This window comes from Myotis daubentonii, chromosome 13 (genome assembly GCF_963259705.1).
Source record: "Myotis daubentonii chromosome 13, mMyoDau2.1, whole genome shotgun sequence".
Lineage (NCBI taxonomy): Eukaryota > Metazoa > Chordata > Mammalia > Chiroptera > Vespertilionidae > Myotis > Myotis daubentonii.
In genome coordinates this window covers 28865739-28937827 of record NC_081852.1, presented here as the reverse complement: position 1 = coordinate 28937827, position 72089 = coordinate 28865739, and the positions used below count along the sequence as shown (strand labels likewise).

Genomic DNA, 72089 nt, shown 5'->3' with positions numbered 1-72089 from the left:
GAGAACAGACACAATAAGGAAATTTCAAACCCTCAAAAAACAAAGTATATTAAAAATAAATAACCTTGTCTAAAGGCTTATAAAGGGAGTGTCAAGGGGAGATTGATGGTGATCCCAAAGAAGCATACAAAAATTCCCATAAGGATAATTTGTGAAATTCTCATTTGATACTTTGATGACTTTAGAAATATTTATGAGAAAATAAAATTACAAATAACATAAAAAGGACAATTCACAATTGATAATCATGCTTTTCCTGAGCTGGATATACAAACACCTGGTCTTGTCACCATACATTTACTGTTTGAAAGCTATTGAGGATGCTGTTCAGTACACTATGTTCAGTGTAACTCTGTTAGGCACAATGAGAGAAATTCTTCTCTGATCTTAGTATCAGGAACAGTAGTACTTCTGGGTAATGAAGTTTGGTTAATTTTATTTTTCCAGTGGGCACCGGGAGCTGTATAATTGACCAGGTTTCCTTTTCATACTGGTTATGAGACAGAAAAATTCTCACAGCCTTTTCATAGCCATCTATAAGTCCTTATACTGTTTTCTCATCATCATTTCTGAATCCACATTTCATTATGTTTAGTTAGCTTTATATGTCTATCTAGTGCCCTATCTAAATCCCCACTGGAAAGAGTGTGGGGATTAAGGAAAAAAGTTGAAAATTTTTAACTCAGATGTAATTATAACCTAGGATAAATTATACAATCAAATTTTTCTATATTTACAAAAAATTACTAAGTTCCTTTTGAGGGATCCATATCTCTAATGGTAAATAGCTTTGATAGTATATGTCAGTTCTAATTTGTATAATGTTTGTGGGTACAATACATTAATCCACATCATATATCACTGCACAATTTAATACTTTGGGATTCTTGCTAAGTTTCTTAATATCAGTTTCAACTTATTCATCTATAAAATGATGGTAGTCGCATGTACCTTGAAGGGTTGTTGTGAGAACTTTAAAGAGAATCTATATGAAGAGTAAGTCTTAACCTTGTTTCTCAGTTTTCTCACCTGTAAAATGGGTATAAAATAGTACCTCTATCACAAACAGGTTATGAAGATTAAACAAGTAGGCATGCATATTATTTTTAGGAAAATTTCCAGCACAGAATAAATGCAACTATTATTATTGTATTTTTATTTTACAGAGGTATTATCCTATATAATAAAGAGCTAATATGCTAATTAGACTGAACAATAGAACAACCAGCCAGACGACCTTTCAGATGAAGCCCGGGCTGCGAGGGCCGAGCTCCTTGCATGAATTTCTAGCATTGGGCCTCTAGAAAATATCCTAAATTGATTTTTTTTCAACTTAAGATTTTAAAACATAACTTTACTTAAATCATGAACTACAGTAGCTTTCATAAATGGACTTTAAATGGCCATTTAAAAAATATATCATGGTCCACCATTGTCTTCATCGGAGTCTTTATTTACATTGTCCCTAAATGCTACAAGATTAGCTGCTGTTACAGCAGTAGTTCTCAACCAGGGGAGATTCCCTCTGCCCCCAGGAGCCATTTTTGGCAATGTCCGGAGCCATTTTTGGTCGTCACAACTGGGAAGGAGTGTTGATGGTACCTAGTTAGAGGCCCATGAGTAAGGCCAGAGAAGCTGCCAAACACCCTACGATGCACAGGACAGGTCCCACAAAAACTGATCTAGCCTCACGTGTCTGCAGTGCCACAGGGGAAAATCCCTGTCGGAGAGAGTTCCCTGGCTAAAAGGAGAATAGCAGAGGGGGCTGTCATGGAGCTGGTGGGAATCAGAGTCTTTCTTACTCAATTACTGATGTTTCTGGATTTTTTCCCCAGATTTTCATTTCCATTTTGTCAGAAGCCTGACAAATATGAGGAGAAAATAAGGAAATGTGACATACATATTTTAAAGAGTGCTGGAGGCTGCTTTAACCACCTGCCTCTAAATTCACAAACAATTCATTTTTAAAAAGCCACTTAGGCCTGGCCTGTCTGACTCAGTGGCTGAGCATTGACTCATGAACCAAGAGGTCATGGTTCAATTCCCAGTCAGGGCACATACCCAGGTTGCAGGCTCGATCCCCAGTAGGGGGTGTGCAGGAGGCAGCTGATCAATGATTCTCTCTCATCATTGATGTTTCTATCTCTCCCTTCCTCTATGAAATCAATAAAAATATATTTTATTAAAAAACAAAAAACCACTTACACCCAAATTAAGAATCTCCAAAAGATCCATCAGAGTCCACATATAGCATATATCCTAGATAAACTCGTGTTTTGTGAGTCTGCAGGGGGCTATGCAGAATAATACCCTTTGATAATGGTGAAACATAACACACAACCTAAATACCCATAAAAAATAAATAGATAGTCATGGGGATGTACAATACAGCATAGGGAATACAGTGAATAATTTTGGTGTCAGATGGGTTCTAGACTTACCGAGGTGATCACTTTATAAGGTGTGTAAATGCCTAATAACTATGCTGTCCATCTAAAACTAATATTTGCATCGAATGTCAACTATAATTGAAAAGTAGAATTAAAATTAAGACAGAGAAATGGATGAAAAAAAATAAATTTAAAAGTAAATAAACTAGATATCTATCAAAATGGAGAGAGGCCAAACACAATATTGAGTGAAAAAAGCATGATGTAGGACAACCTGCAAGGGTAACACCATTTCTATAAAAATCTTAAAAACAAAATAATTCATTGCCAATTAGGATTGTGTTTGGCTGCATTTAAAGAAATTTAACAATGGTGGCTTAACCAAATAGGGGTTTATAATTTTGTCCTGTAAGAGTTCAACTGAAGGTGATCCAAAAGAAGGTGTCTCCAGGATGCCATCTGTCAGGTCCCACCAAGGGAGGGAGTGAGCACTCATACAGTTAACCATGTCTGATGGTCCAGAAGAGGAACAGAGTATATAACACGTGTAAATATGCCTACTTAGTCTACATTTGCTGGGGAACCTGAAAAATTATTCTCAGATGGACTCAAACCTGCAAACCAGTTTCCCTTTCTCAAGGCTCATGGCTCATTCTCTCTTCTTCTCTTTCATCCTCAAGATTACAAGACAATAGCTTTGGCCTCACATTGCATCCTTGCTTCAGATCCAAAGAGAGAGACCATAAAAGATGAATCTGAATATACCCCCTCTTATCAAGAAAACAATGATTTTTCTAATAGCCCCACCTTTTCAGCTTCTTTTTTTAGCCCCTTGACCAAACCTAGATCACATTCTTCTTACCCACCCCTCCACACTTTAGCTGCAACAGACTCTGGGAGCAGGGATGAGTGGACTTCCTGGGCCACTGTTTCCTGGACAAGACCAGTGTTCAGATAGAGTGAAAAAAGGGAATAATAGCCCAACTGCCATGGCTCAGTGGTTGAGTGTCGACCTGTGAACCAAGGGGTCACAGTTCAATTCCCTGTCAGGGCACATGCCTAAGTTGCAGGCTGGATCCCCAGTGTGGGGTGTGCAGGAGTCAGCTGATCAGTTATTCTCTCTCATCATTGATGTTTCTATCTCTTTCTCCCTCTCCCTTCCTCTGAAATCAATAAAAAAAATATTTTTTAAAAAGAGAATAACAGTGAGTAGGTGGGCAATTAGAATTTTTTGCCTCAAATATGACATAATGTTTGAAGATAAATAGTCAGATATAAAAAATGGAAGAATATAATCCCAAATTATGAAAGTGTGTGCTTCTAGGAAGGCAGAAAGAGGAATATAATTGAGTAGGAGTACAAAGAATATTTCCACTTAATTCCTGTTTTATTCATCTATTTAGTATAAAAACGAAGCAAATGGGCCTAAATAATACAGGTTTTATTATCTGAGTGTTAGATGCATGAGTCTTACACTCTATCTTTTCTGTAATTTTTTAACATTAAGGAAAAATCTCACAACCTTTGTTAACCTTCAAAATACTGGGGCTAGTGGTAAACATTTTTTGCCTTGAGAGAAAAAGAGACATGAAAGTATTTGCCCAAATAATGAGAGGAGAGACTGAGATGAAAATTCATGGAGCTCTAGTCCCACTGGCCACTGAACTGGACAATTCTTGGAAGCTCCAAATCCCAAACTCATATTGCATACAATGTCTCCCAGGTGCATACTCTGAAACAATTAAGCTAGAATTTAAGCAGAACCATGGGGAAAAAATTTAAGTATTCATGATTCATCTTGTTCTCACTAAAAGTCAGCATAAAAGCTTATACGTACAATGTTTCCAAATAGCTGACTGTCCTAACATTTTCTTTCATAAGAGATAGGTCATGCAGGATACTCATACAAGAGGTACTTTCATGAAAGGCACTTTATCCACCCCACCAGCAAAAAAAAAAAAAAGTGTAATGAATTATTTTCCAAAGCTGATGGTTTCAGAGCATTCATTTTCATGAAAGTCAAAGTCACCCCACTCAGTAATGAATTCCTTTTGGATGTGATTCAGACTTTCCAAGGTTACCAATTCAGGTTTTACAGAAAAAAATTCTATCTCTCTGACGAGAGCTATCCATGGGAAGTTGAGGGACAAAAAGTTAAGGAATTAGAAGACAGGATGCTGTGACAGGGCATTTAATGAGCACTTAAAGAACTTACTTTCATGCCAAAGAAAGAAGCCAGTTTAGAATAGGTTTTAATTTATGCAAATGAAGAAGTCAGAGAAAGAAGAGAAAGGAGGACTTACTGTTTCAGTTTCACTTTGACTTGCTGCAGACTCTTGTCCCCAGTGACCTAAAGTGCTGGTATGAAAGAGGAAGAGCTGGGAAGGGAAGAGGGAAACTGAAAATATCTTCTGTAAAACACCCCACATATTCCATGTCGCTGTGCCTTTCTCTTATTATCTTAATTGTCTTAGAAAATATGGTAAGGGTTTCAGTGTGGCAAGGACAAAAAAAATGACTTTTCTTTTTCCCAGCTCCATTCAATATAGAAAAGAAAACAGTGACATAATGAATCCCAGTGCCACAGAAACACAGCAGCAGTTTGCTTTGAACAAATGTGCACAGCCTACATCTCTCTTTGATTCCTCTAACATTCCTAAAGATGGAAGCTGTTGGGAGCAAAGCAGCCCATGTCCAATGAAACAGAGTGGTAATTTAATTACCTTTCAATTATGCCAATAGATGTTGTTGTCATCTTATGAAAGTGGCTTTGGACCCACTTTCAGGGACAGCAGGACCCATTTTGCCAGTCAGAGCTAACTTTGGAAAATTTCAGACCAATGGGAAAGGCAGATCTTTTCAGCTTTTTAAGTTGGTTTGTGCTTGCTGATGGAACAGAATCATTTCATAATGAATTCCTGCCTGGGGATCCTAACCTTTGGACTTGAGCCTCTGATCAGCCCCAAAGACATGACCTTTGCAAATCACTTGGCCCCTCTGAGCATTCATTTCCTCATTGGACTAAAAAACAAAGAGCTTTTCTTCTGAGTGGTTGTGAGATAGAAAGGACTGATGCGAAAGCCTATAAACTCTAAAATGCTGGGCAGGTAAAATTATTTTAAGGGTATTATAGATATTACATGTTATTAGCAGAAAACTGAACATGTTTAATTTTTTTGTTTTATTGTGTGATTTTGTTTGTATTTTGCTCTTATGACAGGTCATTTTGGTCTTGAATTTGCCATCCACTGGAATACAACTAGGACGACCTGACCCTTCTCTTCTCCCAGCTTTTATTCCTCGGCTTTGAAAGAGGTAAGATCTAACATCCCTTCAAGCTCAAAGGCTCCAAAGGTATGTGACTCAAAATACAAATAAAGAGCAGAATCTATCTTGAGTAAAATCCTGTGTGGGCAACATTTGAAAGGAAGTCAATAGCATGATACGAAGTGAAAGAGCATTTTTTTAGGTACTTGAAAGCTAAAAAATAGAAATTATAATCATTTGCTCAGGCTTCTCCAAGAAGTTGGAGAAATGAGGTCTGTACTCTTTGGAAGGTTCTGATTGAAAAGAAGGTTTTTATTAAGTTTTAGAAAAGCCATATAAGGCAAGGGTGAATTCTGTGATAGCTGCTCAAATATTTCCTGAACATTATCCCTTTCGAGGGATGGGAGCTTTGATGAATGTGGCTGTCATCCCCAGAGATGCCATGTTCTGTCTAATAAATGGATCAGTGCCTGGATGTTTAGTCTTCTGTGGAAGAACACAAAGATTTGAGGGTAAGCTGATTTTGCTTGGTGCTGATTTTGCATCAGTGCAGGTGGGTGTGCGATTTTAAAACACAAATTACCAGGATGCTGTAGATAACCAGTGCTCAGGATGTATGTGCAGTAGAACCAGAGATGTCTGAGTTCAGTCAGGTCTGACTCAACAGTCTCCAAAGTGGAAGCAACGGAGGATCCAGAAATACCAGCCGTTGCCACTCATGCCTTTGACTCTCAAGCCAGAATAAACTGGGCTAGATGATTTTTTTTTTTTGTCACGTCTGATTCAGCAGCGTGTAGCTTAATGGGCTGCTTCCCCAAAGAGAAAAGTGGTGGACATCTGCTCTTAAAAATGACTGGCATGTTCCCCAACCTAGCATTTTCTCTAAGGCTTTTATGCCACATATCACTTAAGTATAATTTTAAACTTTTTTGAAAAAGTACTTGCAAAGAGTTCATGAAAGAGATTGTAATCTTCAAGTATAGACCAAATATGTCTTTCTTCTAAGATTCTTTGGCTATCATTGAGATTTCTAGAATGTGATGACCCCAACTACTCTTTCCTTCAGCCCAGTGAATCTCTGTAAAAAAAAAAAAAAAAAAAAGAAAAGAAAGAAAAAAAAAGCTCACTGCCCCTCACATGTGACAAACAAGCCTCCTCTACCTTGGGCATCTACTAGGAATACACTTTAGATTGTTGTGAAGGTCCATACAATGCTTTTAAGATTTCCGTGGTGCTTTCACATGAAGAGTGTCCCACCACGTTGAGCATAGAACTGTGGCTGAGTTCAAACAGAAGCCTCTCCAGAAGAGCTGCATCCTTTGAAAAGAGGACAGCAGATTATAGCCAAAATCGTTATAGGTGCAAGATGAGCTCTTGCAATGTTTGAGGGATCCTACAGCGGCCAGCCCACAGAGATCAAGAGCCATCAACCTACAAAACATATTTTCAAAAAACAAATAACTTTCATTTCTTTCAAATCAGCCCTCTCAGATCGCCTTTCGTTTTTACATCCCTCTCATATTTCAAAGTGCATGTTGGGAGCAAGGCTGGGTTCTTCAGGTTCTACACAAAACCCATAGAGAACCAAAACAAGCCCTTCGCTGGCATGAAGATAGGTGGTAGAGACCAAAGTTTATGGAGGTTATAGCAGCATTTTTTCCCCCGAAAGACTATGGATATAAATTTCCTCAAAAGCAAGGGCAATATCTTATTCATTTGTGTATCCCTCACATAGCCAGCAGTGGCTTGTATATAGAAGGCATTAAAGGATATTTGTTGATGCCATTGATCATCCACAGAATAAACCATTATTTCACATGTATCATTAGAGTCTATGGGACACAGAAAGATGAATAAAACAAGGTCCCAACTCCAGAATCTATCACAGCACCATTTGGTCTAGACTTCAAATTTATAAAAGGTCTGAACCATAGACATTTTTCATTTCTTCAAATGAAGATATAAATGCCTTCATAGAAGTAATGCTGACCAGATTGGGAGCAGAAGTTGTTCATCAAACAAATTTAAGTTAAGCCACAATTTTTGTAACATTTTTATGTCTTTTATCTTTAAATATTTAATTAAAAAATTATCCCACTTATGTAAACTTTATCTACCTAGTATCTATCATTTTCTATCTATTTTATATGAAATAAAATATTCATGAAAGAATGGCCTCCAAAGTATTTATAATGTCCATTGAAGTAAGGTGGACCAGCTATAATACTCTATTACACCCAATGGTTTATTGTTCTGTATGTTTGAAATCTTACATAGGACACACATGACATATAATCAAAGAAAAGCAACAAAAGTGTGTTCATTATGCAAAGCAAGAAATAGGATTCAGCAAATGTGTGAATGAGGCAAGTCAATCAAAACGCTTGAGTGAAAATAACTGGGATGGTGGTTCTATTATCATAACAGAAACTGAGGGTTCAGGAAAAGGAACTGAATTGGGAGAGGACATATTCCAAATCCAACTGTGCACATGTTGAACTGGAAGTGCTAGAAAAGCATCTCCTTGGAAATGTGGGAGAGGATTGGGAAAAGCTGGTGATAATACGCTTAAGGGGCCATTGGTGGGAGTGATATGGCAAAGCGAGAGATTAATCCAAATGGGCAAAATTAAAGTTGTACATTTAGAGAATAAGGAATTAAACAGACCCATAGCTATAGAAAGGACCCATCACCATGGGAGTGGAGGAGGCCACAAAGAAAATGCATTTCATAGCACCAAAGGCAGAGGGTTAAGTGGATAATGGGCCTGTGGTATTTGGTGATTAGGCCTATTTCTACATTCACACTGAGGAGTAGGTGGGCATTATGTCCTCAAGAATAGTTAAAATTAGGAAAAGCTTAAGAAATGATAATAAATGAGTAAAGCAGAATATATATAGTATGGATTTAGTTTTGTAAAAGAGTTCTAGATATAAATAAGCACAGAAAGAAGAATGCACTCAGCAGTAGTTTGGGAGCAGCTAGCCACTGGGGACAGAGGTGAACAAGACAGGTACCCTTGACCTCTACATTATAGGTAGGGTAGACAGTGAACAAATACACATATAAAGATAATGTTGACTAGCAAAACATGCTATGAATAAAATAAAGATTGATGTGATGGAGATCATTGGGAAAGGGGGAAATTGGTGACCTTTCTGAGGGCCTTTCATTTAAGCTGGAATCCAGATGAAAAGAAGAGTCCAGCTCTCAGAAAATGGGACTTGGAGCTGGGGGCTGTCCCAGGAAGAACAAAGTCCCCAAGACAGAAAGAAGCTTGTGAATTCTGGGAACAGACAAAATTTCAGTGTGTCTGGAGCTACATGGTTATTATAAGATATGGCTCATGCCCTCAGACAGATGACAGGTTTGGCGGAGACAGACATATAAACAAATTGTTACATATATTATGATAAATACTGAGCAGAGAAAATGACAAAGTGCTATGAAAGAAGAGTCAGTTCTGGAAGCAAGCAGATGTGATCGTTGAGCTAAGCTTCTGAAGCTTTTGGGGAGGGTTGCCAAGTTGGTGACCACTGAGTGGGAAATATTGCTAGAAGGGAGAATTTTTGTAAGGAGCAGGGATGGTGTCACCAAGGCAATATAAATAGAAGCTGTTAGGTTAGTAAATACAGGAGAAACTGCGTAGTTCAACCAGACTTAAGAAGAGGGGAAATCTTCTGGGACCACTGACCTATTTATTACTTATCCTATAGACCCTAGGCCAAGACCACGATAAGTGATAAATCCCATAGCTCTACACCTGCATTGTCTTACCTGGTGTTCTCATCAGCATTGCTTCTTCAAAGGAAGCCCTCGAAATTAGGAACCCAGGACTAGAGAATGCCTCTGCTATCAGATGATGCCCACACTCACTCTCCTGGGGTTCCCGTAGGGTATAGAACAGTCTCCTTCTCCCCTGGTCATCAACTCTGCGTGGGGAAATGGGCCACCCCTGAGAGGTGAGGGGTGGATAAACAAGAGTCGGTAACAGAGTGGTGGCATGGAGGACATTGCTGAAAAAGAAACAGCAGTTTACACAAACACATAGCAGTGTACAGATTAAAGACGAGTTTAGGGGACCATGAGTAGTACATTATGGTGGCAGCTGGATGTATGTGTGTGTGCAGTGGTGGGAAACAAAGTTTAAAAGTTTGTGACCAGCCTGTGAAAAGTGTTAAATGATTTCCTTGGGACTTCATGCTTGATCTTGTTGGCACTGAGGCATCATCCAAGTGTTTTAAATAAAAGAGACATATGCTCAATTGTGCATTTTAGAGCAGCTCTGAATGCAGTTTGAAATATTATGATGGAGTATAAAACCAGGAGGTTGGATGACCAGTCGAAAAATGACTGCAGTCACTGAGGCAAGGAATGATGAGACACTGAATTAGGAGAGTAGCAGTTGATGTAGAGAGGGTGGCTGCAAGACTGAAAGGAATTATAAGCAGCATAACTGGAAGAATTTTGGGATTACTTACGTAGGAGGGATAAGAAAGAAGAGCGAAGGGTCAGTTTTAGCACAGTGGCTTGAGTGGCTGGAGATGCTGCTAACATTGTACGGGGTACAGAGGCAGGAGGGGAGGGGAGCACATAAGGCATTGGGCATATTAAGATATGTATTCTAACCCAGCCGGCATGGCTCAGTGTTTGAGCGTCGACCTATGAACCAGGAGGTCATGGTTTGATTCCTGGTCAGGGCACATACCCCGGTTGAGGCTTGATCCCCAATGTGGGGCATGCAGGAGGCAGCCAATCAATTATTCTCTCTCATCTTTGATGTTTTTATCTCTGTCTCCCTCTTCCTTCCTCTCTGAAATCAATAAAAATATGTCTATATTTTAAAAGATATGTATTCTATATATAGAGTGTATGATACTCAAAGAATATCCAAGACTGGCTGCAAATTCAGGCATGGAGTCCAGGAAAGGTTGAAGTTAGATCCCAATAAAAACCCAAAACTTATAGGAGTTTGTTGAAACAATAGGGCTGATAATATAATTACAGCTTTTGACCCAGCTGTTAGCTGTCACTCAGGTCATATGGGAACCTTTGAATAATAGGGAAGAACATTCTTTGCCAGAAGGTAGAAACAACCCCCAAGATCCCAGAAACAGAGCCATCTGAATTCTCCTGCTATGCACTTGGCAGAAGCTGAACAACAGCATCCACAGAGAAAACATATTTTGACTTGTAGATCCAATTTTCCTTGCCCAAATTCTTAGTTTGGATAGAAAGACTATATGATAGCTGACATACGGTTGGTTTAGGAATTTTTGTTTTCTTCAATAATTTGATCAGATTTGCATATGATCCATTTGATCACTTACCACAATCAATTGTAAATTTAGTAAATATTTAACAGAAATCTAAAAAGCTTACATACACACAAGTTAGATGGGCTATGGCTACAAACTTGGAAACAGATGCACATATTCTTTCAGAAGTTTTCTCTTTCAGGGTTCCTTCATTCCTTATCTCTCCCGGGGAAATCAGCTTGACTATGAAATTCAATGTGAAATTCTTCTATGGTTGGTTTTAGTGGCACCATAAATGTTGGAAGGTGAAAGTGTCAGAGCAGTTGTCACAAAGTATCGCATGGTATTCATCAACATCCAATGAAGTGTTTTGGTCAGTTTGATTTTCCTGTGGTCTTAAAGGTCTAGTCATTATTTCACTTCCCTGGGCTTGATGCTTCCCAAGGTAAGTAGTATTTGGCATGGGTTAAACTTTTGATTTATCTAAAGCACCTGAAAATCAAACCTAAGTTATAAAAGTAGTCTTTTGCTTTGGTGAAAGTGATGTGTTTTGTCTTTATTTACAAAATGATATCAGAATACCCTGTACATAGCAGTAGGCTCTGTAAGTTGGTGAGGTTTCTTTTTATTAATAATTGTTTTCAAAATTATGAAAGGAACACATACTTAAAACCTGCAAACTATAAAAAGCATAAAGGTAAAAAGAGAGAGAGAGAGAGAGAGAGAGAGAGAGAGAGAGAGAGAGAGAGAGAGAGAAGGTGGAATGTCCAGGATCAGTGGAAACATGAGCATATTTCATACAATTAAAGCTATGGATTATACCGGTATTTATAAAAAGAGTGACATACTAACCTCAAGGTTTGTGCTCTTACTTTTACAATATCTGTAATTGTTCCTTATCAGCACTTATGGATTTATTTTATTCCTTTTGAAAGCTACATGGTAACATGTAGTATAAATGCTCCACAACTCAGTAATGACCCTGTTGGTGCTGCTATAGAAATTACTATTGGTGGATACTGTACTGCTTTGAACAGCCTTATACACACATTTTTGCATACATTTATCTGTAGAATATATTCATAGAAGTTGAGTTGCTGGCTCAGATGATAAATGAATTTTTATTTCTGACTGATATTGCCAAATTGTCTTCCAAAGAAGTTGTACCAATTTGCATCTTCACTAGCAGTGAATAAAAATGTCTGCTTCCCCCAATCCCTTCTAATACAACATTCTAAAATATTTTTGAATCTTTGCCAACCCAATGATTCAAAAATGGTAACTGTGGTTTATTTTGCATTTCAAAAATGGTATTTCATTGTGATTTGATTTGCATTTCCTTAACTATTTCTTTTTCAGTGAACCATATACTTATATATTTGGCTCATTATTCCAATGTGTTGGGTTGTTTTTTTTCCTAATTTGTAAGAACCCATTCGCTTATCAAGAAAATGAATGCTTTGTTACATTTGTTGCAAAAATACTTACTCAGTTAATTCAACCTGTGAATTCACTTATGGTGCTTTTATGATGTTAAAAGTTCAACTTCGCAACTTAAAATTTATGAATCATCTAAAGGTTTATAGTTTTATGTTTTTCTTAGAAAACATTCTCAATATTGTAAATATAAAAACAAAGTTTTCTATGGTTTTTATTTTTTCATTTTAATGTTTAATTCTTTGATCCATCTGAAAGTGTTTTGGATAAAAGGATTGAGGTAAGGGTACACTTTGATATTCTAAAAACCTTAAACCAGCTATAATACTCTATCACACCCTCATGATTTATCACATAGCAAAATCCTTATATAATTTAGTCTATTTCTTGACCTTATTCTGTTCCATTTTTCTGCCTGCCAGAAACAAATTCTCTTGGTTATTGTAGCTCTATAGTATATTTAATATACTGAAAGCTCTCTTTCATTTTTTCTCTTTTTAGTATTTTCCAGGTATCCTTCATGCTTATCTATAATAATAAAAGCATAGTATGCTAATTAGACCAGATGTCCTTCCGAACAAAGCTGGGGCTGCAAGGGAAGCCCAGGTCCTGGGTGCCAGAGGGAAGCTGGTGCTAGCAGCAGGGGGTAGGAAGGCCTACTCTTGCATGAATTTCATGCATCGGGCCTCTACTTTTATTATAAAATGTTTAGAATCAGCTAAATTGAAATTGTATTGATATCACTGTAAAGATTGTTTTAAATTTATACATCAATTTAGAAGAAATTAATACATTTTAAAATATCATCTTCTTACTACTCCCCAAAAGAATATATCTTTCCATTTGTTAAATTATTCACTAATGGTCCTCAAAATAATTTTAAAGTTTTCTTTACATGGATCTTATACATTCACTAGTGGCCTGGTTCATGAAATTCATGCACATTAAAAGGAAATTAATTAGAGGAAATATTTTAATATTGCTATTTTCCCTTTCTCTATAATAGAAGTATCAGAGAAGAAAGAAAATTAGTAAAATGTATATGAAAATCTCCTTCCTATCAGAGTCTGGGGCAAGCCGCAGGTCCTAGAGTCAAGTCCCTGCCCACCACCTGCATGCACTTAGAAAATGCAGGAGACCCAAACCCAGCCAGCCCCACCCCTATTGAGTGAGAACCAGACCTGGCTGGCCCCACCCCCGTCAAGCCCCGCCGGGTGGGGGGCACAGCCTCAGGTCCCCCGGCCTGGCGCCAGGGTGGGTGGCACAACTTGAGGTCCCCTGGCCCAGCACTGGGGCTGGGGGGACATGGCCTGAGGTCCCCCATCAAGCCCCACCAGGCAGGGGACACAGCCTGAGGTCCCTGTCAAGCCCTGCCAGGTGGGGGGCATGGCCTAAGGTCCCCCATCAAGCCCCATCAAGTGGGGGGCACAGCCTGAGGTCCCCTGTCAATGAGTTCCCTTGCCCAGGTCATGTGCCATGCAGCATCAGGTCCCTGCTGTTTGGTCATGATGTTATGGCATCCCAGCTAATTTTCATATTCCTCTATTATTATATAGACTAGAGGCCCATTGCACAAAGAGATTCATGCAATAGGCCTTCCCTTCCCCTGGCTGCCGGCACCGGTTTTCCTCCGGCACCCAGGACCCAGGCCTTTGCTCCGGCCGGAGCCTTCAGTCTTCTCTCTGCCACTTCGCCCCTACATATGCAAATTAACTGCCATATTTGTTGGGTTAATTTGCATACTCTCCTGATTGGCTGGTGAGCGTAGTGGGTGGGGGGGGGTGGTCAATTTACATGTTTGTCTATTATTAGGTAAAATTAAATTTATTTCTGTGTATTTTTCAGTTCTAATTCATTTTGTATGGAAATCTCTTCTTCAAATACATATTCTGTGTGATGTTTGTTTATATAGAGAAAAGCCATTGATTTTTTTCAGGATTTTAGATTACTTTTAACTAGGGGCCCAGTGCACAAATTCGTGCACCTTGAAAGGAACTATTCGTCTCAAGGCTGCGGTGGCACAGAAGCAGGTCTTGGCCCATTCTCCACGCTCCCGCCTGGCCCCTCCCACCGTACCCCCCCCCCAGCCCCCTGTCTGCTGGCAGCCCCTCGCACCCACCACTGCCACTCCCATGCGCTGATGCCGCTGGCCCCGTTCGCACCTGCTGATAGCATGGAATGATTAGGGCTAATGCCAGCAGTGGGTGCGAGTGGCAGCTGCTGCCACGATTGCCCCCCAGGAGCAGGACGCAGTAGAGAAGCCCTCAGGGGCAATCAGGGCTGGCAGCCACCGCTCGCACACGCTGACGGCACCGAGCGATCGGGGCCGACAATGGGCGCCAACAGCGGGTTCAAGCAGGGTCGGCGCTGGCAGCAGGTGCGAGTGCTGGGCGGGACTATGGTGCGCCAGAGCAAAGAATTTTCAGTAACCACCAGAGGCTTGCACCAGCAACTGGCCTTGGTCTGGTGCCTCCTCTCACCTGCTCCACCATCCTGCCATAGCCTATGCCCACCATGTTGCTTGCTCTGCTGCCTGCTGCCGACGCCCACCATGTTCTGCGCATGTCCCCTGGTGGTCAGCGCACATCATAGCGACTGGTTGTTCAGTTGTTCAGTTCTGCTGTTTGGTCTATTTGCATATTAGGTATATATATATATATATATACATACACACACACACACACATACATATACATATATACATATACATATATTTCCTTTGGTTTTTATGTGCTTTTTTTGGTTATTCAAGACTCAATCTTCAACAAAGAAATGATAAAATTGGCTCGTCTTTTCTAATTTCTGTACCTCTCATTTCTCTTGTATGAGTGCACCAAAAGGAAAAAAATAGTGATGTATTCGTGATACCTTTGGCTATTCAGAAATTTTACAGCTTTACATAAGAAAAGCTGTCCGTCTTTGCTTTCAGAGCTTCTGAGATTCACATCTTTCTCTGAGAGATATTTCCCATTCTGCAATGCTAAAAACACATTTCATGTTTTCTTCTAATATTTTATAGTTTTCAGTTTTACATTTAGATTCTTTAATCCATCTGGAATTTATTTCTATATATTGCGTGAGATAAAAATCTAACTTTATTTTTTCCAGATGGCTTGCAAAATTTCCCAACATCATTTATAAAATTGGTCAGTCTTTCCTCACTAGTTTGAAATGCCACTTTAGTCATACTCTAAATAGATCATTGTGGTTTTTTTTTTAAACCAGAGCTTACAATCTAAATGAAATGAATTACAGTGGAGAACAAAGATAGGTAATTCAAACAAAAAATGAACATTGAGATAAAGTTGTAAACAAACTATTTAATGTATATATAATAAAATACAAATGTCATTCATTGCAAAATAGTATAAATATGAGTAATTAAGAGAAAATATTCCTATAAAATATTCAGAGGCTGAACATCCATAAGATATAAGGTTATAGCGGTTGATTATTAAAACATTGTTTAGAATAACTCCCATCATATGAAACGTTATTTGAAGCCTAGGAGATTTAAGCATCCTCCAGCTGCCTAGTTTAACCCCAAATCAGATGTTTCTGACAGTGGATCAGAATGTCCTTTAAGTAAAAAAGCCAAGTCTGAAATTAGAAAAAGTGTAACAATCTCCTCTTATAATTCAAGATTGTTTGGTTTTTCACTTACTTCTCTGAGGCTCTGTAATATTTCAGTATCTCATTTTCCTGGCAGTTGAGTGAGCCTGGACAGAGACTTGGCCTCTTGCAATTGTTTCTTTTAACAGGAGAGTTGATTAAGAGTCATTGAGATGAAATGCCAAAGATAATAAAAGTCAGTGTTGACCTCTGAAACCTGGATGGAAATCCTAAAGCATGCACACCTACAACTCATGCCTTCCCATGGCTTTGAAAATTTGCTCTTAAGCTAATAATCAATATTATAATAGCGAATCCTGATTTTTCTTAGCCATGTCTCTCTGGTCTACAAATCCTAAGGTGCTGCTATGAACTGCTGCAAAGCCAATTGACACATTTGTATAACAAGCTCATTTTGGAAGATTAAAAAGAATGTTATTGACAATGCAAGTTTTTATTTTCGTATGTTGTCTGTATCAGCTTCAATAAAAATTAACAGAGTCATCCAAGACAAAAACAGATTACTCATCTTGCAATGCCAAGTCAGGTCCTCTGAGACCCAGCTAGGGAGGGGAACAACACCAACAAGGTGGTTGCGAGGTGAGTTTTTACACAGCACACTGTATGTAAAACATGCACACTGTATTTTCTCACAAGTGAGCTATGTTCTGAGGGAGGACATTTGATTGAGCTTTCATCAAGCAGTTAAAATACAACAATAACAAATAAATCACTTTCTTCAGTGGTTGGGGGATTGGCGTGTGTCTGTAGGGGGTGGTACAGGGGTATGGCCTGCATCACAGTATACAGATGATCTGAGGCACTTATTGCAAATTACAAGGAGACAAGTCCCAGGATGTCAACATATGGGATGTAACTGTTGTTCTAGACACTTCATAGAGAACAATTGATGTTTTCAAATATTACCATGTTTGGCAATCTACAATAAAGAAGTACAGTAACAATAACTTTTTAATTTTTCATGAGGGGTCCTAGAGATAAAACCTGGACTTAAGTTTTATTTTTAAATAAGCTAAATGAAAAGAGATTTTCTTTCTGCAATAAAAACACTAAAGTCAAAAGGGTGGGAATGCTGGCAGTTAGGTGAACAAAGGATGCCTTTGGCGGATTTTCCTGGAAAATGTTGCCGGGGCATGTTTCTGTTTTTCACCATTGATTGCTGAGATGGTTCTGGGTGCTCTTTGCCTTCTTGGGACTCCAAATGAAGCTAGACTCTGGACTTTACATTTCCAGGCCTTCGGAGGAGTGCTAATTACAAAATACTTTACTAAAACACTAGAAACTCATTCACAAAGCCAAGCCAAGTCTCAGATTTGAAAGCATTTAAAAATATCCTTGCAACAGCCCGTATTACTTTATACTCATCTATTTTTAGAGCCCCAATGTTTGTTTTGCTGGAAGAAAAAATTAAAACATGTAAAGTATGCCATGAGCAAATCTGCAGTAATAAGTAGCACATACATGTTGTGGAGGAAAACATTCACCATGAAACAGTCAACATAAAAACAGATTCTGTGGAGGCGGTTTTATAAATAGCAGCTATTATTTTGCTTTCAATTATTGTGAAGCATTTTAAATAACAAGCCCTTAAAAGTTGTCAAGTTTCTTCCTTTAGATAGATATGATTTCCTGATCTTTCATAAAATTATTATGGAAAATTATAAATGGATCCCATTAGTTTCATGTGTAATTTTACAATCATATTGTTAAAATTAGAAACACATGGGAGAAAAGAAAGAAATAGGAACATGATATTAGGCACTGAAGGAGCCAATAATTGGGAATTATTCATTTCTCTATATAAAAACAAAAAATGCCTATGGAACGTTTAATCAAATCTTTTGAACAGATGTCATGCCATAGAGATTTATAGATCAAATTGTTCCAATTAATTGCCATTAAGTCCCACCCACCTTAGGGACATACCCTGCCTTATCTTTAGCAGGGTCTCTTTGAGTTCCTGAGCATAGTAACAGGAGGAACTGTGTTTTGAACCCCAAAAGGACAGTTTGGCACTGTTTGCCTCATATAATTACTGTGATACAGCCAGGTAAATTTTCCCACTGTATCTTTAAAAGCAAACATTGTTTTAGTATATGTGCTGCCGAAGCAAGCACAAAAGCAAACATTGTTTTAAAAGGTTCTGAATCACCTCCATCTGAAATGTATAGCAGTGTATAAAGGAAAAGTGTGACTATGACAATATTGGGGAAATGAACTCTTAACGCAGGGCAGAAAGGTGAATTTCCCGATTTCCACAATGCTGTGCCACACAACTTCTGACCCCATCACTAATCAAGGGCTGCTGGCAGTGTGTAGAACTGATGTAAGCCCTGTCCCCAACATCTTCCCTGGGACCAGAGGCCATCTCCAGCAGTGGCAGTTCAGACTGCTGGCAGGCACCAGAAACTAGGGTCACCCTTAAAGGGCCTGTAGCCCCGATCCGCACTGCTGCAGTGCTTACTTGCGCCAGCCCACATGAGTGGACTTGGCTATGCAGAAAACGTCGACGTGCAGTTAAGAAAATACTGACAAATGCCGCCAATCACGCTCCGAGTGGAATTTGTGACTTCGCGACATTACCAGTATTTCCTGCCTCGCAACCGGTGGATCTGTAACTGAAATGGCTTGCTGTGAATTTTGCAGTGCCCCAGCCAGAAGCGATAAAATTTCTGTAAGAGCATATGCGCCATGACAGAATGCCACATCAGCCCAGAAGAATGATTTTCCCGGGAAGGTCTGTGCAGAGAAGCTGGGCAGAGATTTTCACTGTTTCCAGCCCCCAGTGAGGTAATGTTAAAGGCACATTTTCCTTTATTGGTTCTGCATTCACTGAATGTAGTTTTTTTCTCTTTTTTTTAATGTCAGAGGGACATTGCAGAAAAGATCAGATGAGACAGTCTGACAATGGAGCCAAGGTTGAAAGCTCCTCTGTTTTCAGGTAACAGCCCCGGACGGTTTGTCTGCACTCAGTCTCTTGAGGGCATGTCGTTGTAACCCTGCCCATAGCTTGTCAGACAGTTCAAGACAAACAAATCACTTAGTTGTTGAACAACTATAACATCTGATACCATCACACAAATTGTAACAATAGCCACTAATCAAAGTTCTTTTCATTCAGTTTAAGAAAGAGAACTTCTCAGCTTTGGCTTGATTACCTAAAAGTAAAAGCCTTTCAAAGTGAAAGGCAACAAGCATTTATTTGAGATCAATAAAAAAAAGCTCCTCAGAATGCATTGATTCAGGCCGAAGCCCAAATCGTGCTCTGATTAGGAGACAATGGCAAAGGGTATTTATGAGAAAGGAAAAGGGAACAATTACATCAATAGAAGAGAGGCCTTTCTATTGGTGCAGATAACATAGTGCCACTTATTCGAAAAATGTTTTTGATTTTTGGTCAGGTAGCCATCAGTCCGGTAGTCAAAATACCTACTTTCTTACTATCCTTGCAAACACTTCTTTGGGACACGTGGTTGCGTTAGGCTCGGTCCAGAGGCTGTTTGGTCCTGTGTTAACATCCCAAAGTGTGAGGCACGTGACCTGCAAGGCAGTTCCTCTGGCCTGGCAGCTCCTGCCCCGTTTCAGAGTGGCTCTGCTTATATCATTTTGACGGGTTCAGGCCCCTTTTTGTTGTTCTTTTGAAAATTACTACATGTAAGGTTTAGAAGAACAGAGGGAGGTTCTGTTCGTAAGAAGAACTGGGGCGTCAAGCATGCGGCTGCCCATAACGAACTACGGGGTGGGGGGCGAATCCTCCGAGGCGCCTGGCGAGGCTCGCAAAGGCACAGCCATGCCCTCCTGGGAGCCACCCTCCCAGGCCCCAGGGGAGACCCCGCTCTCCAGGGGCTCGGCAGGGCCGCACCGCTCTCCTTTCAGGACCTCTGGCTGCCTTCGCAGAGAGGCACGGGCGCCCAGTGCCAGGACAACCAGGCGGTAGAGGTGTAACATCACCACGAGGAAGTTCTTTACCGCAAAGAACACCAGCATCTGGTTGAAAACTTTGTAATAGGCCATCAGTACGAGACGCACGATGAGGAAGGGACCGTCTTGTATGAAGACGCTGATTCCAATGTTCCACAGATCGGCACTGTATTGGCAAAAGAACAGGCTGGGGAACCCCCTCGCCCTCAGAGACAAGGGGCACACGACATGCTGAACTGAAAACACAAGACACACCAATTAATGCATCTCTCTGAAACGTCAGAAAGGAAGACAAGAATGAAATGGGAACAAGTCTCCAACACTGGGTGCCCTCCTAGTTCATGACTGAGAGTGACTGGGATTTCATTCAGTCTGAACAGGGGAAACATCCTTGGTCATTGTATATGCAACGATATGCTATGTTTCCAATAAAGCACACCAAAGACAGCCAGTCCTCTAGTTTATGTGCATGTTAGCAATTCAGATCACCTTCCAGTCCTCACACTGGGAAAAGCACAATTAACCAGGATAGAGAGACTCGAGAACAGAGGAAACCACCACATTAGTCCCTGGGTCTGCAGTGTGGGGAGGCTGCACAGCGGGTGCCCTGGGCCTCCTCAGGGGGCCTGGCTGCCTCTCCTTGGCTTCCTCATTCTTTGGCAGGAAGATGCTGGGCAAGTTCATCTGCCTGAGTCTCATTTTCCTGCTTTGAAAAATGGGATAACAATGACATCTGTGAGGAGAAAGTCGCCATCTCACTGATTCTTGTTTGTTTCCATTAGAATAACATCCTTGGCTCCTTTCTCCTCTCTCACATTATCTTCTCGGGATAATGAGTGACTTTGCTGACTGCCAAGTCTGGAGATGCAACAGAGTAAGCATGACCCGGAACCTTCGGCCTCTTCTCCTTGAGAGCTACCTACTTATGGATTGACTTACTTAATCCTCTGTGTACATTGTGTTGTGAAAATTCAAGCACTTATATTCAAATTCAAACTTAACTCCTGTTCAACATATTTTTCTAATGGTGGTGAAAAAACGAAAAACATAGCCATTGTTATTTTGTCTAATTCCTTATGGTTTTGTTTCACAGTTTACAAGAAAAACTGGATATAATTACTGATTTTCCAGTTGAATAAAATGAGGTCTAATCAACAAATGAACCTTTTTGTTTTAATTTCTAAAATGTGAATTTAATTTAGGGTCAAGGGCAGAAAATAATCCTTTAATAATAATGAAGCCTTCCATTTGGAGCTTTCAAACAAAGAATGCCTGTCTGCTAAAGCCTGCAAATATTATGAAGCTGCTTTGATATGAACATAATGTTGTTCCCTGGAAAATACAATAGTAATTTAGTCAGAAGTAACATTTGGTCTTTGTTTTTCAAACAGCTGCATAACATTATCACCCTCTGAAAGTTTACACAATTTCTTTCTTAAATAATTTTTTTTTTAGCAAGGCTATAAACCATAAGATATGGGAGGGTGAGGACCAGCAGATTGAAAGACAATAAACAACAACAACAAAAGATCAATAATAGTCTTCCCAAAGAAGTGAGAGTCAGGAAAAGGCTCCCAGCGGACTTCTGAAGAGTATTATTGTTCCATATGTAGAGTGATGGTGCCTAATATTCTGTCCAAAGACACCAGCCAATTAATGGGTATAGGACACCTTGCAGGGCACATTATGCCAAAACCTCTCTCTATCTCCTTTTCTCTCTCCCTCTCCCTGTCCCTCTTCCTCTCCCTCTCTTGTGTGTGTGTGTGTGTGTTTGTGTATGTGTGTGCGCATGTGTGTGTGTGTTATTGGCATACATTTGTTTGTTTGTAATTATTAACTGGTAATTAGGTTTTTGGTATTTCCAAAAAGCTACAGCCACTCTTTCCATCTATCCTAGTGACAATTTTGTTTCAGAAACGTAGATGCTAAGGTTTAAAATGACCCCTGAAATGTCTAGGCCTATCAAAGTGAGCCAAAAAAAGATGCAGAAAATTTTATTTTTTTATGTTTATTTTATTGAATTTATTGGTGTTACATCGGTTAATAAAAGTATATAGGTTTCAGGTGTACGATTCTTTGCTACATCATCTGTATATGGTATTGTGTGTTCACCACCCAGTCAACTCTACTCCCATCACTATTTATTCCCCCTTTACTTTCTTCTACCTCTCCCCACCCCCTTTTCCTTCTAATAATCACTATTTTCTGTGTCAATGTATTCTTTTTTTCTTTGCTCAGTTCCTTCATCTTCTCACCCATTCCCCCAGTCCCTCCTCTCTGACAGTTGACAGTCTAGTCTCTGTCTCTCTAAGTCTGCTTCTATTATGTTTGTTAGTTTATTTTGTTCATTAGATTCCACATATAAATGAAATCTGCAGATGGCTTTCCTAAGTTTTAATCAACTTTTCATCTAAACTGAACTGGAACTAACACTGAGATATCAAAAGATAAAAATGATAATTCTCTTAAATGCCTCCTTAGCTCTATTATAATTTATGATCAGGAGTTGTAATTTTCTGTTTCATTGAGAAAACATCAAGACACTTACCTGCCAGGTCAAGTGGAAACTGCAGCATGCTCCAGGTCCAAATACAAAGGATGCCGTAGACTAGGCTAGGGTTATTCCTAGAATGCAGACACATTTTAAATTAGCAATTAAAATATGATCACATTCAGGAAGGAGAACTCTTTTCTCTTTCTTCTCATATTTTAGTATACCCTAATAAGTCTTACTATATTTTGCTGATATAATAAATCCATGAAAAATCCATGCATAATTACAATGGAATAATGTAAAAGATGGGGGAAAACACAGAGTCAGAAAGGTTGGCCTTGACCACCACATGTGCCAACATCTGTGTGAATTATGGCAAAGCCATGTTGCTGTCTTTAGTTTTGCAAAATCATGCCAACATTAAAGGAGAGAAAATCTGGGGGAAATGTTTGGTGTTGACCTGGAAACTCAGAGGGCTGATATGAAGAAATTTCAAGGAGAAAAAGTGAAAATTCTTCTAAGATCCTAAGATTCAAACTTTAAAATACATCTCAAAAGTGCTAGATGATGCCCAACAAGTAAAAGCTCAGCATTAAAAGAAAGCTATCCTCATTTGGAAAACAAGTGGCGAGATAAATCCAATTATCAAAGATTTACACCAGATGTTAGAATGTAAGTCAAGGAACATGACTGTTTTATATACCTCTGTATCCTCAGTGCCTAGAATAGTGCCTGGCCAATAATAGACACTCACCAAATATCTATGGAAGAAACTTTTGAATGTACAAAAGAAGGACCCACACTTGGCAAATATACAAATGTCCTAGATCTAGAAGAATAGTCTGGAAGACTAAAGTCATAAAGAATAGAGGTTACAAAAATACAAAACATATTTCAAAGTATCAAAGTCACTTTTTTTTTTTTTAGCAAAAATATCAGTGATCATTTTCAGGTTAGTGATGTAATAACAGATCTTGTTGCCAACTTCCCTGTCAAGAGGGGTTTTCAGATTGAAGAGAGAGAGGGAGAAAAAAAAAGCATCAGAGAAGAGAAATTGAAATCAAACTACATGAGGTGATTGTAAGGAATACCTTTAAATGCTTCAAGTATTGAGTGGATCAAAAATTAGATCTCAAAACTCAGAGAGAGTTTCTAAATGAGAATTCTAAGCCATCGTTATCTGTCTTGGCAGTTAATGGCGGAGACAAGGTGGTAACAAAATAAATAAATAAATAAATAAATAATTGAAGTTCTAACTTTCAAAATGAAGCAGAAGGATATCTTAAACTACAAAAGACACACTTACTATTAATCCTTAGTTAGATTATAGGTGACTGTTTAAAAGATTTCTGAGAGCCCTTATGGAAGACAGTAATTTTGAGGAGTCAGCACTGGTAACCTAAGAATAATTAGCACTCAACTATGATTATTTTCTCTCTCTTTTAAATAGAAGTAGGGAAAAATAGGGAGAACATGAGGAACACCAAGATGGCGGCATAGGTTAACGCCTGAGTTTGCTGCCTCGAACAACCACTTCAAAAAAAACAACTAAAAGACGGAATGGACATCACCCAGAACCACAGGAACGCTGGCTGAGTGGAAGTCCTACAACTAGGAGGAAAGAGAAACGCATACCGAGACTAAGAGGAGGCGCAGTGCTGAAGTCAAATACTAAGGTGCGGAGTGCATGCAGAGCGGGCTGGTGGCTGAGGGCGCAGTTGGCGTTTTCAATCAGGAGGGAGTCGCGACTCTGAGCTCCAGATCCGGGTGAGTCTTTAGGGACCCAGACTCAAACAGGAGAAGCGGGACTGTCTGGCTTTGGTCAGAACTCGAAGGCAGCTTTCTCTCCGAGGTTTGCAGTGGTTGCTGGGACTCAGAGAGGCAGAGCCCCTGGGGACAGGACTGAGAGCAGCCATAACTGCTTGCTCAGGCCCACCCTGTTGATCCCGTGTGACCCGCTCTGCCCAAGCCCTGCACAGAGGCATTTGCCGGATAGCCTCAGGCAAAGGCTAGATTAGCACCTCCCTAGAGGACAGAAGCTGATTCTCACAGCCAGTTGGCCTGGAGGTCAAATCCCCGCCAGTATTACCGACAACAATCTAGGCTTAACTACAACAAGACTGCGCATAAAGACCACTAGGAGTTGCACCAAGAAAGCATAAAAAATGTGGAGACAAAGAAACAGGACGCAGATGTCAGAAATGGAAGATATAGAGCTCAAACCACACTTTTAAGGTCTTTCAATAATTTTCTAAAAACTGCCGATAAATGTAGTGAGATCCTCAAGAAATCTGATGAGACCCTCGATGTTGTGATAAAGAACCAACTAGAAATTAAGCATACACTGACTGAAATAAAGAATATTATACAGACACCCGACAGCAGACCAGAGGAGCGCAAGAATCAAGTCAAAGAATTGAAATGTGAAGAAGCAAAAAACACCCAACTGGAAAAGCAAAATGAAAAAAGAATCCGAAAATACGAAGATAGTGTAAGGAGTCTCTGGGACAGCTTCAAGCGTACAAACATCAGAATTATAGGGGTGCCAGAAGATGAGAGAGAGCAAGATATTGAAAACCTATTTGAAGAAATAATGACAGAAAACTTCCCCCACCTGGTGAAAGAAATAGACTTACAGGTCCAGGAAGCGCAGAGAACCCCAAACAAAAGGAATCCAAAGAGGACCACACCAAGACACATCATCATTAAAATGCCAAGAGCAAAAGACAAAGAGAGAATCTTAAAAGCAGCAAGAGAAAGAAACTCAGTTACCTACAAGGGAATACCCATACGACTGTCAGCTGATTTCTCAACAGAAACTTTGCAGGCCAAAAGGGAGTGGCAAGAAATATTCAAAGTGATGAATGCCAAGAACCTACAACCAAGATTACTTTATCCAGCAAAGCTATCATTCAGAATTGAAGGTCAGATAAAGAGCTTCACAGATAAGGAAAAGCTAAAGGAGTTCATCACCACCAAACCAGTATTATATGAAATGCTGAAAGGTATCCTTTAAGAAGAGGAAGAGGAAGAAAAAGGTAAAGGTACAAATTATGAACAACAAATATACATCTATCAACAAGTGAATCTAAGAATCAAGTGAATAAATAATCTCATGAACAGAATGAACTGATGATTATAATAGAATCAGGGACATAGAAATGGAATGGACTGACTATTCTTGGGGGGGAAAAGGGGTGTGGGAGATGCGGGAAGAGACTGGACAAAAATCGTGCACCTATGGATGAGGACAGTGGGTGGGGAGTGAGGGCGGAGGGTGGGGCGGGAACTGGGAGGAGGGGAGTTATGGGGGGAAAAAAGAGGAACAAATGTAATAATCTGAACAATAAAGATTTAATTAAAAAAATAAATAGAAGTAGGATTACCAGGCAGGTAATGATATATAAATTAATAATTGACATTGGGATTTTACCAAAGCTTAGGAAAAGACTCTCATAGTGTTCCCATTAACAAGATTAAGAAATATTTTGGGTATGAGTATAGTTAGGTGGCGTCCTAACTGCGTAAAATGACTCTCCAAAGGGAGCTCTCTAATGGGTTGCTGCAGGCTCTGCCTTTGATCCTGTTCTACTTTGTATTTCATCAATGACTTGGTTGCCAACATTGATGGAAGTCTTCCCATATGCACATACGACATGGAGGTTGGATGGGAAGCTAAAATTCCAGGAGACATGGTCAGGACCCCAAAAGATCTTGACTGGATAATCTAGAATAGGATGAAAGAGGTAGCATTTCACAGAAACAGTCATAAAAACACTCAAATATGTTTCCTTACTATTATCTAATTATGAGTGTACAGTGCTACATGATTTATGATTTTCCAAAATCAAATACAATCATAAGTTGCTTTACAAGAAGAATAAAGACTAGCATTTTAAGTGGAAATGCCTAAGGAGCACAATCAATTACTTTTCCTTCTTTGCAATGTCAATGTCTATCTATAGTAGACCTTCAACAAGTACCTGCATATGTAAATAATTTTGCTTATAGGGTCTGAACTATGTGCAGGCAGTTTTCTAAGTGTTTAACTCTATGATCACACGTCATCCTAATAACAACTCTACATAGTACATACACTATTTTTCTTACTTGACCAGTGGGGAAACTGAGGCATACAGAGTTGAAGAAACTTGTTTGAAGTCATGTGATTGTAAGTGGTGAGTGCATAAGTCAAAACTCAATAGCTGATTTCAGCATCCACCCCTTCAACCATTATACTATACTATTTCCATGAAGGAAATGGAAAGTTTTACTCCTGTTCTATTCTACAATGTTAAGAATATATCTGAAATATTATATGTTGTGCTTTGTTTTAGGAGAAAGAATTAAAAACTTTTTGGTTCAAAGGAGAGGAACAGTATGGTAGATAACTCAGAGCCATGTTATATGTGGAATAGTTCAAGAAACTGAAAACTAGAGAAGATTCCTTTAAAACTTTATTTCATACATTTTAAAGGGCTATCATGTGGGAAATAAATTAAACTTATTTCTTGTGACTTCAGGGAGCCAATTCAGGTTGAAAGGACTTCAGTTGCACCTATAAGAATCCAAATTTCATCCGAATAGAGGAAAATTCTTTCTAATAATATTAACTTAAAATAGAATAACCTGCCCCTGGGGTAGTGTGTTCTCTGTTAGCAAAAATTTCAAAGAAAGGCTGGACAAAACTTATTGAGAAATTTTTGGAAAGGATTTTATAATAGATGTAAAATAAGTGGTCACTTTTGAAGTTTCTTCGAATCCAAAACTTTAATAATTCTACCAAAAACTCATGTACAATTTTTCTTTAAGGCAGCAGAAAGTGTTGGGAAAACATAAGCTCTAGTACTAGGTTGCTCGAGTTCAAATACTAGCTCCACCCTCACCAGAGAGATCTGGGCCTCCAATCCCAGACTGATCATTAACTAGCTACATGAATATGAAGAACTAACTTAACAATGATATGCTATAGTATACCCATCTTTGACATGAAGGTAACAATAATAGCTATTGTATTTTATATGATATTTTTATTAAGTATGTTGCTTAAATACATTAAACATATAAAGCTCTCCATATAAATACTCCGTAAAGACTATGAAAGATCACTATAACTTAGTTACTGCCTTTATTTTCATTTGAGCTTGAGACTTTCTCAACTTCTCTTACCTGTCACTGTTCAGCTTAAAAAATGATGGAAATGCCCATCCAGCATAGCTTAGCTTTTGAGCATCGACCTATGAACCAGGAAGTCATGGTTCAATTCCGTGTCGGGGCACATAACCAGGTTGTGAGCTCAATCCCCAGTGTGGGGCATGCAGGAGGCAGCCATTCAATGATTTTCTCTCATCATTGATGCTTCTATCCCTCTCTCTCTTCCTTCCTCTCAGAAATTAATAAAAATATTTTTAAAGTAAAATATATTTTTTAAAAATGATTTAAATGATAGTATCTACTTCATAGTGTTATTATAAAAACTAAATAACTTATCACAACTAAAGTCCTTAGAACAGTGCTTGGAACACAGCAAATAATAAATAAATATTATCTAGTAGTCATATTTTTTTATGTGAACATACTTCTTAAATTCTTCGTGTTTTATTTTTATTATACAAAATAGGGATAAAAAATATACTAACCCTAGCCCTAAGTAACCCAAATTCTAATCCTAAAATAATGAATGCATGTTTTTTGCATATGCAAGTTTTATTTGAGCACACACAAAATAAGGGAGAATGTGTGTGCTGAGAAACTTATTAGTAAAGTTATTAAAATAACTTTGAAAATGATGGCTAGATAATTTTTGAAGCAGACAAATTTGTATTATTAAATCAAACAGTAAAAGTTACTCAGAAAGGTTAAAGGTTAGGATATAAATAAATCACTGAATTTAAATGGCAAACACTCAAAAAATTGTACAGGAATTTTGGAATGAATTTGTCCAACATTATCTGCATTATGTAACTGTCTCCCGCAATTGTCTTGCCCTATTTTCTCATGTATAATCTGTCTCCATAAATGTCAACTGAAAAGCATGTAAGCAGACAATGGACTCTATTCATAAAGAGACAAAGGCTCTGGAGTCGTATAATTGTAGATGTGAGCATCATCACTTCTATACTTGGAAAACTGAGTAGGTAAAAGACTGGAATTTGGTGCATCAGTGCACCATATCTATTAAGTGATAAAAATAAAAATAAAGTCATACCTTACTAATTTGTTTAACTATTTCTGTTTGGAAGTATAAATATTCCTGTAGATAAAAGACAATCAATGAATAAAATTCATCTTGCTTTTACAAACAAACCTCTTGGAGAGGTGGAAGATAAAGGAGAGAGAGAGAAAAAAAAAACCACAAGAAAATGAAATCATTAATTTAGCCTGGAAGAAATGTTTCACCAGGCAAAAAGAGCCAAATAAAAGGAAAATAGTGTAAACATAAGAAAACCCTCCTTTGTGTGGTCAGATACTCAGAGTAAAGTAACAGTAATGCTATCAGAACATATTTGTTCTTTTTAATAAATGATCTATGCTCAGAAAAAACTGAATAGACTGATCACCAAAGATGTAAGATGTAATGATGACTTAACTCTTCCTGGCAATGACATTGAAATTCAGACTTGTTACAGTGTTGGAGGGTGGCTGTAGCAGAATGAGAAAGTCAGCAAATTCTCTCCCCAACAAACATACCTAACGCTGGACAAATTGTTTAAAAAAAAAAAAACAAACAAAACAAAAACCACTTTACATCTCTGGATTATAAATAGAGTAACATTTGTTCATGAAAATCTGGTAGAACTTTAGTTATGAGCAGTGGAGTCTGAGGCACTCTTGCCCATGGGATGTTCCCATATTCTTCCAGCTCAGCTATGTCAAAGACAATTTGGACCCAACCGAGTTAATAAGGCAAGGAAGACTGTATTCAAGACTGTTGCAATAGTGGAGAGAGACTGAATTCACCCCTACTGAAACAAAAGACAGGAGAGATGTTAAGCACTGGGTGAACTAGTGTAGAGAGGGAAAAGCAGTGTAAGACCTGTACATTAAAAATTACAAAGCACCCCTGGCCGATGTGGCTCAGAGATTAAGGTGTTGGCCTTCCCTGGCACCGAAGGTTCATGGGTGCCATTCCTGGTCAAGGGCATATACCTGGGTTACGGGTTAATTCCTGGGCCTGATTGGGGTACACGAAGGAGGCAACCAATCATTGTGTCTCTCTCACATCAATCTCTCTCTCTCTTTCTCTCTCCCTCCTTTCCATTCTCTCTCTAAAAAAAACAATGGAAAAAATAGCCTTGGGTGAGGATTAATAAAAAATTTTATAGAGCATTGTTGAAAAATATTAAGGAGCATTTTAATAAAATATGAGATAATGTCTTCCATAGATTGGAAGATAATATTAAGATGTCATTTCTTCACAAATTGATGCTTAGATTTAATACAGTTCTTATCAAAACTCCCACAGATTTTTTTGTAGAATTTGACAAACTGATTATAAAAATTTATGGAAATAAAAAGGACCTAGAGTAGCCAAAACAATTTTTAAAAAGAACAATGTTAGAAGACTTACAGAATTCAGTTCCAAAACTTTCCATAACACTCTAGTAATCACAATAATGGGGTACTGGCATAAAAATAGACATATAGAGCTATAGAACCCAATAGAATGTCCATAAAAAAAACCCAAACTCTTACGTATGTGATCAGTTGACAAAGATGCCAGAGCAATTTAATAGGGAATGAATAGTCTATTCAACAAATGGTGCTAAGAGGATTGGTCCTAGCTGGGGGAAAAAATAGTACTGGAACAATGCCCAAAACAAAACAAGACAAAAATGAACTTAGAACCTTACCTCATGTTACCCCTCCACCAAAAGAAATAAGTAAAAATATTACAGAGGAGAATATTTCTAATTTTAGGTGAGGAAAATATGTTTTAGATATGACACCCAACGTACTATATAAAAGAAAAAATATAGATACATGGGACTATATCAAAACTTTTTAAAGTGTTCTTCAAATGACATCTATACTAATGAAAGGGTAATATGCTAATTAGACCAGACGTCTTCCAGACATCCTTACAGATGTCCTTCTGGACAAAGCCACGGTGGCGGTGGCGGGGGCCGAGGCAGAGGCGGTTAGAGGTGATAAGGCCAGCAGGGGAAAGCAGTTAGGGGTGATCAGGCAGGCAGAGGAGAGCAGTTAGTAGTGATCAGGCCAGCAGGGGTGAGCAGTTAGGGGTGATCAGGCAGGCAGGCAGGCAGGTGAGCAGTTAGGAGCAAGCGGTCCCAGATTGTGAGAGGGATGTCTGATTGCCAATTTCAGACATCCCCCGAAGGATCCTAGATTGGAGAGGGTGCAGGCCAGGCTGAGGGATCCCCCCGCCCCCCAACATGCACAAATTTCATGCACTGGGCCTCTACTTAAATAATAAAAAACAATATGCTGGGAGAAAACATTTACATTTATACATATAATAAAGGATTTGTATCCAGAATATATAAATAACTCATAACTCGATAATAATAAAAAATCAATCCAATGAAAAATGGGCAAAAATTTGAACAGATACTTTACAAAGGAAGATATATGAAAGTCTAATCAGCACATGGAAAGATGCTCAACAGTATTAGTCATTAGGAAAATATAAATTAAAACCACAATATGATCCTACTATGGACCCACTACAATGATGATCATCAAAGACTGGGGGAAAAAAGTGTTATTGAGGATGTGGGGGAAAAAAGGAACTCTCATTGTTGGTGGGAATATAAAAAGGTACAGCCACTTTGGAAAAGTTTTGAAGTTTCTTAAACATTAATCATGTACTTAACATAAAGCCCAGTCATTCTACTTCTAGTTATCTATCCAATAGAAAGAAAACAGATCCATCCAAAGGCTTGTAAGTGAATGTTCATAGCAATATCTTTATTAATAGCAAGCAAATAGCAATACATGTATATCAACTATGAAATGGATAAGTAAAATATGGTATATGCATGGGATACTATTCAGCAATTTAAAGTTACTGATAGATGCAACAATGTTAACCCCAAAGCATTATGCTATGAGAAAGCCAGTCACAAAAGACTACATATTTCATGATTCCATTTACATGAAGTTTAAAAAACAACAGAAAGCATATCAATGGTTACCTAGGATTGCTAGTGGGAGTGAGAATTGACTGCAAAGAGCCATAAGAAATCTAGATTCTAGTGATGGTTATACAAATCTATACATTTAGTAAATATTGAACCATTGAATTATAGTAGTTGACTTTTATGCTATATAAAGTCAAGTAATTAAGAAAAAATTGCAGTATGTAAATTTATAAAAATAAGGCAGATTAACTTCATATGGGCATAATGAAGGAAATTGATTTAGGTTAAAAAATTGGATTTGAGTTTTTAGTCAGGATGTGGGAAAGAGGTAGATATTATTGGAATGTACATATCATTGCAGGCTTTTTCCTAATCAGCCCAAACTATGGAATAAAATAAAATAGAAAATAAAATATTGTACTAATATAGATAACACTAAGTAAATTATAATAAAGTAGCCTCCTTTGGTACTACATGTAAATATTCTTTCTGTGTATATTAAATTTATTCTTCATGATTGTCTTTTTGAGGCCACAGGGAAAAGCTATGCCATAATGGGAGGGATTTCAATCTCTCCTTTGAAGAAAGGGAGATTAGCAGTGTCAATTCTTGCAATATAGATGGGCCTTGAGGTAAAATCAGAATTTGGGAGGAGAGTTTTAGGAGAGAAAAAGCTCTAGGTTCTTTCTGGGCCTTGATTTTGGAGTCTTTGAGTAGAGTGACGGAAACATGCAGGAATGGAGTAGAGACTACAGAAGATCACGGACACAATGCAGTTATATTAAAAGTAAAGTTACTTCCATCTGAAAAGAAATTTAAAAACCAAAACGATGCATAATTTATTTGATCCCATCTTCAGGACATTATACAAGCTTAAAATGAGGGGGGGCAGGAAGATTTATGAAACATTCTGATCAGAAGAAATTGCTGAATTGAAATTGCCTCAGTTGGGATAGAACTGTATGTCCTTTCTCTCATCACTTGCTCACCTTTTGTTCCCCAATCTCTGACCAATACATTGCCTGGCACATACTAGATAATCAGTCAACAGTGGGTGGAAAAATGAATGTAGACAATGAATCATGACATTTGTATCCCTCCTGAATACCCCATTTCCTACCTAATAATCCCTCTTACCCCCTTGATATTTAGCATTTATGTGTTTATTTCTATAGAGATGTAGTTAATTATCTTTATATTCTCATGTTCCTGTCACTGTACCTGTAGTTATTTCTTGTTTTTATGTACTTGGTAGGGATTTCTTTGTGTTTTTCTTGTAACTCCATTGTATTGTGTCCTAAAGTATCTGAAAATTAGTCCTATGATGAAAATCACTGACCCAATGGAAGGTATTAACTATGAAACTAAAATAAACATTTTGAGGATATTAGATCAACTTAGATTGGATTATTTTTAAAATTCTATGCCAACTTAATGAGGTATAAGAAAAATAAGTATAAGTGAGACAAGAAATAATCATGTAAAGGTAACCTGTGGTTATAAATATACTTTGCACTATAATTGGGGTATTATTTTACTCAGTGTATTTTGTTGAGCTTTATGTTTTGTTTGAGAAACACACAGCATACAGTAAACTGTAGCATTAAAAGCCGGCCTCATTGCAATTTATTTTTATAGCATAGTGCAAAGCAAACCAAGCTGAAAGTACATTCAGGCACTGAGATTTAAATCCCTTATGGTAAGAAAGTAGTTGCATAAACAGTTGTGATCATGGATTCTGAGTTTGTTTGCTTGTGGCAAAAATAAAGTACCAACTCAATAAGTTTTAATTTATAGGCATCTACTCCAGAAAGCCTTGGGCACTTTGAAAAAAACTAAAAATAAAATTTAGTAAAATGAAACCTAATATTCCCCATTCTCCATTCACACCAGGGAATATAAATTTTCCAGCTGGGTAGGGGAGAGGTTTTGCCAAGTCTCTTCTAGGTGCTTTCTTGGAATTATAGCTGTGCTATGCTCTAGAAGAGGATCTTACTACATTCCTGGACACTTGAAAGTGTGAAAGTAGAGCTAGTGATGGTCATCCATCTCCCTGTGGGCCTGCAGACATGCAGAGCTTTTCTGTCTCACTCGTAGAAAATACTATTTGCCCCTTTTCTTTGGCGGAAACCTCCTTTTTGTATTAAAGTCTATCTCTGTCTCTGTCTCTATCTCTATCTCATCTCCACTGGGCTGGTACCCAATATGTATATGCACAGCATCAAATTCTATGATTCTGCCATTTGGCATATAGTTTACTAAAAATCCTTATTCATGCAGAATAGAAATGATGGAACAAAGAGACAGTTGTGTGGGCTTTGACCTTGAAAAGAAGTTCTTTCCCTTGCAGGGCCTTTCACTGTTTACCTCACAGTATTTTCTGCCAAGGTCTCACTTGTGAATTCCAGTATGTCAGCAGCTGTCCCCACAAACAAAAGGAGAAGTTCAGAGAGTTGGTCCCGAGTGATTGTGCCTCCAATAGGTAGAAGCCATCTTCCAATTATTAGCATTAGCAGGAATGTCTGATGGAGTCCCAAAGTCCAGTCTTTCTCACATACTGTAGATAAGTTATTTACAAACACTTTGGCCTGTTTAACAGAAATGCCATACAGACAAAAGGATTATGAGTTGCTACCTTGAGAGAGATACTTTCTTCACCGTGGCTTTCAATCAAGAGTTAGCTTCTGTGGAAGGTTACTTTCAGAGGATGATTCTTCACTTACTAAAGAAAGTAAAACTCCTTTAACTGAACACTCTGAAAAATTTTAAAAAGCTAATGTGGTCCTTGAAATGAGAAGCTTTGTAACTACAAGTACTTAAAACCTTACATTCGCTAGTAGGATTCTTTTGAATGATACTTAAAGGGCCAATTTTATGATGTTTTAAAGATCATTTTTTATTTTATTATTCTCTGTAACTAAGTATAACACATATCAAATTTTTTAAATTCCCATGTTAAAATTAAAAATTTCCTTATATTTTTCTTTCAGCAATTTCAAGACTGAATTTACAAATCTGGGAATATCTTAGCATGGTACAAATCTTCTCTCTTGTTTTTATTGTTTTAAAGCGCTATTATATCAAATGAGAAAATATAATGTTTAATCATTACCTAAGTGTAAATAAAGAGAATAACTATAAAGTTTTTTCTGAATATTTGACATGTTATTCAAAAGTTCAGAAGCTAAAAATCACATTATAGTCTACCTTTATTCTTGGACTCTAAGAAAAATTTACATTCCATTTATGTATTCTGGATAATATTTCTTGCCCACTTAACTTCTCAAAAAGTTTTGAAAGTATATATCATTGACGCTGAAAGTTATGATCTTTTAAAGACTACAAAGCATAGGTCTCAAGTGGATTGGATAGTGATTCCAACTGATTTATGCAGTAATTTAACTATGTTTGTGCAAATCTGTTTATCCCTTTAGATCACTTGCTGATGTCAAGTGCAAGGGTAGAGGGAAAATAAAAGACAAGCCAGAATGCTAACCTGATCAAAGCCATGCATGAAGATCAATAATCTTTCATTTGCACACTTCTTTATATTTCTTCTATGAGACCTCACATACATCTTATTTATTTCTTACAGGGAGCATACTAGCATGGAATATATTAATATTTTCAATTACCAGATTTTAAAAAAACCTGAGATACAGAGACTTAAGTGGTTTGTTCAAAGTGATATTGGTAAGTTGTGATTGGAGTTTAATTAGAACCCAAGGCTGGTTCTATTAAACCTCACAGAATCAATAGCCTATCTTATTGTTGAAATGTGGTTCAATGGTAGGCGACTTGGCCTTGATCTCTCCCATACATTATTTTCTAATAGGGCCATGGTTAGTTTTCAAAATATCAGGCATGTGAATAACAAAGAAGTGATTCAATTTTGGCTGGAAACCTTTCTTATTTTATTAATATGAACACCTAGAACAGTATAGGGCAGATCCCAATTTATATTATCCCTTAACAAATATATGTATCTTACTTTATACATATATTGTCTGACCTAAGAATTAAAGGTTTGTTAATACTGCAAGTTAAACATATCTATTGATATATATGTGTGTGTGTGTGTAAATATGCCTATTATGCATGTTAACTATGTTTAATTAAACCAAAAATACAATTATTTTGCAAATTCCTGAGTCCAACAAACAATGAGCAAATTTCCTTAGAACGAGCTGAAAGGTGTGGAGCACACTATCCTTGCCAGGTGAGAAGCTTTGCTGCATCCTTTTAATATACTGTGGGGAAGCTCTTACCGTCTCAATGAGACTATCGCCTCCATGGGCTTGTTCACTTGACATCAGAGTTTGATTGAAGTCTTCTTTGCTACTGGTATTCTGCGACATTCCTTCAGATTGGCTACCACAATACTAAGAATTTTGTAAAAAGGCAATATGTCAAAAACAAAACAAAACAAAAAACAACAAAAAACACCCACAGTAGGTAAAATTGAAAATGGCTGCAATATATCTAAGGAATTATGAGCAGATATATGGAATTTAAACAGTATGCATAAACATTCCCAAAACTCAGATTATATGCTTGAGATATAAAACCACTTTTTAATTGTTCAACTATATGTCTTATTGCTCCACAAGTCTATGAAGATGTTGACTCTCTGAGTTCATTGTAGAGAACTCTAGAATTCATCGATTGATCAATGGGGTTCCATTTTGAACCCTGGAACAACTGTAAAATAAGCCAACAATCAATGGCAACATTAAAACATGCATGATCCTGGTCAAAGCATTCATTCTAAGAGTTTGTTTCTTGTCCCAAGAAGCCTCTTTACCTAAATACCATTTTGTTTAAGTAGATGATCCAATTATTTTTCCATCTTGCCTGTTAAGCACTGTAACAATAAAAAAAATTAACATTAGCCCACCAAAATATAGATTTAGTATCAGCTTAGAGGTCAATTTAAGTTTATAGAAATTTTGATAATAGATCTAAAATAGATTTCTTTTTCCTCCTCTTTTTTCCTTGATTTTTCATGTAAATTTCTGCAAGTGAGCTGTGCATGATTTTTATCCGGCCAGATGCTAGGAATCTGAGGTAGAGAAAGTAAGAGAGGAAAGAGGTGTCACTTAAAAAATGTAACTATACCTATGATTATTTCCCAAATGGGTAAAAAAAAAATAATAAGGTTTAAGATTTCTTTAAACAGCTGCAGGGCTAACATACTTGTGAAACACACTCCACCACCACCACCACTCATCCATGATCACACATTTGGATTTTGAGAGAAACTATTTTTTTAAAATATTTTATTGATTTTTTACAGAGATGAAGGAAGAGGGATAGAGAGTTAGAAACATAGATGAGAGAGAAACATCGATCAGCTGCCTTCTGCAAACCCTCTACTAGGGATGTGCCCACAACCAAAGTACATGCCCTTGGCCGGAATCGAACTTGGGACCCTTCAGTCCGCAGGCCGACGGTCTATCCACTGAACCAAACCGGCTCGGCAAGAGAAACTATTTTTTAAATACTAAAGCTGTAAGAAGTGTATTTTTCTTAATTATTTTGGATACTTCATCAATCATTCTCTTAAAAGGTAGAAAATAAAGTCTGTCAAGAGGCTATTTTTTTCCTACCCTCTATCAAAAGTACTAGTGTTATGGGTGAGATGATAAGAATAATTAAGAAAAATGGCCATGTGCCATATCTCTAAGAGTAAAATACAACTGTTTGCACACTTTTTTTATATTGCTAAGGCTCTAAGAAAAGATAATAAAGATAAAAAATTAGATAGTTGAACCAAGTAATAAATTCTAATTGCAGAGTAGTTTTGTGACTAGTTAAAAAACCAAAAATTTGACCAAAAACCTTTGATTTTTTTTTATATCCTTGTCACTAAAACTCCATAGATATCTTTTTATTTTAAAGAAGTTACCTGCACTGCAGTACAAGATAACTTAGTAGCAAACAGCTGTCATCCATATTTGATGTTATAACCAACCTGAGTCCCTCTCCACTCCCGTAATTCTGCTTATAATACATTGATGAAACTTCCCTTTAAGTGGCAGCTGCATTAGGACTTCAAAGACCAACTGGTTTGACTCCTTAAACCTAATCTGACTTTATTGTTTTTATGGTAATACTAGTGTCCCATTGCATGAAATTCATGCACATGAAAAGGGAATTAATTAGAAGAAATATTTTAATATTGCTATTTGCCCTTTCTTTATAATAGAAGTGTCAGAGATGAAAGAAAATTAGTAAAATGTATATGAAAATCTCCCTCCTGTCAGAGTCTGGGGCACGCCAGAGTCAAGTCCCTGCTCACCCCTGTGCCTCGAAATCACACGAGACCCAGACCCAGCCGGCCGCACCCCCATCAAGCCCCGCAGGGCTGGGGGCACAGCCTCAGGTCCCCCGTCAAGCCCCACCAGGGGGGGGGGGTTCAGCCTCAGGTCCACCATCAAGTCCTGCCGGGTGGGGGAGGTGCAGCCTCAGGTCCCCTGGCCTAGCCTCAGGTCCCTCAGCCCCGACATGAGGGCACGAGGGTGTGATGACCATTTGCATATTAGCTCTTTATTATATAGGATTGTTTACATTAGCACCATGTAGGTGAGTTCATGTAGATGATCTGGGTGCCAACAAGCCACTTTTTTATGGTCTATGTCTTAAAAACTCTTATTAGCTTCAAAAATATTCCTTTGGGTCAAACCAAACTGACTCCATCAAGACCAGCAAGTTTCCATTGCTTTAACTGTACCACTTCATAAGTAAACCTAAGAGGTAAGGCCATAATTGTTGTCATAACCATTTTGTTTCCATTCATGCAGTCCTTGCCAGATTCAGAAATAAAAGTACATAATTGATCATTGAAGAGGAATGTCTGCCTGAAGTAGGTCAGAATGTTTTCCTAATGCCAAGTCATAGGTTAGAACATTTAGGATTCAAAGTAAATGGAAAAAGTGAAAGGAAATTAAATTACTCTTTCCCATCAAGAAGAATTTAGATGATTTTGATGGTAAGTCCTCTAAAACATGGAACACATAACTGAGAAAGGCAGTGTGGTTAACCAAGTCGGGGTCAAGCCATAGGTTCTAAGCCCCAGAAAGTTGTTGATTAGCTGTATGGCCTTGAGAAAAGTACTTAATCTTTTTGAGTCTTGGGGTCCTCTTCTATAAAACACAAGTGTATATACCATGCTGAACTCATGTAGTTGCTGGATTTATAAATGAGAAAACATGCCTCAAATTATTTTGACATAAACAGGAAAAGTGATTATTATTAAACCCAAAATTTCTTAAATGAATGGACAAAGAGAATTCCTTTATTCTGCCATCTCTTATCTCTTTAAATGCAATTCCAATACTTTTTTGTCTCTTTTTCTCTCACTTTTTTTCTACCAGGTATTTCCATCTCTGCCCACCCTGCCCAATCCAGTCTTTGGGCATTCACTTTAATTCTTCATGTCAAAATAAGTCAATTGCATTACTACTAAAGGTCCAATTTCTTTTGTAGTATAAAAATGAGAGAAGTACTGCCTGTGGCTCAAAAAATCTTTTTTTATTAAAAAGAGAGCTTTTGGTTGCAGGCTATTTGTTGTAATGGGATTTGACCTGTATATCAATTAACTGTGCCATACACTTATATTATAAAAGCATTTGGGGAAATGAATTGTTCTTGTGGATGATAGCCATGTCATAGAATTGGATATGAAGGGAAAAAATGATTCAAATCGCCAACTTATTTCCATACCCCTGAAAGTAGTAAGCAGTAAGAAAATTGAAACAGTTCCCTAACTCCCTATGGTACAGTTTTTAAAAGTCATGATAACTTGAACCAACCAATCTACAGTTACATAAATACTTTTTTCTACAGGGATAGAAATATCCTATCACCTTAATGTTTTTTTAAGCAGGAGATTTAAGGCAGATCAATGTTTTCCTTAATGCCTGTATTATTGGTACGTGCTTGTGGAATTTTTCAAAAACAGTCCACAGAGCTAACTTCCCCTCTGTGTGCCTAAAATTTGGAGTATTTTCTTTCTAGGTTCCAATATCTTAAACATATATAGGAGGCTTAACTTTGCTATAAAATGATGAATGGCAACAAATAAATCTGCGGAGGGGCAAATTCTCACAGATCTTACCAAATGTATTTTATTAGTGAAGGTAATAAGATAATATTATATCATAACTATAGTTTATCTGTAAAACATAGTCTTGTAACCCCAACCCTAAAGATGTGAAGTGCAGGCTGGTGTCTGATGGATGTTACTAACGACCTCCCTGGTATTGTACAGGCACATTAATGATAAGAAATGGCTGAATCCAGCCTAGAGCCTGCTGCGTAAGATTGCCCAAGTAAGAAGCAACTCACTTAAAAGTCAGAACCTCTGTCTGTATATAGACTGGGGTCTCTGATTGAAAGCCATGGTTTATTTTCTAGGTCACTGTGGTTCTAATCCATATAGTCCACATTTCCTCATGGTGGGTCTCATGAGTCCTCATCTTTCATGTTATTTTGGGGCTCTAGAGCAGATTTCCTATTTCCTTAAAATAGCTCATGGGGCCCTCAAAAGTGAATCTCGTGTAATCTGTCTGTATTTAAGATAATCTCAAATAGACCCTCCAAATTTGATTGCATTTATATAGCACGGTACAGATGATGGGGTTTGTTTTTGTTCTTGTGGTTCCTAAAAATGTCATTTTGTAGGATGCCAGATTATGGAGCACTGCATATGCTTAGCCCCATATAGGAGCTCATTGCCCCTGCAAGGGTTAAAAACAAATTTTTACACCCTCATGTTAACTCTAGCATATTGGGGGAGGGAGGGTATCTTAGGAACAAATCCTAATACAAATTGTTAATTAATTATATAATCTTAAATCTTGAATGTACTGTTTTTATTGGTTTTGACAGATCATGAATTTGCTTCTGTTTGTTGATGACCTCTTTTTATTCAGTTCTTAATAAATCCAATTCCTTAGAAAAGTACATTTCTGACACAAATCAGATTAGAATATGAAAGTAGTTTATTGTTGAATGTTCCACTTTTCTATTTTCCAAAAGGATGTACCTGGTTCCCATGTTGCACTTCAAGAATCCACAATGATGGGACGATGTTAATCAGATACACAAATATGGCTGGTGAAAACCTGTGAAAGAGGGGGGGGAAGATAGTTCAGCTTTTACAAAAAAAAAAAAAAAAAGAAAGAAAGAAAATAAATGCACATACCCTGACCACAGTGAGTCAAATCTTTTCATCTCAAGTGTTTACTTCAATGGGAAGAAAACAACATTATGTGATTTCTGCCATATGGATTATAGAAAAACAGAGTAACTGTAAAAGGCACTAGCAGCTGTCATTCTCACTGAATTTCTAATCCAATTAATAGACGTTAATTTTAATATGGTTTAATGAGGCACTGCCAATTAATTTCAGGCACAAAACGGGATATTTTGTATTTAATATGTTTTACAAAAAGCAAATACAGAATGAGTAAATCTTCTTGGATTTTTCAGCATTGCAATTTCAGGAGTATTGACTACATTTTTTAACATTAACCTGGAATTCTGAAAGCTCAAATAATAACATCCGGTTAGAACACAAAAATAAGATGATAATGAATAGAAATGAGCAAAATCAACTGGCTTTATCTGTATCTGCTAAAAATAAAAATACACATGGCAACAGAGGAAGGGTTTTGTATCTTTTTTAAAGACTAGTTATATTCATTACTAGTATTTTCTGGCTCAAAATTCAGAGGGCTACCCAAAGAGTTGGTTTTGAAGTTATACACAGGTTCAAATGCCAATTTTGACCTCTCAGTTTCCATCCTAATCCACAGAATGAGGACAATCAGTGTATTAGTCAGCTTGGCCTGCATAACACAATACATAGGCTGGGTGACATGAACAACAGAAATTCACTTCCTCCCAGTTTTTCATATTGGAAATCCAAGATCAGGGTTCCAGTATGGTTGAGGTTTGGTGAGGGATCTCTTCCTAGTTTGTGGATAGCCACCAAATTGCATTTTATTTTAGATTGAACTCTTATAGACCATTTCAAAGCCAAAATTGTGAGTAAATGTAATTTTATTAAAATACTTGAAGTACACACATGTACTCGTTTTAAATGACCTGAAAAATAGAAATGTTAATTGCTCAACAAGTAGAATTATCTGAGATGTAATGCTACTAAAACTGTACTATTATAATCCAGGAGAGAAAAGTGAACAAATCTAAATGGAAAAGAACATTTAGAATGGACTTTTTAAAGGCTTTCAACCCTTTCACTAATATCTTTCAACTTATGGGGAGAGGAAGAGAGGAGGGATAAGAGAAAAAGAGCTCTTTAAAAATAGTCAATATTTAATATAGAAACTTTTCCACCTTTGATTTTTTTGCAAAATCCAATTTTGAAACAAAAGGTTATTGGTCACCTTATTAAAACCTGACTTGGGCCAAAACCGGTTTGGCTCAGTGGATAGAGCGTCAGCCTGCGGACTGAGAGGTCCCGGGTTCGATTCCGGTCAAGGGCATGTACCTGGGTTGCGGGCACATCCCTGGTGGGGGATGTGCAGGAGGCAGCTGATCGATGTTTCTCTCTCATCGATGTTTCTAATTCTCTCTATCTCTCTCCCTTCCTCTCTGTGAAAAATCAATAAAATATATTTAAAAAAAAAAAAAAACCTGACTTGGGAGATGGCTGGGCTGCAGAGAGATATCAAAAGCCTCCAGTTTGAACATGCTCTTAAAAAGGAAAGAAACAATTAATTTTGTGACTTTCCATATCAAAGGAAACATCAGGAGAGACTATTTCCTTTGTGAGATTGGGACAGGAAATAAATTCTAGTCAGAGGGACAGTTGCAATATGTAAATGTTTGTTTGGATACCTCTAATGTTAGCTAGACTGCAATTTTGTTGACCCTCTTGAGACTGATTTTGGGATTAACTCCCTGACAATACTGTTACAATAATAATCTATGGAAACCATAGATTGAAAATATAACAGCTCTTGAAAGAGGTTAAAAATAAAACAAACAATACCTATAACATTTTCTTTTATTTTCATTCCCTTTATAAATATTTTTCATTGATTTTGGAGAGGAAGAGAGAGGGAGAGAGAGAGATAGAAATATCAATGATGAGAGAGAATCATTGATCAGCTGCCTCCTACATGCCCTCTACTGGGGATTGAGTCAGTAACCCTAGCATGTGCCATTGACTAGAATCAAACCTGTGGCCCTTCAGTTCACAGGCCAACTCTCTATCTGCTGAGCCAAACCAGCTAGGGCCCTATAACATTTCTATGTATAACATTTATTTCTAAAATTGTAAAAAGTACTATCCTATTTCAACTTATTTCCTCTAACTTGGACTCTAGTTATGTTAAAAAACAAAACAAACAAAACCAAAAACAAAACAAACAAACAAAAAACAACCCACAAAAGTCAAGATCCAAACTTTTCTGTGTTTCCTACTACAGAAAATCTAAATTCCATAATCCGATAGTCTAAGCTTCCATTATTTAGCTTTATCTCCACTTCCCCTTCCGCTTCCCTTACCACATCCTATCAAGCTGAGCTACTTGAAACCCACTGTGTAGATCCAACCTGCTATGTATTTAAAACAAACAAAACAAAATGTTTTGGAAAGTTGCCCTCACTTCAGTCCCTCTTCATTAGACTTATTTGATATAAGTGAAAAGGGGATAAAGAAGGAATCACCTTGAGGTCTCAAAAATTAATCATATTCAAATCATGAGTGTCAGAATCCATGGTCTTTCTCACCATATTTCCCACCCTCTTAACCCAATATGTTGTACCACGAACTGATCAATAGCAAATCAGAATCAGGAGCTTCCTTCTCTCCTTCCTCTCTGTCTAACTCCCAGTAGCAGGCTGGAGCAGTTGTACAATTCAAATTCTTTAAAAAAATATGGAGAAAATAAAAGTCTCTATTACCTAGAGAAGTACAGTGGGGCCTTGACTTACGAGTGTCCCGACTAACGAGTTTTTTGAGATGCCAGCTGTCTCTCGGCCGATTTTTTGCATTGAGTTGATAGAGTAATTTGAGTTAACGAGCTCGGTCTCAGAACGAATTAAACTCGTAAGTCAAGGCCCCACTGTATTAAAATACTAGTGGCCCAGTGCACAAAATTTGTGCACTGGGCAGGGGGTGTCCCTTAGCCCAGCCTGCACCCTCTCCAATCTGGGACCCCTCAGGGGATGTCTGACTGCCTGTGGGATCAGTTCTAAACTGGCAGTCGGACATCTCTCTCGCAATCCGGGACTGCTGGCTCCTAACTGCTCACCTGCCTGCCTGCTTGATTGCCCCTAACCACTCTGCCTGCCGGCCTGCTCATCCCCAACTGCACCCCCACCAGCCTTCTCACCCCCAACTGCCCACCCTGCTGGCCTGCTCACCCCCAACTGCCCCCCACTGCCAGTCTGATCGCCCCCAACTCCCACTCCACCAGCCTGATCACCCCCAATTGCCCTCCCCTCCTGGCCTGATCACCCCTAACCACCTCTGCCTCAGCCCTGCCAACATGGCTTTGTCTGGAAGGTCTCCTGGTCTAATTAGCATATTACCCTTTTATTAGTATAGATAGGATATGACATACTGCCGTAACTATAACATATCCATCAGCATTACTCTATGAGAATACATACTTCATGTGATAGGAAGGCATCTAATACATTACATTGTATATGTTGTAAGCAGTAGGAAATACTGTATTCATAGCAATAGTATACACCCTGTCACTTCCCTTCCTGACTTGGGAATGGTTCCCCAGTTCTTTGAATGTTTCCTGGCCCCTGATGTATTTGGAAAGAAAATAGCTCTGAGTTTGGAGAAATTAAATTACAATCATGACTATAATTCAACTGCCTCCTGTACTTCCAGCCAGATAACAGGAAAAACATCCCGGGGCTAGTGCTGCCTATGGCTGAGCTCCGGAGTGAGGGCCTGCGGCCCGGCGCTGGGCGGGTGATGGCAACTGGAGGCACCTTGGGTCTGTCTTGCTGTCAGCCCAGCAACCAGGGCCCTCTGCTCCCAGCCCTCCTGAGCCCCGGTGCCTCCTAACGGGATCCCGAGGCTGCGCCTCTGATCCTGCTGCCCTCTCCTCGCTAGGGACCGGGGTGCGGCGGCGTGGGGTGCAGGCATCCCATTTTCATTAAAATGTTCAACCTGCACCAGCTCCACCGGCGTCCACAGGCGGCCCAGGGACAGTGATCCCGGAGGCGCTTGCTGCCCCCACCAGAGCTCAGCCATGATGGTCTGGGGTGAGAGTGCCCCGCCAGGCATCATAACTGTGACTTGGACCCGCTTCCTTAACCAGGGACCTGGCGCTGGGTGGGCAGCAGCAGTGCTTCCTCCCCAGCCCGTGCTGGAGCAGGTGCCTGCAGTTTCAGAACCAAGCTCTGAGGGCCTTCCCAGGTGGCAGTGGCCCTGAGCCTGCTGGCTTTCCCTCGATCCCACCAAGGCTTACTTCTCTCACTTGTTTCTCACACTTGCTTCTCACACTTGTTGAAAGACCTTCTCGGTCCACTTGCCATAGTAATCAGTTTGGGCTGAAAGGACTGGGGGACTTCAGCCACCCCCCTCCCCACCCCACCCTTGCCGCAGGGCTGAAAGGACTGGGGGACTTCGGTGGGGCTGAGGGGACTGGGCACTGCCATCTTTGTGACCACGTCACTGTCAATTTGCATATTCTGTCTTTATTAGAGAGGATGTTATTTTGACTGAAGAATACATTTCAGCCATCTATGTTTCGTTTGACCATGGGTCCCCCTAAGAATAAAGTACTCTGTGCTCCTTCACTTGGTTAATCTACAAGAGAGGTTCTAAAATGGCTTTATGGTGAATGTCCCTCCAAATTATAATTTTCTGTTTCAGAATACTCTCCCTTTACATCTCTACCCTTCAACATCTTACCTGTATTTCAAAGGCATACCAGGAATTAATCTTAACTTGTATTTCTCCTGGGACCCAACACATTCTCACTGTTTTATAATTATTTATATATAAGACTTAGATTTCCTAAATTCCTTGAAGGTGGATCCTGAATATTTTATCTTTATGTCCCTCCCCACTTCCCTTTCCTTCATCTTATCCTCTCCTCAGTGGTATCAGGTATCTTACTAAGTCTTTAATTAATGCTTGTTAAACAAATGTTTATTTGCTTAAAAATCCATGAATTTATGAATAAGGAAGGACTGAACAAATGCAGTGAATGGAGGCTACTAGCATCTACCAGGACCTTTTATTTCTATTTCAGGAGGTCCAGTGCCAAGTGTGCTTTTTTCGTTGTGCCCCTTGAGGAATTGTCACAGTAGAAAGTTCACAAAATTAAGAGACCCAAATTTGAACCTTGCATCTTCCATTCATTTATCGTTGGAAAATCGCTAACTTCCCTGAGACTCAATACCCTTGTCTATAAATAGGGATAATAATATCCACCCCATAGGGTAGTTGTAAGGATTAAATGAGACAGTGTGACTTATGTGCCTGATATTGTATTGATACGGAGTTTTTGGACTGGATTGCACCATGTTCCCCTGGGCAAGATGGTGTCCTGGGCTCTTGTCCTGTGGAGGCGAAGAATGAAACTATGGACAAAAGGTGGTATAGCAAATGTGACAGTTACTGAAGAACAAGTACAGACTCCCACGTGGGTAAGGGGAAAGAATCTCACAGCACAGACTCCCTTGTGGAGAAGGGAGAAGAGTCCCACCGAGTTCCCTTTTCCCGGTTTATAAAGGCTGCAGTTTTTGTGCCTCGATATCCCCTCTGATTGGCCATCACTCCCCTTTGATTTGGTCACTGTAACAACTCCTGAGCTCAAAGGTCAAACCTCATATGGGACACATAAGGCCCTCCTTTATTTTGTAAATATAGACCTTTTGCTACTCCCAGTTCCCTTATGGAAATATAACTGCTGCCTCTCCCAACTCCCTTGTCTTATGGAAATGTACCCTTTTGCAGCTCTGTAGCCCTGTGCTTTTTCCATGGACACCCTTAATTTTAAAAATTCCCTAACCCTGCCCATTTCACCCCTAAAAATTCCTATTTCAGTATGCGCTCAATACACATGAGTTGTTGCCTTATACAGGCTCAGTTCTGCAAATACATGCATGGCTGAAAGAGGACGGAGAGGATACCCATTTAGAAGACTCTCTTAAAATAACATAACCAGTCCTATTTTTAAACTACGATTCTCAAAACTAAGCCTATTTAAGACTCCTTGAACTAAGGGAAGTTGTTTGTGCTGCTGCAGACAACATTATGCCTAACTTCACATTCACTGGACAGGTCGTGGTTTGCAAGGGCCATTTGCCCACTATGGCCTATAAAATGCCACACCATCAGGGCTACGTACCTCTTGGGCGCTGTTGCTTACAATTCTTCCTCACCGTGCTACTCTAACAGTGTTTTTCTTTCAGTTCTAGAAGTGCCTTCCTAATTCAGGCCATCACTCATATATATTCCTCTCTCTTGAAATACTTCTTTTCCTCACCTTTCACCTTATTATTTCTTTCTCATAGTTCATGTCAGCTCTATGGGACTCTACAGAAAAAAAATTTCCTCTCTGCTGCATCTAAATTAGATCCCCTTGTTATACTTGTCCCGTCACACTCTTCACTCTTACCCCATATATTTTCAAAATTCATAATTATATATTCACGTGTGTGCACTCGCATGGCCGCCTCCCAGCAATTCTAAGTAATACAAGAACTGGGTCTGTCTGCTGATCATCGTATCCTCATCTCCTTCCACAGTGTGTGGCACGTGGTGGTGGGCTCCCCACAAATACGTAGTAATCGGATAAGGCCATGGCTGATTAAAGCTCCTATTTTCTTGCCTCTCTGTTGCTGGTTTGACTAGAAGCCTCCTCTTGAAATATCATCATAAATTGATTTTATCAGAAGTGTTACTGAAGGAAACTAATGATTCTGTTCTTGTGTGAATTTAATATTGTCCTGCTACTATGAAAAATTTAATATTTCAAAGTTGCATTTTAGCCGTTACTTATTATATTGAAGGTTTGCCATATTGTTGATCGTGCACTGTCAGTGCAATTTATTTTTGGAACCAAAGGGAAATATGCATTCTAAAAATTAAAAACTAGGCCTGGTCCTACCTTGTTCTGTGTAACTAATGAAACCAGATGTCCTTTCTCAGAATCATTTGACTCAGTCTTCATGTCTTAATGGCATCCGAAGTAAGTAGGTGCCAAGCATTTTGTATGAAGACTAATACCATATCAGTGGTCGGCAAACTGTGGCTCGAGAGCCACATGCGGCTCTTCGGCCCCTTGAGGGTGGCTCTTCCACAAAATACCAACTTCTGCACATGGGCCACGAAGTTTCAATCGCACTGTACATGCGCGCCCGCACGTGGTATTTTGTGGAAGAGCCACACTCAAGGGGCCAAAGAGCCGCATGTGGCTCGCGAGCTGCAGTTTGCCGACCACTGCCACAGATGAATCTAACTAACTCAAAAATAACTTAAATTAGGTTTCTGGATACTGGTTTATAAAATAAGACATACTATTTATACACTAACAAAAACTGATAAATGTATGAGTAAATGAATAAAACATATCCAAGTGGAAAATATTTACAAAATTGAGAATACTCTATTGCTAATAAGCTATCTTGCCCTTAGAAACTCAGATTTATTACAATACCAATTACCACTATCTTATCAGCATTTAGGAGATACCCAACATTAATACTTTAATGCCCAATTACTTTGCCTTGGCTCAGACATTTTTTTCTCAATTAAAACCTTCCTAAATATATTTTTTCTCTCCACAGACATTTTTGTTTGTTTGCTTGTTTCTTATTTCACAGCCCTTAGCCAGCATACCAGTTCTCTCTAAAGTACCCAGCTGGAGCACCATCTTAAAGGATTTTTTCTCTATTTTTTTATGGACCAATTTACTAATAAAATATATTTATAGGTCTTGCTACATGCTAGATACTGCTCTGAGCTCTTAAAGAGCTATATTCATTGTATTTCTTTTCAGTTCATTTCACCCAAAAATAAAATATTATTTATCACACAAAGTTGTCATTTCAGCAAATTATAATGTTTTTCACAAAATGATTATGTCATGACATTTAGCAATTTAGCCCTGCAATGAATTATATTTACTTCAACTCACCATTAGTCTAGAATTAGGATTCCATTTTCATCTTTCTAAATATGACAATTATTGTTGTTTTCTTATTGAAAAGTAACATGTATTCATTTTAGAAGCATATAACAATATAAAAAAGCAAATAGGAGAAAAATTAACCATATCACTGACTAGCCTGTTCAGCTTTGTTCTCTGCAAACAATGAGGATTCTAGTCTTCCAATAATATGCATAAACCTGAAAATAGATAAGATTTAAGTGAAGCAAAAATAATGTTCCAAAATTATTTCTGTGCAAATTGTGATTTCAACTTCTCAGAATTTTCTACTCTACAAATAGGAGTGGACTTGTAAGAATACTAGACCTACGTTTCAAAATCTCACATTAAACTGCCTTGAGTGTCCTCAATAAAATTTCTGGTGCACTTTATAATAATAATAGGCCTACTTTCATGGAAATAAGAAAAGTAGGTCAAGATACCCTTTTGTGGGCCCCTAAACCCTGTTTAACAATTTAAGAATTATCTGTCCTCCGTACAAGTACTGTAGAGTGCTTTTCTAAGGGGGCTTTAACACCCACCCGCGCCACCTGGGCTGCTCAGTTAGGCCTTTCTGTTAATGCAGGGGCAAAAAGTGGCCAATACGACAGCCTCAACATATGGCCTACTTCTCTCATTCCCTCAAAACTCACCCCATGCTCTTGCAGAACACACAACCCTTGCATACTTGCAAAGTCACAAATCTGATTCCACCACCCACTTGTCTTCCTAATTAGAGCCCCCTCACAACCACCTCTCTCCAAGAGCCCTCTGTCTGTATCTGGCGCTAAAGAGGGAGGGAAGACTTAAATGGCCATAAGCTCATGAAAACCACACCCAAATGGAGAATTAAATATGGAGTATGTATGTTTTAACAGGTGCTGACATCAGATGATAGAGTTGTATTGATGATGTGCTCTATATCAGTGTTTTTCTCCCTCTCCCTTCCGCTATCTCTAAAAATCAATAAAAGCAGATCTTTTTTAAAAAAAGGAACAGAAGAGACGAGGAGGAATTTTAAATGGGTTGGGAATACTCATTGCAATGAAATCATTTTTTATATCACCCTCCAATCACAGGATCGGCCCCTTGCCCAGGCCTGACGCCTCTGGCCTAGGCGTCTGGCCCGGGCAGCAAGGACCCACAGCTGCAGCGGCCCCGCGATCGTGGGCTCCGCTTTAGGCCCAGGCAAGGGCCCCTAGCTCCTGGGACTGCCAGCTTTGACCGTGCCCAGCTCCCATTGCTGGCTCCACCCCTACTTCCTGCTATCACTGGCCAGGGTGGAAAAGGCACCTGATTCTCCGATCATGACTGGGGGGCAGGGCAAAGGCGGCCCCAGGGCCGCCTTTGCCCTGCCCCCCCAGTTCTTAGCTTCCCCCTGGGTTTCCGATCACTGTCGGTGGCAGGGGGCTTCTTCTTCCTGCTTTCCCTTTTGCCTCCCTGCATTGAGCCTACATATGCAAATTAACCGCCATCTTGTTGGCAGTTAAGTGCCAATCTTAGTTGGCAGGTAACTGCCAATCTTAGTTGGCAGTTAATTTGCATATAGCCCTGATTAGCCAATGAAAAGGGTATCATCGTACGCCAATTACCATTTTTCTCTTTTATTAGTGTAGAGATAATTGTCATTGTTGCTGCCCATTTTAAAAATAAAATCATAATCCCAAATTATGATATAAACCAGTAGCAGCAGTACTATAGTCTTCACTTAACCTCAAATGCCCCAAGAGGATATCTAAAACAAGAACAAGCATTATTAAAATTGAAGTTGTCCACATTCAAACCTCAGCAGTATGCTTCGCTATGAGCAAACTAGTTATAGGAACAAAATATGCATCAGTTTTAGGATGCATGTACTATTTTTCTCATAAAATTTCTGAGGCAAAGCAAATCATGACATCTTCCTAAATGAATTGGTTCCAACTGAAACCCTAAGTACTGCCATCACCATAGTCCCTCAACCGGAAAAGCCCTTCTTTCTTCTCTCCACTCTTGTAAAACCACCAGCTACTTCAAAGCCAGTGAATAAATCACAAGAAATTTTCTCTGTCTAACAAGTTCTACCATACTGAGTGTATCTTTATTCTGCAGTCTTTCTGCACTCCTGAACTTAATTTGTGGAAAAGTGTTTGGTTCTCAGAGTGTTGTTCTCATGTAACTGCATATATTGTCCTGTTCTCATACAACTGCATAGCACCTAATACAATACATTATTGTCTAACTAGAGGCCCGATTCATGAAATTTGTGCAAGGGTCTTGGCCCTTGCAGCCGTGGCTTCATCTGGAAGGTCATCTGGAAGGTTGTTCGGCTGTCCAGTCTAATTAACATATTATGCTTTTAGTATTATAGATGAATAAGTGAACAGGAATTTTAATGGTCTTTGGAGGACAAAATGCATTGCTGACATTATGTATGTAAAACTTTAATTTATTTTATTCTATAAAAAACAATGGTATTTATTTCTGTTCTATAAAAGAAATTGGCTTTCCACCTCAGGACCAAAATAAAGACAACCTAGGATTTTTCCCCCCTTCTGTTTCCTTTTACATTCTGTTTTGGTTTTTAAAAAGATGTCTGCTCCTGCAAGAGTGTCTTTGAGCCATGTCCCTATGCAGTCTGAACTTTTCTACATTTTGTTTTAAAAGCAGAATTATCCCAGTGCTCATTAGCAGGTTACCTGGGATTAACCTACCTAACTTTGAAAAAGAAAAATATATTGCAACCCCTTCTCTAGTATAGGGAATCCTTGTCCCTAAAAATATATGTAGTTGTACTATCCACAGGCAAAATCTAATTTGTTTCTTAAAAGCAGAGGATAATAATTAGGCTGGTGGAATTTGATCCTGGGGTGGGGAATCCTTCACTAAGCCTCAGCTTTCTCATTTGTCAGTAAGAGCACGAATAGTTCCACCAGCGCTATTGTGGAGAATAAATGAGGTAATATGCGTGCAATGCCAATGCCTGATTCAATAAATATGAGTGCTCACCGGAAGCTAGGAATTATATTTGCGATTTATTATTACTAGTTGTGACCTTAGATAAACAATCTTGCCTTGCTGTATAACAATGTCCTCATCATAAAACAATGATAAAGATGTAAACTAACTCCTAGGGTCATTGTGAGGATTACGTGAGAAAATGAATGTTGAGCAGGCTGGGAGCATTGTCACTACTCAATAACTGATACCTGTTACCACCTCCATTATCACCATCAACTTCATCACCATTCTCATGTCTGTTATCAACAGGCTGTCAGAAAATGGCACAGCCATTTTATTAAGAGGTTATTTCAGGTGGATCAAATAGGTGTGTGGGACAGGAGGCTCAATCAGGGAAATAAAAAAGAAACAAAGAAATACTGCAAAGCATGAGGAGGGCTGACAGCAGCGCTGATGGTGGAGAGGACATTTTTATTCACGAAGAATTACTAACATTTACTCTAATGAACAAACAACATTAAGGCAGTTGCACCCCCAGCAACCTCTTTGAGGTCAGTCAGACAAACTGAAGATAAAATATAATCCCCCTTCTCCTAAACAACTATGAATAAGTAGGCTTATATTCAGAAAAAAAGAAAATATGTCTCCACCTGGCATTTTATATTAACAATCTTGATGTCTTTTAGTATTATTCGAATATGAGTTTCAAAAAAAAGTGCGTTTTTTGATACCAGTATATAAAAAACTATTTTAAAAACTGGTTTTAACAAATGGTTTATGCCCCCCAGGTTTAACTGTCATACCAGTACTTCCAGAGTAGTGAGGGACATGCACAGGGGGAGAATAACCTTTGATGTAAAGATTAATTTTCCATTGTTAGTAAAGAAGTTAAACTATTCAGATTTGTCCTGATGCTGTATGCATAATAATGCCACCACCAAGAGAAGGGGAAGTGCATGAAATTTAGCAGTGGTTCATGGGAGCTGCCCACACTTTGTTTTTCTCCCAGTCTGGTAAAAGAAGCTAAAGAATATTATAAGCTTAATTTTCAGTTCAAAATGTCTCAGTTGAACATACTAAGCAAGGACATTATTCAAAGGTTTAGTTTCTCAGGGGTCTCATTAAGCAGACTTAATAATTGTTTTGATCCCTCCCAAGTCCATTGTGAAATAGAAAAATATGGCTTTTTCTTGAGAGTGAAGCATAGTACTCATTCAAGGTAGCATAAGACTCTTCTTTCTAAACCCATGACTCAGATCACGAAAAACAAAGTCATTTGCTGATAACATTCAACATATGCTTCCCAAAAGGATGCAAAGTTAAGACACCCTTTTGCATTGAGCTCAAGGCTCAGGAGGTAAAATGTGCACATACAACTTTGAATATTGCACCTCTGGAATCACATAGTAGGTGGCGTGGATAAATTCAGTGCACAGTGGAAAGTGTTACTGGAATAACTGAAATACTAAGGAGATATTTCAGGAAGTATGGATAGCAAGTGTGAACAAGGAGAGAAATAGTCTATCTGCTGAGAGACTTTCCAGCACCCAAGCTGGCCATCTGGCAATCACAGGGTCTTCTTCCCAATCCCTTCATTTCATCTTCCCTGATACCCAAAAAGGTCATCAGGAGAAGACTGCTTTTACTTCCCAACTTCCTCTCTGGCTTTTTTATAAACAATTTTGATCAGGAAGATACATGTGTCAAATACTACAGAATTACATCATATTGAGTTCCACACTACACAAAACTTGTTCAAGATCAGAATTCATATATTTTCCGTCAGATCTAGGTTTTTTATTTCTGCTCTTGAACTGTCTAAATACAATTAAGTAATCAAAACAAATTTCATTGAGGGGTGTTCATTGTTGCTGGTTTTTTGTTGGTTTTTTACAGAATTTGTTTGAATTGAAATCCATTTAGGATAGAATCTCTTCTTAGTCCTAATTTATCTTTTTGTTTTTCAGTTGGGAGACACCTAGACATTTATAACACATGATGTTCAAATGAGATGTGCTAAAGATATAAAATTTAGAAGAAAATTTCCCCTTGGAGGTAGGATACATGAGGAGGAGAAGAGATAAGGAAAAGTAGAAAAGGAAGTCAGTGTTCGTCTGTCTTCTGGAGGTATGTCAGAAATGTCCCAAGGCACAGCTAGCTCGTCCCTCCCTCGAATTTTCATCTCCTTGGCTCTTCCATGTCTAGCTCCCTCTCTTCTTTAACGGACTCAGCTCAAATGGCTTCCCAGAGAAGCCTCTCTGACCACCCAGTGGAACCTTCCCCCTGGTTCTCCTTCCCTCTGTAAGCCATGCCCCTAAGGCCTTCATAGTTTTAATAATTCATTTATTTATTTGCTTACTGTTATTAATTCACTCACTTGTTTATTTAATTTGGTATTTCCTGGCTCCCCTGATTAAAATGTGAGTTCTTTTAGGACAGGATTTTACCGGTGTTATTCACTTGTGTATTCTTGGCACTCAAACAATGTTTAACACATATTAGATATTCCAGATATTTTTGTTGAATGAAGAATGATAAGGCTCTCTGTACTTGCTCCAGAGAAATCTGCTCAACTGTCCCTACACTCACCAACCTCAGAATATCCCTTATCTACACAGTCTTTGCACTCCTCTCTCTCACCTATTTTTCCTGCTGCAGATCAAATACCGTGAAGTCTCCTTTGTCCGCCTTCCCCTCCCCACCACAGTAGTACCCATCACATCCTTTCTCCTCTAAATTGTTGGAGTCTTAATATCCCTCCGCTCCCAATTTCCAACTAAGTGATCCTAAGTAAGATGATTTTTAACAGCTCCGTGCCTCTGTTTTCTCATCTAAAAATGGGTGAAAATAGAGGAACAAAATAATTGTAGCTTCTATCAGTATCAAATGGGATAATCTGTATAAAACCTTGAAAGAACCTCAACATTAATAAATGCTAAATAGTCATAATTATTCTTCTTCCCACACATTTGAGTGCTTAATCAAAATGATTCCTTTTATTTTAAAATTTTGAGTCTTTGTTTTCTGTTTCCTCTGCTTGCGCATGCAGTGTCTAACATAGTATCATGCTTACTAATTAGACGGTTCAACTAATAGTTATCTGATTGCACTTAATAAAAGAAGAGGGAAAGAGAGATAATGACAAAAGGTGCCCAAATAGGTGAAGTATTTTATTAACTCAATTATATTTACCTTGTGTTTTTGAAATTCCAATGAAGAAAGCTCAGTGCTTAAAATTATGTACTTTTGCCAATAAATTCAACTTATATATCTACTTATTCTCAAATGTTGTCTGCTCTCAAGTAAACAAGCTTCAAATGTGTCACAATCTTGGTCATCACTATTGGCTAGAAAGCAACTGAAATACTGTCTTCTGTTTGATTTTTGCCTAAATAGTAATTCACAGGTCCATTGGACTGTTGCCTAGATGATAGAAAAACAAAATAAAGCAAAGTGGTACTAATTTCTGTCTTATAGAAATGTAAGTAAATGGGCAGGTGAAATTAATAAACACGAGGTAAAAAGAAACGAATTCCACTAGCATACATTTATTGCACTTAACAAGGGGTGTGTTGTTGGCTTACCCTCTCCTATAGAATTCCAACAAGTTAAATTTCTCCAACTGGCAAGTTATCAGTGTTGATGTAATGCTGCTTGTCCCTGGACAGCTGAGTTCAGCAGCTCTAGCTCCATTTTCCTTTCCAAAGAATAGCTAAAGAAACATTCTTTGGACCAGTGTAATATGTTTGCTACATTTCAAAAAATTTTCTTCACATTTTCCTCTATAGCTCTGTTTATTGTTCCATGATTTCTGTAGATTTGATTTATTTGGGGCTAGGTGCCAAATATAGTAAAAAGAGCAATGTTCAAACTAGCTCAGGGTAATCTAAAGGAAGTTTGTAGATTTGATGTTCTAGAAAAGAAATTTTCACATCATGTGTTGTACAGAGTTTAGTCCACCATTCAGGCATTACTTGATTGATTGATTGATATTCTGTATGGGAAGGTTTCACCTACTTCTATTTCTACAAAAAAAAAAAAAAACAGACCTTATATACATAACTCTGTAACATTATTTTCCTGACAACATATTATGGACATCCCTCCAGGTCAATAGTTAAATCTAGCTCATTGTTTTCAATATCAGCAAACTACTCTATATTTGGGTATGTTACAATTTTCAACCAGTCTACTGATGGATAATTGGGTTGCTTTTAGGTTAATTTTCCTCTAACAAGATGGAAATTATTATTTTTTACATATATATTCACATATAGGTACTTTTGGTTCTACAGGGTAAATTGCAAAATATAAGACCAATAAATAAAAAGATACATATCTATACTAATATAGATCTCTATATAGATCTATATTGAAATTTTCCTATATAAATGAATAGGTACTGCCATATATTTACTTTGTGTGTTTTTTTATTCCATCAGTCCTGGTTTTCTGATGAAACTTCTCTTAACACTCAGAAAACAACAAAAAGTTATGCCTTGCCTTACCTAGAAAACATCAGCCTAGGAATGAAATATGTCCCAAGTCAAACACATTTTAATGATTACTATATTACATCAGGGGTAATTTTCTATATATTTTATCATTCCATCTTCTGATTTCTTTTCTCAGATGACAGAATAGCCTGAGTGCTTTGCCCACAAAAATTACCATATTTTCAGATTCAATTATAACATCAGTAGAATAAGGCATTACAAATCACATTTCAATTTAGATAATTTACAAAGACTCATTTGTCCCTGAAATTTTATAATAAGCCAAATCTATCATTTTTTTTCTTATTTTAAGTATTAATCTAGATAATGAGCCAGCAAAATTTTTGTGAATTACATCATGAGCCTATTCTAAAATAAAGGTAAGAATTTTCTTTCTACTTTTTGGCTCTGAACCAATGGTTTATTGACCAGTCCCTCAAATAAAGATGTACAGACAGAAAAGGTGTCCAGTTAACACAGAATGCTTTTTAATAAGAAGAAAAAAAAGAGAAACCCTAGGATCTAGAAAAGACCATTCCTTTTTTATTTTTTATTTTTTATTTTTTATTTTTTTAGTTACACTGTACTAGGATAGAATGAACCACCTCAGTAGCTTCTGAGGCTAATACATTTCTATCACCACAATTACTTTAGCAAACCTGGTTCCTTTCACTTCTGCAACATCATGCAGAGTTAGTGATCGAGTTTACACCCTTTTTTAGTCATTAATCATCAACATGTTATTTCATTTAATTCATAACAATCTATAAGATAAGTATTTATAGTTGAGAAAACTGAGGCTCAGAGAGGTCAAGTAACTTGCTCAATGCCCCACAGAAAGTAAATAGGAAAGCCCAGATTTTACCCCATTATCTGTCTGAATATGTCCCTGGGCCCTTATTTGACATTGACACATTGACCATCACCTATTATTTTTGCCTCAACTTTCTTCTCCTCTCATGGTTGTAAGTTACATGTTAGTCTGAATCAGCCCTCAGTGATAATATAGACATGAAGTTCCATTAGCTATAGTGTTTCTATACAGCTGGAGGGAAATTTTGATTTCATGTGAGCTAAGGACTCTGGTTTACTCTTGGAGAGGGAGGAGGTATATTTCAGAACCGACTGAGCTAATCCCTCTTCTGAGGTTGACATTTCTTCCAGAAGCTCTAATGCTTGGTGGTAGAACATTTTTCAGATCTCAGACTTCTTCTTCCTATTATTGAAGATGTTTTCTACCTTAGCATTTTAAAGTGACTCAGTAAAAACTAAATCAATTTCATATGACCTGGAAGGTGCACACTTTTCTCCCCTTTTGTTTCTTTAACACTGAAACCATTGAGAAGCTAACACCATTTTTTCTTTGAGATATTCCAAAAGGCATACTGGAAAGTACCTTAACTACCCCCTGCTTATAAGCTGTTCATAGGGTGAGGGGATTGGGGGTGGGGCGGGGGAGAAGGGGCAACAACATTCCAATTCTTATTGTATTAAATTAAGATCCTACTCAAATACTTTTTTTCATTGGTAATTTTAGAAATTTTTCAACAGTGAAAAATTTAAGCAAGATTTACATCATTTTAAGAGACAACACATTCATCCCCTGCACTATCATGAAATATAGTCTTTTGTAGTTTGATGGGTAAAACTGTAGAGAGGGGTTTTGTTTTTTTTTGTTTTGTTTTGTTTTGTTTTGTTTTTAGTCCCTCAATATGGTGGCTAACTATAATTGCATGCTGTGTGTAATTCTTGAATTGGCTAATACTATGTTTTCTTTCTCATAGAATTGGGTAGTTATAAAACTACCCAGTTGACATACATGAAAACACAGCCTCACTGTATTTTAAAATTAATACAGGAAGAGAACAATCTTGGAAAAGTTTTGGGATGAAAATCTACTGGGAATGGAGGGATGAAGGTGGAGGTTCTTTGTAAATGGCAAGGGAATCCTTTTCTCATTTCTTCTATTGTATTCAAGTCTTTGGGGGAGGAAATGAGCATCACGCTGAGCCTGTAATTCTTGACACTGAGGTTAAGGCTGAACCACCCCCTGCTGGTCCCTCCACCAGCGTGGCTACCCATCTTGGACCAGATGAGCTGACCATTAGCCAAGCTCCGAAGCAACCAAACCCAGACACCTGAAGCTGGTGCCATGTTTTGCCTCTAGGGCTGGAAGGAAACTAAGCGGCTGAAAGCACAGACTGTTGTGCGGTCAGGGTCTTGTCGCCCTTCATCGCTGTCCCGTGCACACAAGCTCTTGCCAAAGTCCCTGATGGCCAGCGAAGGGCATTCCCATACTTGCATGTATGCAGAGTAACCCGCGCGCACAGGCACACACACACACACACACACACACACACACACACACGCACGCACGCACGCACACACACACACACACACACCCCAAATTCAGAAAGGTCACATGACACCCCCTTGCCCCCCAAACTCCCTCATTTGAAGCACTTTCTGCAGACGATTCCTTTCTTTTTTCTCATATTCCAAGTTGCCAAAGCTGGGACTGGGTGACGCCTGGCTGTGATTGGAGTCTTCCTCCCAGTGATGCCCTGGGACCCTGAGGTGCCCAAGGGACGCGCGCGCATCTCGCGCTCCTTCCAAGCTCCCAGCGTGAACAAAGGGGGTCATATTCCCAGTGAAGAGTCAGTGGGCTTCGGAAGGAAGGCTGTCGGGCTGCCCGCGAGTACCGTGGGGGACAGTGCCCGGAGATTCCGCGCCCTCCCATCCCCTCCGGGGTGAGCTCACCATTTGTAGCCTCTGCCGCGCTTGAACTTGAGGGTGAGCGCCGTCTCCAGAAAGAGCAAGAGGTTGAGCAGCGCCAGCAGCCAGTACCTCGGCTCCTTCTTCACCACGGCCACTCGCCAGACCCCAATGAGCGAGTGCAGAAAGAACAGCAGCCGGGTGACCAGGGCGTTGAGCAGGACCAGTCCCTCCATGCCGGCGCGCGCTCTGCCCTCGGCCCTCTCCGGTCCGCAGACCCCGCCAGGAGCACCAGCCCCGCCCGTGAGCAGGAACGTGACAGCTCCGAGACCTGCTGCCACTGAGGTCCCTCCTCACCCTCCCGCTCGCTTTCTACGGGAGAGAGCAACTCGCCCCTCCCCCAAACTTCCTGAGAACTCTTCAAAGAGGGGCGCCTCTAAGCCCAGCTTCTCTAGACTGCTGGACTTTCCCGGGAGTCTGGGGCTCGCAGCCCAGGCTCCTGAGCGTTATTCTCCAGCGCTGCCCACCCCGCTCCCATTCCCGGGAGCTAGTCTCCATCCCTGCCCTCTAGCAACCCCGGCCTCCTTGGAGTCCAGAAGAACTTCCTTCCTCCGAGGGAGAGGGATCCGAAGGAGGAGAGGTGGACAGGGTGCTGCATAGCCAGCAAGGGGGAGGAGGACGCATCTGGGTCATCTCCCCCTTGCTTTCCTCTGCAGAGCTTGAATTCACTCACACTTCTTACAGGAACAGGCTGTCGTGGTGACTCTCCGCTGGAACGGAGGAGAGCCAAAGAATCTGCTGTCCCAGCAGTTTTGGGAACAGGGTTTCTGCCCAGAAGGGAGAACTACAACTTCCAGGGACTAGAGGAAATGAGACACCCCGGGCTTTCTGAAAGCTCCTTGAACCTCATCCATGGGTGACTGGTCACTTCTACTCTTTGGACACAGTGCTAGTAAAGAAATAGTCTTTATTGTGTCATCTGCCACTCTCATCGTCCACCCCCACCACTTTTTTTCTGAAAGCATGTTGTAGAGGAAAAGAGGGCAGAGGGGCACCTGAGGAAGGAAATAGAAGACAGAGAGCCAGGAGTTAGAATAGAAGGAGAAATTCGTGGAGCAGGGAATGAACTGCACCTTGAGGTCAATGACCAATAAATTAAACGCTGGTCTTTCCAGCATCCGGGGCAAAGAGGAAACTGAAGTCAGGGTTTCCCGAAATACCTTAATGACTTCTGGTTCCCTGTTTGGTCTCCTACACCTGTACCACTATTTACTTAACATTTTCCTTTAAACAAACTCAGATTTTTAATGAAGTAATTTTAAAAGGAAACTTTATACCACTTGTAAATGGAAAATCAGTATGGTAGGCTATAGATGAGAGGCAATTACAAAAGTAAATAAAATGAAATCTCCCTGGGCATTAATCATTGCTCTCCAGGGCTCTGTGCTTCAGCGTCCCATTTTCTAGGGAGAGAACCACTCATATTACTACCAAGCCAGAATGCTTTTTTGACCACATTAGTAAAATTGAAAGAAAAATGCAAAGGAAATCCTTTCTTGGTTAGGTTTATTCAACTTAAAATCCTACCATACCTTTCTTTCTTAAAGTTAGGTTGAAAACTATGAAGTAGATGATTAATATCTTCTTAGGTAAAATAAATAAATAACACAGCCGCTTAAAGAAGTTCATTTATTTCTGGTACTGTGAGTAGGGAGGGACTTTTCTTTTTCCTGTGGGTCTGCATTCTCTCATAGCTTACAGGAAACCCGGCAGTGATATCCTGGGGTTGCTTGTTATAGTGCCCTTCAATGTAGGCTGATGACACAGTGGCCTATGACCACCCACTGTTCCCTGAAGTGCTAGAGCACAGTAGACCACCAGTCCAGCAGAAGGCAGCATGGCATGGACATGGGAGCCGTAGCACCTGGCCAACTTGCTGCCTTGGACTCCTGGCTCAGCCACTTATATTTTTGTAACCTGTTTCCCCATCTATAGATGGGGTACTAAGCCTATGGACTCAGGGCCATTGTGAGGATCATATTAGTTAATCCATATAAATCACCTGGTAGGTAATAAGTGTTTAGTAAATGTTGGTGATTATTGCCTGGACCAAGAAAGCTAGTCCAAGAAAGCTGCTCTTTGATGACCTGAGACAATAATAGGAGTGGAGCCGAGAAATGAGGCAGGCCTAAGGCCTGTCAAAACCCACCACCTGAGCACCACCAGGAACACATCTGTTGCTGAGCGAATTGGGTTATTACTCTTTCAGAGAAGAGCACGCTCCATGGAGAACCATGGGGCATCTCAGAAAAAGGTGTGAGAAAGCTCAGCAAGGACTGATTAGAAAGGATTTCGGTTGGTGTTAGGTGATTTTGGGGAGGGCTTAACAAAGTGGGGCTGATTTCAGGAAGTGGGTTTAATTCTGTGATTTGGGGTCTTAATAAAACTTCTTAGGTAGAGGAATGTTTGTACATGTTCATCATTTAGACAATATTCATGTTTGGTCTGTATTTAGATATGATTGCAGAGTGGTCCTGTCCTATTTTGTCTTGACCCATCACATTCACAAAGTGGCCTTCTGTGTTGCTGTTCTGTGAAATTTTGGGGTTCAACAGGAGGATACCAATGCCTGATTGAAGGTATCAGACCAGTTGCCTGCTCTCAGGGGTAGCTTTTCTCTTTCTCAGCCTGCTAGGAGAGCTCTCTGGGAGAAGGGTCAGTCTGGCATCTTCCACACAGCTTTGCAGTTCCATGTTTCGAAGGTTTAGATTCAGTCTAGATTCTGTTATCTCTGGATCAGAAAAACAAAGCTGTTACTAAAGAGAATGTTAAGGTTATTTATTTTTTCTTTTCTCCTAACCCCATTTTAGAAGACTGAAGTCTCTGAGAAATATCTTGGAACCTCCAATCCAATAACCCAAGAATTTTATAAAAAGAAAATAAATTAAGCCACTTTTAAAAATATACTCTTTTTTTAAAAAAAATTATTTTAGAACATTTTCTTAAAGTAATCTCAGTCTCATGCACCAAGTCCCTGTGTTATAGGCTGGGATTGCACAGAAGTGGAACCCACTCATCCTGTTGTCTGAGGGGACAGCAATCACAGGCCCCTTTTCCTTTCTGAATGCAAAGTAAACACAGTTTTCAGGATTCTCTTCAATTAGAGTGATTTTGGTTGCACAAAAAGTCCTTCTCAAGCTAGCTCAAGTAAAAGGAGTAGTTATTGAAACGGTACACATAGCCCAACAAGGGAGCTGGAACCCTGCAGAAATCAAGCACAGGTTGTTCTCAAAAGCCACAGCCTCTTAGTAAAGTTCATTCTTATCTTAGCCCCATTTTGATCCTATTCAGACATCACTCTTATATATACACATGTACATATCTTTATATATAAAAGCCTAATGTGCTAATTGTCCCTCCAACCGTTCAACCGTTGGACCAGTCACTATGATGCACACTGACCACCAGGGAGCAGATGCTCTGACAAGTAGGTTTGCTTGCTGCTAGGGTCTGGCTGATCGGGACTAGGCGAGACAGGCTGGATACATTCTGGAGCCCTCCCACAGTCCCTCCCCGGCCTTGAGCATGCACCAGTGGGGTCTCTCAGCCTGGCCTGTGCCCTCTTGCAATCCAGGACACTTTGGGGGATGTTGGAGATCCAGTTTCAGCCCAATCCCCACAGGCCAGGCCAAGGGACCCCACCAGTGCACAGGCCTCTAGTGTTACATATATATGTGTGTATAGTTATATAATACTAGAGGCCTGATGCACGAAGATTCATGCAGGAATGGGACTTCTTTCCCCTGGTTTCTGGTTCTGCCTTTGCTCCAACTGGAGCTGCCTTTCCGCCTTCCCACACTGCCCAGAGGCCCAGAGCAGCTGGGGGCGGTGCAGAATGCCTGCGTCATCGCCATGGTGATGACACAAGTGTCTCGTCTTGCCCCCGGCCGCTTGGCGCCTGCGTATGCAAATTAACCCAACATCTTTGTTGGGTTAATTTGCATACTCACTCTTGATTGGCTGGAGGACGTCATGAATGTATGGTCAATTTGCATCTTTCTCTTTTATTAGTGTAGATAATCCATGAGGGAAAAATCATACACTATAGGAGAGTACATTGTATTCCCCAGAGGAATTATTCACAATTAATACCTTCCATTATTAATTTTCCTGGTAGTTACAATTATATCTTTTAAAAAAAAAATCTATGTTTCTCCCTTTCTTGATTTACCAACTTACAAAAATGTTGAATTCTCAGTTTGAAAGTTGGAGTGCCCAGTACTTCTACAATACCTTCTTTCTTTCTCACTTCCCCTCTACTACCTAATTTTTATTAATAACAACATTCTGTTCTCTAGCTATAATTAAATCTACTGTTTTGTCAATTGGTTAATCCTAAAAATTGAAAGTCAACAAACAATATCTAAGATATGTAATTATTATTCAATGTATTTTTCAGATATAATGTATATTTCCTCTAACCTTTGAAAACAGTGATTCTTTTCTGGAAACCAATATTACTGATAAGAAGTCTGATGACAATGTTCATACCATTGTCTTTCTTTTTATATAAATATTTTCCAGTGTCTGAAATTTTAAGATTTTTGTTTTCCTGGGAATGTTTATCATTTCAATGTATTTAGATATTGAGCTTTTTTTTTTTTTTACATGCTCTACCAGGTGCAGTAGTCATGTGTCTTTAAGTGAGTCAAACCATCTGTTATTTCTTCAATAATTTCTTCTTTATTATTTCTGTTTGCTTTTTCTGAAATGCTTATATTTTCTATCTTGTTTTTTGTTTTGTTTTTTTTTCAGAGAGGAAGGGAGAGGGAGAGAAAGATAGAAACAACAATGATGAGAGAGAATCATTGATCGGCTGCCTCCTGCATACCCCCTACTGGGGATCAAGCCTGCAACCCAGGCATATGCCCCTGACTGCAATGGATCCTGGGACTCTTCAGTCCCCAGGCCAATGCTCTATCCACTGAGCCAAACCAGCTAGGGCTCTCTCTTGGTCTTTTTGATCTATGTTCTGGTAGAGCTGCTTAATTTTATTTTCCAGATGTCGACTAAACCTTAAGATGATTTCATTTTATTGTTCAACTCTATCAGTGATTGTTTTAGTCAACATATTTTGCAACAAACCTTTCTTATTATTGAACTTTGTGTGTTTTTTCCACACCATCTTGTTCATTTTTGATGGACTCAATATCTTTTTAAATTATTTAGAAACTAGAGGCCCAGTGCACAAAATTCCTGCATGGGTAGGGTCCCTAACAGCTGCCGGCTGCCAGCTGGGGCCTCCCTTCCTTAGCTGCCGGCTGCCGGCAGGGCCTTCCTTTATTCCATGTCACCCCCTGGTGGTCAGCGCATATCATAGAAAGCGATTGAACTCCCAGTCGAACTCCTGAGGGGACACTTTGCATATTAGGCTTTTATATATGTAGATATTACTTATAATTACTTAATGACATCTTTCCTGAATTATTTTGTTTTCATCTGTTGGTTGCTCAGTTTATTCAATTCCTTCCTTCAATTTCAGGATTTTATTATGTGGTGATCTTCAAATGATCTAATGATCTTTTGTTCATTCATATTTGCAAATAAGGAATTGGGCTGGCTGAAATATATAGCTGGTATAAGTGTTCTGAGTTGCCATCTGCCTATTACATGGAAGAACTGGTTATAGTCCCAGTACATGGACAGGATATATTTGTCAGGTCAGCTTCCTTGTGGGGTGCAATGAGGAGAAACCAGCAGTATTGTCAACATAAGGAGGGCTCCTTTGAAAGCTGGTGCTTAGTGCATCTCACTCAGTCCTTGTTGGAGCTGCCTTGATTTCTCTCCTCTACCTCATCCCCCAGCACTGGCTACTTCATGACACAAATCTACCCCAAAATGCTCTGATTCTCTTTACATCTTTGGTAGAAGTCTCAACCACCCATCTTTCTTTGAGAACAGTTCTCAGATTTTAGCTTGAAATCACTGATGACTATATGAGGAAGCAGAGATGATTTCCAACCATTTCTACTGTTCTAAAAGTAATTATTGAGAAAATACTATGAGTAGAACTGCTCTTTGCACTTGCTGGTATGAATTCAGCTTTGGGGGCTCTCACAGAAAGAACTGTGTTTATTTCTGCTATCTTAGGTTATTTTTTTCTGTCTGGTTTCTCCACTAGCCCTATCCTGTCTGTATTCTACCTTCCTGGAACTCCTCAAAGTTCCTGGTCCACCCCTAATGCTTTCTAGCACTGTTTTTATCACTTCCTTTTTTATTTTAAAAATCATTTCTGTCATTTCAGAGGCGAAGATTTGGTTCCTAGTTCAAAAATTTGAATCGGAAAACTTCACAGATTGTTTTAATGCTCTGAAACAAGTGGATTAAGGGGGAACAGTACTGTAACTATTTCATATTATATATAACTAGAAGCCCGATGCATGAATTCATGCACTGGTGGGGACTGGCCGGCCCACCCTTATTATGACCTATTGTGCCAAGCTGGCCAGGGGGAGGGGACATGAGAGGTTGGCCGGCTGGCCCCACCCCTGATCTGAGTGGGTGATCAGGGGCAGGGCCAGTGGGTGTGTGTGCGGGCAGTTGGTTGGCCGGTCCCGCCCCCTGGTCAAACTCCTGGTCAAACTCCCAGTCGAGGGGACAATTTGCATATTAGCCTTTTATTATATAGGATAATAGAGGAAAAGTAGAGCTTTATTAAGTTAGCAATAATGGTAATCATTACTCTTCTTAAAAAATAATAAAGTCATCAGTAATTATCAGTCTTCAGACAGTTCAACAGCTAGCAAGGAAGAGAAGTCTGAAGTGCAGGTGAAGGATCTAGAGCAGGGGTAAGCAAACTTTTTGACTCGAGGGCCACAATGGGTTCTTAAACTGGACCGGAGGGCCGGAACAAAAGCATGGATGGAGTGTTCGTGTGAACTAATATAAATTCAAAGTAAACATCATTACATAAAAGGGTATGGTCTTTTTTTTTTAGTTTTATTCATTTCAAACAGGCCGGATCCTGCCCGCGGGCCGTAGTTTGCCCACGGCTGGTCTAGAGTGAGGCTGCCTTCTTTAAGTTGCCCTCTTCAAGCCTTGGCTCTACCTCTTAACCGATGTGACTATTGGCAAATGACTTCTCTCTTTGAGCCTTGGTTTCTCATCTATAAAATAATAATGATAGTACCTTCATGTTTACTGTGAGGATAAATTGACTGATATTTCAAAAGTGCTTAGAAAAAACTGCCTGAAATATAGCAAGTACTCAGTAAATATTTGTTGAATAAATAAATGAAGTTATGAGTGGGTGTTGAATAAACAACACCCCAAAATAAGCTATGACTATGAAACATCAAATAATTACATAGTTTAAAAAAAGAAAGTTCATTCCAAATGTGAATTTAAATCATGATGTTTAGTTCATGTAGTTTGTTGGTTGTTTCTTGATTACTTGATTGGACATTTTAATCTATTCTGAATTTGTTCAAACAAGCCTAGGATTATAGTTACAGATGAAGATACAATTTATCATTAAATCATGACCATTTTTAACCACAGGAGCCATAAAGTGAATTACACTGGAAACCATTGTGAGATGTTGCTTCTTATAAATGCTTCTTTAGGTATGATTTAGAACAGCTGGTGAGGGTGCCCTGAAGAGATTGATGAGGTGGCAGTCATAATGCCTTAGTTCCAGTCCCTACCTCAGTGTCTACCTTTGTAAAATGGAGCTGGCAATGCCAACCTTGTATATCATGTTCCATAAAAGAGTCACATGAGGTAATGAATATGAAAATGCCTTGTAAAACTACATTGAGATCAAGGTTAACATTTGACTGATAAATCATATTGATAGTGCATACCTTTGATATATGTGATGAGAATGGCACTTAATCTCTGTGGTCTTCCTCCCCCAAACCCATAACCATACGCTAACCATGAAAAAAATACCAGTCAAACCCAAATTGAGGAACATTTTCGATAATATCCTCCTAGTACTTCTCAAAACTGTCAGTCACAAAAAACAAGCAAAGACTGAGAAACTCACACACCAGAGGAAATTAAGGAGACATGATGACTAAATATAATGTGGTATCTTGGATGGGATCCTCGGACACAAAAAGGGTTTTCAGTGGGAAAACCAGTGAAATCCGAATAAGGCCTAGAGTTTGGTTGGTAGTAATATACCAATGTTGGTTCTATTGTTGTGACAAATGTAACATGGTGACATAAGATGTTAATAAGTGAGAGACTGAATGAGGAGTATACAGAACTCTCTGCATTATCTTTGCGAATTTTATGTAAATCTAAAACTATTATAAAATCTAAAATTTACTTAAGAATAAAATTGACATAAAAATATAAGATTTTATTTGATTGTTTCATTTATATTTTTTTTATTAAATTTATTGGGGTGACATTGGTCAACATGAACATATAGGCTTCAGGTGTGGATTTCTATGTTACAAGATCTGTACTAGTATATTGCACCATGTGCTCACCAACTAAACTCAAATCTTCTCCTGTTACCATGTATTAGGACCCCCTTCTCCCCTCATCCCCTTCCCTTTGGTAACTACCACACTGCTGTTTTTGTTCATGAGTTTCAGTTTTATATCCCACAGATGAGTGAAATCATATGGTTCTTAGCTTTTTCTGACTAACTTATTTCACTTAGCATAATGTTCTCAAGGTCCATCTATAGTTATTTCATTTTATCTGAAAACTAGAGGCCCAATGCATGAAATTCATGTAAGGGTCTCGGTCCTCGCAGCTGCAGCAGCTTGCCTCAGCCCTCGCAGCCCCGGCTTCATCTGGAAGGTTGTCCGGAAGGTCATTCTGCTGTCTGGTCTAATTAGCATATTATGCTTTTATTATTATAGACTAGAGGCCCAGTGCACAAATTTGTGCACAGGTAGGGTCTGGTTGGCCCGGGCTGATGGGGGAAGGGGCCGCAGGCAGTTGGACAGCTGGCCCTGTCCTGATTAGGATGTTGGGGGCCAATTGGGGGCCAGGCGAGCCCGGAGGGGGACAATTGGGGCCCAGATCAGGCTGGTTGGCTGCTACAGTGGTCATAACCACTGGTCATTCTGGTCATTCTAGTCGTTCCGCTGTTCTGGTCTCTGGGTTTTTATATATATAGACTAGAGGCCCGGTGCACAAAAATTTGTGCATTCGGGGGGAAGGGGGGATCCCTCAGCCTGACCTGTGCCCTCTCGCAGTCTGGGACCCCTCGGGAGATAACGCCCTGCTGGCTTAGGCCTGTCCCGGGTGGCAGAGGGCAGGCCCAATCCCTAGGTGAAGCCCCTGGTCGGGCTCAGAGCAGGGCCGATTGGGGAGTTGGGGCGCCGCCCCCTGTCACTCACAGAGCAGGGCCCATCAGGGGGCTTGGGGCTCCTTACCCTGTCACGCACAGAGCAGGGCCCATCAGGGGGTTGGGGAGCTCCCCGCTTTCACGCACAGAGTAGGGCCGATAGGGGAGTTGGGGCACCGCCCCTGTCACACACAGAGCAGGGCGGATCAGGGGGTTGGGGCGCTGCCCTCTATCACCCACAGAGCAGGGCCGATCAGGGGGTTGGGGTGCCGCCACTCTCACACTCAGGGCAGGTCCGATGGGGAGGTTATGGCTCTACCCTGTCACACACAGAGCAGGGCCTGGGGGGGGGGGTTTGGGGTGCTGCACCCTGTCACACACAGAGCTGCAGGGCGATCAGGGGGTTGGGGCGCCTTCCCCTGTCACGAACAGAGCCGCAGGGCGATCAGGGGTTTTGGGCGCTGGCCCCTGTCACGCTGATCCCGGTGCCGGGAGGCCTCTCAGCTCCGCTGATCCCGGTGCTGGGAGGCATATTACCCTTTTACTATATAGGATAGAGGCTTGGTGCATGGGTGGGGCTGGCTGATTTGCCCTGAAGTGTGTCCTGGATCAGGGTGGTGGTCCCCACTGGGGTGCCTGGCCAGCCTGGGTGAGGGGATGATGGCTGTTTGCAGCTGGTCACACACCCTTCAGTGTGCGGGTCCCCACTGGGCTGCCTGGCCAGTCTGGGTGAGGGGCTGAGGGCTGTTTTCAGGCTGGCGGGTGACGGAAGCTCCCAGCTGCTCCTTTTTTTCTTTTTTCTTTTTTTATTCTGGGCCAGGTTTAGCTCTGAGGCTCTAGCTCTGAGGCTTCCGCTGATGAAAGCAGGTATCTGGTTTGTTTCGGTTCTATAATCGAAACAATGTATAACTCCAGCTCTAAGATCCCAGCTAGCTGAAAGCAGGTTTCTGGGGTTTTGTTTAGCTTCTATATTTGCTACAATGTTTTAAACTGCAGGCTCACAGGCCGGCAAGGCAGGCGGGGAATGTTGCTGTCCTCCATCACTGAAGCAAGGAAGCCTCATGTTAGTTTCATGCTGCCTGGCTGCTGGCCGCCATCTTGGCTGGCAGTTAATTTGCATATATCGCTGATTAGCCAATGGGAAGGGTAGTGGTTGTACGCTAATTACCATGTTTCTCTTTTATTAGATAGGATAGTTCATAAATTTAAAAACTTACCTTAAAAATGTCAGATAAAGGAATTTTATGTGATATTTTGGACCATGAACAAGGTACATCCTCCATTTAATTTTATCTTTTAAATTTTCTTTCATTAATGTCTTATAGTTTTCAGAATACAGGTCTTTAACATCTTTGGTTAAATGCATTCGTAAGTATTTTATGCTTTTAGATTCAATTGTAAATGGGATTGTTTTCTTAATTTCTGCTTCTGATCATTCATTACTGATGTATAGAAATGAAGCATATTCCTGCATATTGATTCTGTATTCTGCAACTTTACTGAATTCATTTATTAGTTTCAGGAGTTTTTTTGGGTGGAGTCTTTGGGGTCTCTATATATAATATATATAATAGCATTTGGCTAGGACTTCCAGTAGTATGTTGAATAAAAATGCTGTTAGTGGCCGAAACCAGTTTGGCTCAGTGGATGGAGCGTCGGCCTGCGGACTGAAGGGTCCCAGGTTCGATTCCAGTCAAGGGCATGTACCTGGGTTGCGGGCATATCCCCAGTGGGAGATGTGCAGGAGGCAGCTGATCGATGTTTCTCTCTCATCGATGTTTCTAACTCTCTATCTCTCTCCCTTCCTCTCTGTAAAAAAAATCAATAAAATATATTTTTAAAAAAATGCTGTTAGTGGATATCCTTGTCTTATTCCTGATCTTAAAGAAAAAGCTCTTGGCTTTTCACTATTAACTATGATATTAGCTGTGAGTTTATCATATACAGCCTTTATTATGTTGAGACATGTTTTCTCTATAACCACTTTATTAACATTTTTTGTCCTAAAATAATGTTGAATTTTGTCAAATGCTTTCTGCATCTATTGAGATGATAGTATGATTTTCATCCGTTTTTCTTTTTTCTTGACTTTTTTATTTTTTAATTATAGCTGACATACAATATTATATTAGTTTCAAGTTTATATCACAGTGATTAGATATATAACTTACTAAGTGATCACCCTAATAATCTAGTACACATCTGACACCGTACATACTTATTATAGTATCATTGAGTATATTCCTCATGCTGTACTTTAAATCCCTGTGAATATTCTATAGCTATCAATTTGTACTTCTTAATCCTTTCACACTTTTCACCTAGTCCCTCAACCCCCCTCCCATCTGGCAACCATCAAAATGTTCTCTCTATTTATGAGTCTGTGTCTGTTCTGCTTGCTTGTTTATTTTGTTTTTGAGATTCCACATATAAGTTAAATCATATGGCATTTGTCTTCCTCTGTCTTTTTTATTTTAGCCAGCATAATACCCTCTAAGTCCATCCATGTTATTGCAGATGGCAAGATTTCTTTTCTTTTTTTATTAATGAATCATATTCCATTGTATATATGCACCATTTTTTTAATCCATTCATTTATTTCTGGACACTTAGGTTGCTTCCATATCTTGGCTATCTACACTAATAAAAGACAAACATGCAAATTGACCATACCTTTGTTATGCCTTAAGCCACGCCCACCAGCCAATCAGAGCAACTATATGCAAATTAACCCAACCAAGATGGCGGCTGGCAGACACAGAACAGGAGCAAGCAGGAGGCTTGGTTGCCCCAATAATGGAGGAAGCCAAGATTCCTGCCTGCCGCAGCCGGCTCTGAGCTTCACTCAAAGCAACAAAGTTTCAATTATAGAAGGTAAATAAACCCCAGATACCTGCTTTCAGCCGGCCGTGGCCACGGAGCTGGAGCGAGCAGGAGGCTTCCCTCCCCCTCTCCCTAGCCAGCTCTGAGTTCCTCTCAAGGTTACAAAGTTTCAATTACAGAAGGTAAATAAATCCCAGAATAAAAGAAAAAAAAGAAAAAAATGAGAGGCTGGGAGCTTCCATAACCGGGGGGGTTGGCCAGCCTGGAAATGGCCCTCAGCCCCTCACCCAGACTGGCCAGGCACCCCAGTGGGACCCCCACCCTGATCCGGACACCCTTCAGGGCAAACTAGCCGGCCCCCACCTGTGCACCAGGCCTCTATCAACACTAATAAAAGAGAAAAATGGTAATTGGCGTACGAGCTACCCTTTTCATTGGCTAATCAGGGCTATATGCAAATTAACTGCCAACTAAGATTGGCAGTTAACTGCCAACAAGATGGCGGTTAATTTGCATATGTAGGTACAATGCAGGGAGGCGAAAGGGAAAGCAGGAAGAAGCCCCCTGCCACTGACAGTGATCGGAAACCCAGGGGGGAGCTAAGAGCTGGGGGGCAGGGCAAAGGCGGCCCCAGGGCCATAATCGGAGAATCAGGTGCCTTTTCCGCCCTGGCCAGTGATAGCAGGAAGTAGGGGTGGAGCCAGCAATGGGAGCTGGGCATGGTCGAAGCTATCAGTCCCAGGAGCTAGGGGTCCCTTGCCTGGGCCTAAAGCGAAGCCCACGATCGTGGGGTTGCTGCAGCTGCGGGTCCCCGCTGCCCGGGCCGGACGCCTCAGCCAGAGGCGTCAGGCCTGGGCAAGGGGCCGATTCTGCGATTGGAGGGTGGTGGGGGTCAACGCCTGAGGGCTCCCAGTATGTGAGAGGGGGCAGGCTGCGCTGAGGGACACTCCCCCCCACACACACACCCAGTGCACGAATTTCGTGCACCGGGCCCCTAGTCCTATTAATAAAAGGGTAATATGCAAATTGACCCTGACAGCAGAACAACTGTGAATGACTGGTCACTATGACACACACTGACCACCAGGGGGCAGACGTTCAATGCAGGAGCTGCCCCCTGGTGGTCAATG

The 72089-nt window shown here is 39.6% G+C and overlaps 1 protein-coding gene and 1 non-coding gene across 2 annotated transcripts; both read right to left on the bottom strand.

Moving 5' to 3' along the window:
• Positions 1-18122: 18122 nt before the first annotated feature.
• On the bottom strand, positions 18123-59615 carry TMEM26 (transmembrane protein 26). The gene is made up of 6 exons (XM_059662616.1): positions 58866-59615; positions 40554-40632; positions 35773-35886; positions 33872-34092; positions 22455-22531; positions 18123-20142 (listed from the first exon to the last, which is right to left on the bottom strand). The coding sequence occupies exons 1-6, from the start codon at positions 59054-59056 to the stop codon at positions 19718-19720; spliced, it is 1107 nt and encodes a 368-aa protein (XP_059518599.1). The 5' UTR covers positions 59057-59615; the 3' UTR covers positions 18123-19717.
• LOC132215029 (small nucleolar RNA SNORA66) lies at positions 56685-56817 on the bottom strand. Its single transcript, XR_009448399.1, has one exon. It is a non-coding gene; the product is annotated as a small nucleolar RNA SNORA66 (small nucleolar RNA).
• Positions 59616-72089: the final 12474 nt, after the last annotated feature.

What these genes read in the sequence shown, in the direction of transcription:
- TMEM26 (XM_059662616.1), bottom strand. Translation starts at nt 59,056, where the DNA reads ATGGAGGGACTGGTCCTGCTCAACGCCCTGGTCACCCGGCTGCTGTTC. An exon ending in CGCGGCAGAGGCTACAAATG is followed by an intron (nt 40,633 to 58,865) that starts GTGAGCTCACCC and finishes CCTCTTTCACAG; the next exon opens with GTTTTCACCAGCCATATTTG. An exon ending in TTGGCAGAAAATACTGTGAG is followed by an intron (nt 22,532 to 33,871) that starts GTAAACAGTGAA and finishes TCTGCATTCTAG; the next exon opens with GAATAACCCTAGCCTAGTCT.